This window comes from Antechinus flavipes, chromosome 3 (genome assembly GCF_016432865.1).
Source record: "Antechinus flavipes isolate AdamAnt ecotype Samford, QLD, Australia chromosome 3, AdamAnt_v2, whole genome shotgun sequence".
Lineage (NCBI taxonomy): Eukaryota > Metazoa > Chordata > Mammalia > Dasyuromorphia > Dasyuridae > Antechinus > Antechinus flavipes.
The window spans coordinates 628,450,957-628,523,045 of NC_067400.1; the positions used below are offsets into that span (position 1 = coordinate 628,450,957).

The 72,089-nt window shown below is 36.4% G+C and overlaps 2 protein-coding genes across 2 annotated transcripts; both read right to left on the bottom strand.

Annotated features, from left to right (window-relative positions):
* Window positions 1–23,564: 23,564 nt before the first annotated feature.
* LOC127557647 (vomeronasal type-2 receptor 26-like) lies at window positions 23,565–34,665 on the bottom strand. Its single transcript, XM_051990958.1, has 4 exons — window positions 34,414–34,665; window positions 30,682–30,909; window positions 26,920–27,043; window positions 23,565–24,469 (listed from the first exon to the last, which is right to left on the bottom strand). The coding sequence occupies exons 1-4, from the start codon at window positions 34,663–34,665 to the stop codon at window positions 23,565–23,567; spliced, it is 1,509 nt and encodes a 502-aa protein (XP_051846918.1).
* A 20,355-nt stretch (window positions 34,666–55,020) lies between these two features.
* Window positions 55,021–66,645, bottom strand: LOC127557648 (vomeronasal type-2 receptor 26-like). The gene is made up of 5 exons (XM_051990959.1): window positions 66,629–66,645; window positions 65,843–66,134; window positions 60,748–60,975; window positions 58,448–58,559; window positions 55,021–56,053 (listed from the first exon to the last, which is right to left on the bottom strand). The coding sequence occupies exons 1-5, from the start codon at window positions 66,643–66,645 to the stop codon at window positions 55,077–55,079; spliced, it is 1,626 nt and encodes a 541-aa protein (XP_051846919.1). The 3' UTR covers window positions 55,021–55,076.
* Between the last annotated feature and the right edge of the window lie 5,444 nt (window positions 66,646–72,089).

Sequence of the window (72,089 nt, forward strand, 5' to 3'; positions counted from 1 at the left end):
GAAACAAAAAAGGAAAGAGGGAAGAAAGAAAGAAAGAATGAGGAAAGAAAGAAACAAGGAAGAAGGAAGAAAGAGAGGAAGGAAAGAAGCAGTTTTCCAACATTATTCTAGAAGACAATTTTGAGAAATTAAAACAAATCATGATCAACTTGATTATATTTCTTGAATTTTCCTTTGTAGTGAGCAGAGCACAAATACTTAAATACTTAAAAAGTCATCTAGGCATAGCACCACTATTTACTCAGGCAAAGAAATAATGAGGAAAAGATAAAAAACAGATGGGGAAAGAGAAAGGGAATAAAGGAAGAGAGAGAAATCTGGATGTATGGTTGTTTATAGAAGGAAAATTGTGAATAAAAAAAAACATTAAGATATTTTAGATTATGAAACATCGAAAAAACACAGAATTACAATTTGAAAATTTACATTTAAGAGATGATACTTAAGTGAAAATACAGTCATGATACTTTTTAACATCATAAATTTCTACAGAAGGAGAAAGAGTGTCCATCTGTCTCTCTGCCTGCTTCTCTGTTGATTTTTGCTTGTCTCTTATTCTCTCTGACTCTTTCTCTGTATGTCTTTGGCTTTCTATCTCTGTGCGTGTGTGTGTCTGTGTCTCTGTCACTTTGTTTCTCTCTCTCTCTCCTTTCTGTCTCTCTTTGTTCCTCTGTCTACACACACAGACACACACACACACACACAGACACACACACACACACAATAGAATAAAGAAGAGAGATACAATTATATCATAAGAAATAGTTGAATCATTCATCTGAAAAGTTCTCATTCTTTCTACCCTTTTCATTTGGATTATAATAATGCAAGCAAAGGAATCCTGTCAAAATTTTCCATCCATAATACAAAGAGAAGTTGCTGGTAGAAGATAATCCAGATGAAATAAAATAAAAAAGAAATAGCCTTGATACTGATCAGGGAAGGCCTTATTTGAGAAAACAAACAAACAAAGAACTTATGCAACACCAATGGATTCATAGTGGAGAAAAACCTTATATATAGGTAGAATGTAGAACGTCCTTCCTCTGAATAACGCATCTTCTTGTACATTACAGAGTTTATACTGGAGAGAAACCTCCTCACTTTAGTGAATGTGGAAAGGCTTTCTGCTTGAACATAACTCTTAAACTGTACTTCAAAGAGTTCACATGAGAGAAAAACATTATGAATTAATCAGGGAAATCCTCCATTTGGAGGACCCATCTTAATACAGAGAGTTCACAGTGGAGAGGAGCTTTATTTATAAATGTGAAAAGTCACTTCACAGGAGTCCACAGGTTAACAAACACCAGAAAGTTCACACAATACTATTGTTCTACAAATAATAGGATGGGGAAAGCTTTCCCTTAGGAGTATAGTTTTTATGTTTATACTAAATCTTATTGGAGAGAAATCTTTTGAATGTGTAATGAATGTGGGAATTTGACATCTTCTAATACTAATAAAGTCTTCTGAAGATCATGAATTTCAGGAGGGTTTTAAGCATTGCATATACTTAGCTAAAAATCAGTAAAACTCACAGTAAAATGAAAACTCAGAGGCAAATCCCAAATTTTCCCAATGGTTGCTCTATAGTGGTTTTGTTTACTCAAGTCCTCAAGCACCTCTCTTCCCTACTTTGCATGCTTATTTCAGGTGGCAAGTTATTCTCTTAACAATCTTGACAAATCCCCAAGTGCTTCAAAAATGTTGGTGAATCTCGAAAGTGCTTCCTCAATTTCTCTATAAGTTCAGAATCACCATCTATTCTCTTTCCCCTTTTTATGTTGGAATCCTTACAAACTGCTAACTCATTAGAGTTCTTCTTACAAGAAGATTTTGGCCAGAACCTGAAACAAGGTACTAAGTAAAACTAATTAGTACAATGCTTGTGTTTACACCTTTGTGTTCACACCTCCCTTAAAGCTCTTTGGGCCAGAGAGCACTATGGGAGAAAACCCATAATCCCATTCTCTCAGAAGAGTCAGATTATAAGGCCAGTGATGAGAGATCTATTCCAGAATACATTTTTCCTCTTGGCTGGCTGGTCGCAGAAGAGAGTTCAGCTGGACTCGAGAGGAGCGACTCTGGTGCAGAGAGCACTTTGACGGATTTCAGCGGAATTACGCCAGAAGCCCTCTTTCCGAGGCAAGGCAGAATACATTCCACTTGGCTGGCTGGTGGCAGAAGAAGAGTTTAGAGGAAGAAGCTACGAGTTGAGAGTTCAGTGGACAACCAGATTCATCTTCATCTCACACCACTGTGGTAGGTGGCTGGGCTCCTGCACGCCCCCCACTGAGACCAAGCTGGTCTGAAAGACTCACCAGAAAGCTAGCCGAGCCCCAAGTGAAGGAAACAAGAAATTCATTCCATCTCTGTGCTGGTTGGAGGCAGTTTTGGCCCCACGTTGGGCGCCAAAATGTTGGAGTTCTTGTTCTTCTCAAAACACAGCCAGTTTTAGCTTAGAGCCCTCCGAATGTCTCCAAATCCAAAGGTTCTGTCCTTTAGCCTCTGCCGCTGCTTTCTTCAGCCTCCAACCAGCACAGAGATGGAATGAATCTCTTGTCTCCTTCACTTAGGGCTCGGCTAGCTTTCTGGTGAGTCTTTCAGACCAGCTTGGTCTCAGTGGGGGGCGTGCAGGAGCCCAGCTACCTACCACAGTGGTGTGAGTTCTCCCAAAGTGCTCTGTGTCTGCACCAGAGTGCTCCTCTTAATGCAGCTGAACTCTCTTCTGTGACCAGCCAGCCAAATGGAAAACATATTCTGGAATAGCTCTCTCTTCATTGGCCTTATATGTGAATCTTCTGAGATTATGGGATTATGGGTTTTCTCCCATAGTGCTTTCTGGCCCAAAAAGCTTTAAGGGAGGTGTGAACACAAAGACACACACACACACAATAGAATAAAGAAGAGAGATACAATTATATCATAAGAAATAGTTGAATCATTCATCTGAAAAGTTCTCATTCTTTCTACCCTTTTCATTTAGATTATAATAATGCAAGCAAAGGAATCCTGTCAAAATTTTTCATCCATAATCCAAAGAGAAGTTGCTGATAGAAGATAATCCAGATGAAATAAAATAAAAAAGAAATAGCCTTGATACTGATCAGGGAAGGCCTTATTTGAGAAAACAAACAAACAAAGAACTTATGCAACACCAATGGATTCATAGTGGAGAAAAACCTTATATATAGGTAGAATGTAGAACGTCCTTCCTCTGAATAACGCATCTTCTTGTACATTACAGAGTTTATACTGGAGAGAAACCTCCTCACTTTAGTGAATGTGGAAAGGCTTTCTGCTTGAACATAACTCTTAAACTGTACTTCAAAGAGTTCACATGAGAGAAAAACATTATGAATTAATCAGGGAAATCCTCCATTTGGAGGACCCATCTTAATACAGAGAGTTCACAGTGGAGAGGAGCTTTATTTATAAATGTGAAAAGTCACTTCACAGGAGTCCACAGGTTAACAAACACCAGAAAGTTCACACAATACTATTGTTCTACAAATAATAGGATGGGGAAAGCTTTCCCTTAGGAGTATAGTTTTTATGTTTATACTAAATCTTATTGGAGAGAAATCTTTTGAATGTGTAATGAATGTGGGAATTTGACATCTTCTAATACCAATAAAGTCTTCTGAAGATCATGAATTTCAGGAGGGTTTTAAGCATTGCATACACTTAGCTAAAATCAGTAAAACTCACAGTAAAATGAAAACTCAGAGGCAAATCCCAAATTTTCCCAATGGTTGCTCTATAGTGGTTTTGTTTACTCAAGTCCTCAAGCACCTCTCTTCCCTACTTTGCATGCTTATTTCAGGTGGCAAGTTATTCTCTTAACAATCTTGACAAATCCCCAAGTGCTTCAAAAATGTTGGTGAATCTCGAAAGTGCTTCCTCAATTTCTCTATAAGTTCAGAATCACCATCTATTCTCTTTCCCCTTTTTATGTTGGAATCCTTACAAACTGCTAACTCATTAGAGTTCTTCTTACAAGAAGATTTTGGCCAGAACCTGAAACAAGGTACTAAGTAAAACTAATTAGTACAATGCTTGTGTTTACACCTTTGTGTTCACACCTCCCTTAAAGCTCTTTGGGCCAGAGAGCACTATGGGAGAAAACCCATAATCCCATTCTCTCAGAAGAGTCAGATTATAAGGCCAGTGATGAGAGATCTATTCCAGAATACATTTTTCCTCTTGGCTGGCTGGTCGCAGAAGAGAGTTCAGCTGGACTCGAGAGGAGCGACTCTGGTGCAGAGAGCACTTTGACGGATTTCAGCGGAATTACGCCAGAAGCCCTCTTTCCGAGGCAAGGCAGAATACATTCCACTTGGCTGGCTGGTGCAGAAGAAGAGTTTAGAGGAAGAAGCTACGAGTTGAGAGTTCAGTGGACAACCAGATTCATCTTCATCTCACACCACTGTGGTAGGTGGCTGGGCTCCTGCACGCCCCCCACTGAGACCAAGCTGGTCTGAAAGACTCACCAGAAAGCTAGCCGAGCCCCAAGTGAAGGAAACAAGAAATTCATTCCATCTCTGTGCTGGTTGGAGGCAGTTTTGGCCCCACGTTGGGCGCCAAAATGTTGGAGTTCTTGTTCTTCTCAAAACACAGCCAGTTTTAGCTTAGAGCCCTCCGAATGTCTCCAAATCCAAAGGTTCTGTCCTTTAGCCTCTGCCGCTGCTTTCTTCAGCCTCCAACCAGCACAGAGATGGAATGAATCTCTTGTCTCCTTCACTTAGGGCTCGGCTAGCTTTCTGGTGAGTCTTTCAGACCAGCTTGGTCTCAGTGGGGGGCGTGCAGGAGCCCAGCTACCTACCACAGTGGTGTGAGTTCTCCCAAAGTGCTCTGTGTCTGCACCAGAGTGCTCCTCTTTAATGCAGCTGAACTCTCTTCTGTGACCAGCCAGCCAAATGGAAAACATATTCTGGAATAGCTCTCTCTTCATTGGCCTTATATGTGAATCTTCTGAGATTATGGGATTATGGGTTTTCTCCCATAGTGCTTTCTGGCCCAAAGAGTTTTAAGGGAGGTGTGAACACAAAGTTGTAAACACAAGCATTGTACTTATTAGTTCTACTAGTACCTTGTTTCAGGTTCTGGCCAAAATCTTCTTGTAAGATTAGATCAGCTCTAATGAGTTAGCAATTTGTAAGGATTCCAACATCTTTATCATATAGGAAGATGTTTTAACACTATATCAAGGTAGGAAGGGATCTCAGGAGTCACTATCTTTTTTAAGATTGAGGACATAGATCCAAAAGCTTATGTCTACTATTTTCAAAAACAACAAAAAATCATGGCATTATAGGATGATGGTTGAAATTCTTGTGTGTGTTTGTGTGTGTTGCAAGACAATCAGGGTTACGTGTCTTGCCTATGGTCACACAACTAGGAAGTGACAAGTGTCTGAAGGTGAATTTGAACTCATGTCCTTCTGACTCCATGATTGGTGATCTATCTATTATACCACATAACTGCCCGGATTTTTTTTTTAAAGGCAGTATGGGTGTCATTTATTCAAAAGAACATTTTAAAACCAAATAGTCAAAAGCTTCACAGAGTCTTGGAAGCCATTATCACAACTTTCTAAAAAGTCTCTCGACAAGCAGTGTCATTGTCCCATGACTGAAAGTATCGAAGTAGCCCTGAGCCAGCATCCCAGTGAGCAGACGTGGCTGGTCCCCTTTCCCTCTAGTATGGCAGAAATCAGAGAGTGGAACATGAGGGCAAAGGAGGTCTGAGGCCCATCCCTTGATAGTTATGCCACTTAATGAATATTTTGATGAATCTTTGAGGTATATGGTTTTTACATCGACTTTTCCAAGGTTACACAATAAGTGATGAGTGGAGTTCAACCCCAGGTCCTCTGACAGTCTGACCTTTCCACGGTACAATCCAATCCCTTCTCTGCCTGTGCCTTTATTAAATTTCTCCCTTGTGCTATAGTCCTTATTCTAGCCCTATTCCCTGTCTCATGCATTTTCAGTCTTTCTCCACTGGCTCCTTACCAGCTATGTATAGACATGTTTTTGTCTTGTTATGGGATGTCCTAGCTCTGCCTTCCTTGGCTAACAGTTGATTATTTCTAGCTTTTTGAATGGGAGGAAGCAGTAGAATAGCTGCTTGCTCCCCCATGTATCCTGGCAGTAGAGGAATATTTGGGATGTGTGTGGCAGGAACAACAGAGTTTGACTTCTCTTGTCAGTCTGGAAGATTTATCTGGAATTCCTACTGGCAAGCTGCTGACAGGAGGTAACAGGAGGTGGAGGGGAAGGCATGGGATTGGGTTACACTTTGGGTCTTAGCAGGTGATTAGAAGCATGTGACAGTTTGACTAAAAGCAGGAGATGGGGCTGCTGTAGTTTGCCAGTTGGTCTTCATTTCTTCTCCCTTCTCCAGGAAGCAAGAACCTGATAACTTCCCTTTTTCCTTGTTTACTTGCAAGATCAATGAGCACACCTACGTAGCTACTGCTCCTCTCATCTGAGTTGAGTAGAGATGTTTCTCATTTTCCTTGTTTTCTTTTCCTCTGCTTCACACCTGCCCAGATTCCTCCTCCCTCCTGCTCCCATTATGAATCCTCTGTCACTCCTGGAACCATGATAAATTAAATCAACTCTGCCATTGCTCTGGTATAGAGGTCAGTCTGCTCCATTCTGCCCCTATTTACTCCTCTGTAACCAAAGTGCACCACTGTGGCTCTTCCTCCACTTTGTTTTATTTCAATATTCCCATTGGAATGTAAACCTATTAAGGGAAGGGTTTCTTTTGTTTTCTATATATATATCCCAGTGCTTAGTATAGGGTTTGGCATACATTTGATATTTAATAAATGCTTTTTCATTCATTCATTTCCCTTATTTCCTCGAGGTAAAAATTTCCTCAAGGTCTGACATCTGGCTCTCGATTATTCCATACTTTCTGTTGAGACTTTCCGCCATGAAGGTAACTTTAGATATTAATTGAAAACTTGCACAGGGAGCCAGGATTGAGGAAGAAATCAAGAAAAAGGGCTCGGGCAACAGCTGGATGATGTCTTAGTTGTAACCCGAACCTTTCCAACTTCAGACACGTGCACGTGTGTGCACACATATTATTGACGCCCTTTTTTTGCACTAGATATTTCTCAAAATACTACACAGTGAACCCTCTTAGCAAAAATGCTGTGCTAAAAATGAATACTTCTGACAGTATATTCAACGTCCTTCACCTGCAAGCACTCTCCACCTGTCATCTAAGGGGAAGAAAGTGGATGTGTTTTGTTGTTTTCTCCAAGTTTTGCCATTTTAAAATCTATCAAAAGTAGTTTATCTCAGGAAATACAGATGACATTGTTAGGCTTTGAAGTGAAGCTTCGGATCAGACTCAGTCATTATTTACAGGAAGTGTTCTATCTCCCAGAAGTCCAACTGGCTACAAAAGTAGGGAGCAGTTAGGATGATCTTTGCCTGAACAGGAGAAACTATACACAAGTATAGTGCTAGTGACCAGAAAGTAGAACGGGCAAATCCCAGATTATGCAAACATATGCCAGGGATATTCTAGTGATGAGAAACGGTGGATGCAGGACATCCTGGATCATTGAGCTACATTAGGAAGGAGTGAGGGGGGAGCCACATTTGTGGACACAATGGTAGGGAATACTCTACTGAATACTCTATATTCTAGAGGAAGAAATTTTATGTTTTTCTTATATTGCAAGCTTATTCCTCATTGCTGCTAGATGGAACTAAGTGGACCCTTCATGTACTTATTCATCTACATTATTCCTTAACTTCAAGTATCCATGATAACAGAGGAACAAATCTCAGAGGTTCACCTATCACTTTCCAGCTTTTTACTTTGGAGGTGTTGGAAATTCCTATTGAAACTCTTGCTGATGCATTGGCTGTGCTTCTGTACGATATAATCTTAAAGAATTGTCCGGGATGCTGAATGTATAACTGTCTTGCCCATATTTACCAACCAATATGCAAGAGGCAAGAGTTGAATCCATGTCTTCCAAGGCTAGTTCTCTGTCCCCTGCACCAAAAAGAATATATTTTTGAAAGTTATCAGTTAAAAGTTGAATCCTCATATGTCTTTGGGTTCATTCACAGAGGTTAAAATTGAATCATTGCTGGCAGAATTATAGACTGTCAGTGTTGTGTTGATTTACCCAATAGTAATGCAATAGGATTTTATGGATGAAAAACAATCCATTAAAACTGAATGGTAATGGTCTGAATTCGATTTGAAAAATGAAGCAAATTGTAGAATATGTAAGAAAATTACACTATATTGCCTAAAAGTAACAACTAAAATAGGGATTTATGCATACCCATACTGTTTAAGGGAAATCTATTTTGCCTCAACTGAATTGTAAAGAAGAGGAGTCTCAATCATCATTACTGCTATGACAAAGAATGTTCATGTTCTAGTACATAAAGAATTCAGTAAAAAATGGAAATAAATTCTTAGATCCTTTTTATTTGGACTCACAATTTCCTCAATGCAGAGAATTCCTTAGAGTATCAATTCCCTCCCCTAATGTAGTTAGGCATCTTAGTTGCCTTGAGGCAGCAGATTTTAACATTGGCTCAGAGTCATTCATCTAGTGTGTGTTGGATGTAGGACTTGAATACAAATTAATTTTAAGGTTGTCTCTCTATCCCCATTTGTCTCAGAACATATTAGATCATTACACAATTAAAAATTGTAACTGAGTTAAAGTATGAACAAAAAATGTAGACTTAAACGGAAGCTTAATAAGTAACAAATGGGTGAAAGACCAAACCATAGAACAATTAAAAAATTTCTATGAGAATGATGTGGGTTTGTGGTGAGCACGATATTCTAAGATTATCGCAGGCAGTTTAAGCTAGTTTTTCCTTAGAAGTTATTGGCACTACCTTCAAGGTTTAGTTCTTTCCAGGGACTAAGGCCTTGGCTATTGATGGAACTTAATGGAACCTTTGTGCAAAACCATTCAGGACACAAGGGCTGTCTATCTTCCTGGGATCCTGACTGAATCAGTAGAGGAGATCTGGGCTCAAAATTGTATCCGTGATGCATAATCTTGCCCTGCTTTGAAAGTTCTTCCTTCTTGTGGCTAAGTAAACCTTTTATTAACTGTTAATGACCTTCCAGGGTCTCATGTTGTCCCACTTTTGGACCAGAACCACCACATTGGTCTGTTTTAAATGCTGGCTTATTTCAGATCGCATTCCAAAATTTGTATCATGTGGCTAAAGCTTCCCACCAGTCACATCTAGCGGCTCAATGGTGCCTTTTGTTCCCCCCACCCTGACCACATTGTCAGACTGTTCTACCCAACAACCTCCTGACATCGACTAGAATTTCCCACTATCCTTTAGATTCACTTTCATTTCCACTTAAAGTAGTTCCCTCCCACAATTCTATATAACTACCTCCATAGTAGGGCTCCATTCTTTCACTTTCACCTTTAGAAGGGAGGTCAGTTTGCACTTTATACTTGTATAGAGGCACCTGATGGTACAATAAAGAGAATTCTGAGTGTCAGGATGACCTGGGCTCAAATTAGGCCACACTAGCTGTGTCATCTCTAGCAAGTCACAACTTCTGCCTCAGTTTCCTCAACTGTAAAATGCGAATAATAAAATGGGGGTCCCAATAACACCTACTTTGAAGGGATAGTGGTGAGGACAAAATGAGATATTTGAAAAAAAAGGAGAGGAGCTTAGCACGGTGTCTGGAACATAGGAAGGGCTGTATAAATGCTTATTCCTTCCTTTCCCTTTCTCTGCTTAATGCAACCATACTTTTTCATGGCATTAACAGATAATGGATTCTGAAAGTTACTGCAAAATTTCCTGCCTTCCTCATATGCTTGAAGCAAGGTCATTAGTCTTCATTTTCGTTGATAGTGGTCAGAGCTGCCTGCCTTTTGGAATCCTAAATTTCCTGCAAGTCTCATTTCAATTACATGAGACCTGTTCATTTTATTGTTTTTTTGAATTGATTTTTTTCAATTATCATGTATTTAGGGGGTTTCCTATTCTCTTCCTCACCTTTGTCCGAACTGGGAAAAAAAAGAAAATCCTCGTTACAGATATGCATAGTCTGGCAAATTAGATTCCCACAATGACCAGAAATGTGTGCTTCACAGTGCACATTTATTTCATCACCTTTATTAGGTGGGCAGGTGATTTTCAAGTCCCACAGCTATTATTGCTCTCTCTCCAACCTCTTCCCTCCCACCATTACTTTGAATTTACTTTGTATATCTGGAATCAGAAAAGACCTAAGTTCAAATTCTGGTTCAATTACTAATTATGTGACTATGGACAAGTCACTTAACTTCTATTTGGCTCAGTTTCTCCCTCTGAGCAATAGAAATGCTAATTTATGTAGCACATATCCCCTTCCTCCTTCAGATGTTAGCAGAGACTCATACTGCTCCTGCTGGAGAGGGAGGTAGAGTTCTGTGGGATGTGACTTCCTTTTAACTATTATGGTTTTCAGCCTTTTTCTCTCTGCCCCCCAAGTGCACGTCCATTTCCACCTCTTCAGCTGACATGGATTCCTTGATGGGGATGAGACTATTTATGTGGCCCAGTCAAAAGAGTTGCTGTTTGTCTCTGACCTTGGGGAATGAGTAAGATGCCACTTAGGCCTGCCTCTCTTGCTCCCCCTTTCAATACCATGTATGCTTTGGATCTCCCAGTGGAAAACTCCCTTTGCATAGATCATCAAATTATTCTTCATTCACCCAACAAACATTGAAGACCTACTAGGTTCAAGGCACAGGGGATGCAGCTAAAAAAGGGAACCAGTTCCTGCCCTCAAGAAGCTTTCATTCATTTGGAGGGAGACATTTTATAAACACAAAAATAAAGCCCATATGGAAATTACCATGTCATTCTAAGGAAAGAGCACTAGAAAGGGGAGTCTTGGTAGGTTTAGTTTATTCCCCTTCATGCAATCTCCAGTCCTCCAGATGTCCCTATTTCTATGAAGGGTATCACCATATTTTGTTAAAGACCATATCTAGATGAAGGGCGGGTCAATTCTCTGAGAGCCTCCACAGCTGTGAATCATAACACTTGAAGGAGTTGCAAAGCAGCCTTTACTTATGCAGATGTTCTCTGTGGATTGGGAAGGAAATAAATTGGAGGCAAGAGGGAAGAGGAGGGAGGTTAGAGAACAGTAACTGCCTCTCAGTCTCCTTGTATCATCATCTGTAAAATACGGGCTAGCTCCCTGGAGGGCCTCAGGATCAGCCAGAGTTAGGATAAATCAAAATCCTTGGTCTTTAGGGGGAGAAGTGAAGGAGGCAGGCAAGCTGCCACGTGGCTTGTCAAAGATGTCTCCTGGATTCTGGAGTCTGGAGTCTCCAGCCTCTCTCCTCCCCGTCCCTGACTTCTCTCCCTCAGCCCGCCAATCCTTGCTTATGATTACCTCACCACCAACCATTCAGCAAGCCCCAATCATGAGAAGAGCCATTTATCCAAACATATGCTTATAGAGCCATTTTCTCACATTAAATAGGTAATTAGCCTTCAGTGCTCTCTTGTTTTATTCAAGCATACCTTTTTCAGAGCTTCAGCCCTCTACAATCATCATCCTCTCACGGGAAGAGATCCATTCTACAGGTCTGAGTTAGACCTCCAGCAGCCAGTGCCAGGTAGCTCCCGTATCCCAATTTTTCTAGTCACAACCTTGGAGGCCATCTCTCTCACTTACCATATAGAAGTGATGACTGCTGAAATGATTTACTAATGGGACTCCCTATTTCTAGTCCCTTTCCTTTTTACTCTAACGTATCTGTCAAATAGCTTATCTTCCAAAGGCACAGATCCCTCCTTAAAGGCCTTCAAGTCCATTCTAGATCTACTTCCCAAAGTTCCCCTTCATCTGCATTATGTTCCAGCCATACTGGATAACTTTACTAAATTTGCTGTTCCATATCTTGCCTCATGCATTTGGACAGACCCTTCCTCTTCCACTTCCAATTAGAATGGTTTCACTTCTCACATCAATCTCCCAGAGCTCTTTTCATGTGAGACTCATCTCAGGTTCCATCTCCTCTATAAAATTTCTCTTTCTTCCCTTCTTCCTTTCTTCCTTCCTTTCCTTCTTCCCTTCCATCTAGATTCTCTTTCCTTTTTCCTTTCATTTCCTTAGGCAATTAGGGTAAAGTTATAGGGTATAGCCCAGGGTCATACAGCTAGAAAGTGTTAAGTGTCTGAGACCAGATTTGAACTCAGGTCCTCCTGACTTCAGGGCTGCTGCTCAATCCACTGCACCACCATAGCTGCCCCAACAAGCCTTTCTTATAAAAATAAATACATTTATTTATTAGTCTTAAAAAAAAAAAACTATTAAATTATGGGCAGATAGGTGACACAGTGGATAGAGTACCAGGCTGGAATTAGGAACTTGGACTTGGACACTTACTGTGTGACCTTGGGTAAATCACTAAATCCTATTTGCCTCATTTTTCTCCTCTGTAAAATGAGCTAGAGAAGGGAACAAGAAACCACTCCAGTATTTTTGCCAAGAAAACCCCAAATGGGGTCATGAAGAATCAGACACTACTGAAAAATGACTGGAGGATAACTACCCAGCCGGGCGCTGATCCTTGGGGATTTCTTCTAATGACCTTCTTCCCCAGACTAGTCCTTCACCTGAGTCCCTTAGTCCCACAACCTCCCCTCTCTCTTCTTTCATCTTCTCTCCTCATTTCTTCAACATTTTTTCTTCATTGAAGAAAATGTTTGGAGTATGGTTTTCAATCAGTGTATTTATTTTGAGAAGTAATTGAGGTAAAGTCATACAGCTAGTGTTCAAATGTCTGAAGTCACATTTGAATTCTGTCCTCCTGACTCCAGAACTAGTGTTCAATCCGTTATAGCGCCCTCTAGCTGTTTGCACAACAAGCATTTATAAATGGATTCTGTAGTTATCCCTTCTGCATTTCAGGGTTTAGGGACCCAGCATTCCTGTGATCTGGAAAATCCATGTAGCATTTATTGGCCTTCTCTTTAACAGGAGAAATCTGAATTTTTTTCTTTTTCTTTAAGGGGGCATTTACAGTAGCTTATTATAAAATTTGCGTTAAATTTTTGGTCATAGGCAATATGTAGATCTACGTGATATTTCTAGCCTTTGTGTGCCATCTGCAGTGCCTGCAAAACTCCTCCAAAATTCCCATTTAATTTCTTCTGTTGACCTTCAATGGGTCAAAACCATGATGGGGAAAGTCATGATATGGAAGGAATAACTGAATGCTCCAGGAGCTTGGCTAAGCACTGGAGACACATAAGGCAAAACACAATCTTTCCAAATCTTTCAAGTACTAGACATGAAAAATTGTCAATGTCAGGTGCTATTGTTACTCCTACTTTTATTGTCTACTGTACTGACCTTCTCTGATCTCTTCCATTCTTACAAAAACAAAACAATGGCAAACACTGTTTGTCCTCGCTGCCCCTTCCAACTGTCTTTTCCCTTTCATAGCCGATCTCCTTGAAAAGGGTGACTATATAATGTGTTTAAAATGAATGCACAGGTATAACCAGGAAAAAAAAGAATTTTTTTTAAAAGGAAAGGGTGACTATATATGCCTTTATTCCCTTACCTCTTGTTTCCTCCTCAACCCCTTGCATTCTGGCTTCGTTCTCTGGTACTTGACTAAAACTGCTGTCCCTGAGTTCTTTCTTCACTGCTGAAGGTGGTGATTTTTCTTCAGTTCTCAATTCATTTGACCCCCTCAGCAGCCAGGTTCTTCAAATATATGAAGGGCTGTTATGGAGGAGGTCAGAGGGTAAAAGAGCAAGGTGTGGTAGCTGCCAAAAGCTGCTAAAGGGCCAAATGTAGGCTTGTCCTGAGTGGCAATGGGGGGAAGGGATAAAGATGCAAACTGAAGTTCAGTGGCAGGGGAAAACTTCCTTTCAGTGAGAGAGACAGCATCGAAGTTCAATGGGCTTTCACGGGATGGTGGGCTGCCTCTCACTAGGGATCTTGAAGGGGAAGCTGGGTAATCAAGGAATCAATCAGCAAACATTGATTAAATCCCTATGGTAGCAGGGGAAGGGTGACCAGAGCATTGGACTCATTCAGTCAACTAGCTTTGTGTTTGTATGTGGTTTTGGAGGGTTCTTGACAAAGCCAGACACTTTGAGACTCCTTCTCTGCCTTTGTTCCCTGCTTCAGTTCTCTTGCCAGTTCTATGTGAGGGTGGGGAGGCCATGATGTGTGCCCAAAGAAGTCTGTTTTTTTAAGGAGTTGGTAACAGTTGAGGGCATGGCTGAGAGCCTCACCTGAGAGCAGTGAGGGTGGCTATTCTCCTCTCCAAGCTGCAATATAGGGATGTGATGCTGGAGAACCTCGGTAACCTGGGGAAGAACATCTGGGACTGGGTCTCAGAAGCAAAGCCACCTTTGCTTCCTTCCTCAGGAATACCATGGGCTCCTGAGTGTTTAGAAACCCACCTTTGACTTGAAGAGGAGGAGCCATTCTCTCCTTTTGTGGCCAGGTGACAGGACATTCCTCCCTGTGGTCAGGTGACCCTTTGGATTTGCAAAGTGGACACATGATCGTGTTGTCTCAGTGTTGCCCCCACTCTCTATTCCCTCAGGTCAGAGATCTTTCCTTAATTTCCCACCGGCCTGAAGCTATGGAAAGTGCCCATCTTCTCAAATACACCTGAGGCACATGAACCAATCTAACCCCTTAACTGTTTAAATCCTAGGACTAGAGTTCCAACCGGATCAGGTGATTTAGGGATTGGGGCCTTTCTATGGCAACACACTGACTAGCCCTTTGCCAAGGCTGAATTTCTCCCGTGCCCTTAATTCCATCCCTCCTTTCTCTGGCTCTTGGTCCAACAAAAGTTCCTGAGCAGCTGATTGTACATTGTAGAAGTGATGCCTCTGATTCTTCGATTCTTTCTCTTTGACCGATTTTTCAGGCTAATTGTTTTTCATATTCTTCTGGCTTATTTCAATCTTTAAAATTTTGTTTTAATATTTCTTGCATTTTCATTAACTGTCCCCATCTCTGGAATGTTCTTCCTCCTCATTTTCTCCTCCTGGCTTCCTTCAACTCCCAGATAAAATCCCATCTACTTCAGGAAGTCTTCCCCAACCCCTTTTAATTCTAGTGCCTCTTCTCAAAGTCTTTGAAGCCCGGACTGAGACCCACAGCCTCTGTGGCTCCGATTGTTGGTATGTGTGCTCAGTGGAGAGAGTGCTGACCCTGGAGGCAGAGGGGCCTGAGTTCAAATCTGGCCTCAGACACTTCCCAGCTTGGGCAAGCTGCTTTACCTTGTATGCTTCAGTTCCTCATCTGTAAATGAGCTGGAGGAGGAAATGGCCGACCATTCCGATATATCTGCCAAGAAAGTTCCAAGTCAGGTCATGAGAAGTTGGACATGACTGAACAACAACTATATTTGTAGATCTTCTCTCACCCTGGTCAGGTCTCAATGTCTCAGGTCACCGTGTGGCTGCCCTCACTTGTGCCTTGTATGGAATTCTTATGGTCTCCCAGAGCCTGAACTCCTTCCTTTCAATGGCTTTGTTGTCTGTCTGGGCTTCAGGAAGACCTGAATCCTTTATTTTTTTATGTTAAGACAAATGTGAAAAATAAAGTTTGATCAACAAACATTTATTAAACAGGTACTTTGTAGCGGCACATAGTACACAGAATGGGCAGGAAGACCTCAGTTCAGACCTGGCCTTTACCCTGTCTGCCTCAGTTTCCTCATCTACAAAATAAACTAGAGAAGGAAATAGCAAACCACTCCAGGATCTCTGCAAAGAAGACCCAAATGGGCTCACAGAGAGCTGGACACCGTGCTAAGGTGATAGACACTTGCAAGAAGAAATTCTGAAAAGTGAGCATTAGTACCCTCCAAGGGAGTTGGGTGGGGGGAGCAGAATTTTGCTCATTTCTTTTATTTTTATTTTATAATAACTTTTTATTGACAGAACCCACTTCAGGGTAAATTTTTTACAACATCATCCCTTGCACTCACTTCTGTTCCGATTTTTCCCCTCCCTCCCTCCACCCCCTCACCTAGATGGCAAGCAGTCCTATATATGTTAAATATGTTGCAGTGTATCCTAGATACAATATATGTATGCAGAGCCAAACAGTTCTCTTGTTATACAGGGAGAATTGGATTCAGAAGATGAAAATAACCCGGGAAGAAAAACAAAAATGGAAATAGTTTACATTCATTTCCCAGTGTTTTTTCAGTGTAGCTGCTTCTGTCCATCATTTATCAATTGAAACTGAGTTAGGTCTCTTTTTCAAAGAAATCCACTTCCATCAGAATACACCCTCATAAAATATTGTTGTTGAAGTATATAATGATCTCCTGGTTCTGCTCATTTCACTTAGCATCAGTTCATGTAAGTCTCTCCAAGCCTCTCTGTATTCCTCCTGCTGGTCATTTCTTACAGAACAATAATATTCCATAACATTCATATACCACAATTTACCCGGCCATTTTCCAATTGATGGGCATCCATTCAATTTCCAGTTTCTAGCCACTACAAACAGGGCTGCTACAAACATTTTAGCACATACAGGTCCCTTTCCCTTCTTTAGTCTCTCTTTGGGATATAAGCCCAATAGAAACACTGCTGGATCAAAGAGTATTCACAGTTTGATAAATTTTTGGGCATAATTCCAGATTGTTCTCCAGAATGGTTGGATTCATTCACAACTCCACCAACAATGCATCAGTGTCCCAGTTTTGCTGCATCCCCTCCAACATTTATCATTATTTTTTCCTGTCATCTTAGCCAATCTGACAGGTATGTAGTGGTGTCTCAGAATTGTCTTAATTGGCATTTCTCTGATCAATAGTGATTTGGAACACTTTCATATGAGTAGTAATAGTTTCAATTTCATCATCTGAAAATTGTCTGTTCATATCCTTTGACCATTTATCAATTGGAAAATGACTTGATTTCTTATAAATTTCAGTCAATTCTCTCTATATTTTGGAAATGAGGCCTTTATCAGAACCTTTAACTGTGAAGATGTTTTCCCAGTTTGTTACTTCCCTTCTAATCTTGTTTGCATTAGTTTTGTTTGTACAAAGGATTTTTAATTTTATATAATCAAAATTTTCTGTTTTGTGATCAGTAATGGTCTCTAGTTCATCTTTGGTCACAAATTTCTTTCTCCTCCACAAGTCTGAGAGAGAAACTATCCTATGTTCCTCTAATTTATTTATAATCTCGTTCTTTATGCCTAAGTCATGGACCTATTTGGATTTTATCTTGGTATACAGTGTTAAGTGTCTGTCCATGCCTAATTTCTGCCATACTAATTTCCAGTTATCCCAGCAATTTTTATCAAATAATGAATTCTTATCCCAAAAGTTAGGATCTTTGGGTTTGTCAAACACTAGAATGCTATAGTTGACTATTCTGTCTTGTGATCCTAACCTATTCCACTGATCAAGTAATCTATTTCTTAGCCAATACCAAATGGTTTTTGTGACTGCTGCTTTATAATACAATTTTAGATCATGTACAGCTAGACCACCTTCATTTGATTTTTTTCATTAATTCCCTTGAGATTCTCGACCTTTTGTTCTTCCATATGAATTTTGTTGTTATTTTTTCTAGATCATTAAAATATTTTCTTGGAAGTCTGATTGGTATAGCACTAAATAAATAGATTAGTTTAGGGAGTATTGTCATCTTTATTATATTTGCTCGGCCTATCCAAGAGCACTTAATATTTTTCCAATTATTTAAGTCTGACTTTATTTGTGTGGAAAGTTTTTTGTAATTTTGCTCATATAATTCCTGATTTTCCTTTGGTAGATAGATTCCCAAATATTTTATGCTGTTGACAGTTATTTTGAATGGAATTTCTCTTTGTATCTCTTGCTGTTGGATTTTGTTGGTGATGTATAAAAATGCTGAGGATTTCTGGGGATTTATTTTGTATCTCGCTACTTTGCTAAAGTTATGAATTATTTCTAATAGCTTTTTAGTAGAATCTCTGGGGTTCTCTAGGTATACCATCATATCATCAGCAAAGAGTGATAGTTTGGTTTCCTCATTGCCTACTCTAATTCCTTTAATCTCTTTCTCAACTCTTATTGCAGAGGCTAGTGTTTCTAATACAATATTGAATAATAATGGTGATAGTGGGCAACCTTGCTTCACTCCAGATCTTACTGGGAAAGGTTCCAGTTTTTCCCCATTGCATATGATGCTTACTGACGGTTTTAAATATATGCTCCTGACTATTTTAAGGAAAAGTCCATTTATTCCTATGCTCTCAAGTGTTTTTATTAGGAATGGATGTTGGATTTTATCAAATGCTTTTTCTGCATCTATTGAGATGATCATATGGTTTTTGTTTGATTGGTTATTGATATAGTCAACTATGCTAATAGTTTTCCTAATATTGAACCAGCCCTGCATTCCTGGCATAAATCCTCCTTGGTCATAGTGTATTATCCTGGGAATGATTTTCTGTAATCTTTTTGCTAATATTTTATTTAAGATTTTAGCATCAGTATTCATTAGTGAGATTGGTCTATAATTTTCTTTCTCTGTTTTCAACCTACTTGGTTTAGGTATCAGTACCATGTCTGTGTCATAAAAGGAGTTTGGTAGGACTCCTTCAATCCCTATTTTTTCAAATAGTTTATTTAGCATTGGAGTTAATTGTTCTTTAAATGTTTGGTAGAATTCACATGTAAATTCATCTGGTCCTGGGGATTTTTTCTTAGGGAGTTGTTTAATAGTTTGTTCTATTTCTTTTTCTCAGATGGGACTGTTTAGGATATTTATTTCTTCCTCTGTTAGTTTGGGCAAGCTATGTTTTTTAAGGTATTTTCTATTTCATTTAAGTTGTCGAATTTATTGTTATAAAGTTGGGCAAAGTAACTTCTAATTGTTGCTCTAATTTCCTCTTCATTAGTAGCGAGTTCTCCCTTTTCATTTTTAAGACTAACAATTTGATTTTCCTCTTTCCTTTTTTTAATCAGATTCACTAAAGGTTTCTCTATTTTTTTTTCATAGAACCAACTCTTAGTTTTATTAATTAATTCAATAGTTTTTTTTTTTTTACTTTCAATTTTATTGATCTCTCCTTTTATTTTTAGAATTTCAAGTTTAGTGTTTGACTGGGGATTTTTAATTTGTTCTTTTTCTAGTATTTTTAGTTGCAAGCCCAATTCATTGTTCTTCTCTTTCTCTATTTTATGCAAATAGGCCTCTAGAGATATGAAATTTCCCTTTATTGCCGCTTTGGCTGCATCCCATACATTTTGGTATGATGTCTCATTATTGTCGTTTTCTTGGGAGAAGTTATTAATTATGTCTATGATTTGCTGTTTCACCCAATCACTCTTTAGTATGAGATTATTTAGTTTCCAATTATTTTTTGGTCTACTTTTCCCTGTCTTTTTGTTGAATGTAATTTTCATTGCATCGTGGTCTGAAAAGGATGCATTTACTATTTTTGTCTTACTGCATTTGAGTTTGAGGTTTTTATGTCCTAATATATGGTCAATTTTTGTATAGGTTCCATGAACTGCTGAAAAGAAAGTGTACTCCTTTCTGTCTTCATTTCATTTTCTCCAGAGAGCTATCATATCTAACTTTTCTAGTATTCTATTTACCTCTTTGACTTCTTTCTTATTTGTTTTGCAGTTTGATAGTGCTTTGCACTGTAATTCTGAGAGTGCAAGGCTGAGATCTCCCACTATTATAGTTTTGCTGTCTATTTCTTCTTGCAGCTCTCTTAATTTCTCTTTTAAGAATTTAGATGCTACACCACTTGGTGCATATATGTTTAATATTGATATTGCTTCATTATTTATGCTACCCTTTAGCAAGATATAGTGCCTTTCCTTATCTCTTTTAATTAGATCAATTTTTGCTTTTGCTTGATCTGAGATCAGGATGGCTACCCCTGCTTTTTTGACTTCTGAAACATAGTAGATTTTGCTCCAACTTTTACCTTTACTCTGCATGTATCTCCCTGCTTCAGGTGTGCTTCCTGTAAACAACATATTGTAGGATTCTGCCTTTTAATCCATTCACCTAACCACTTCCTCTTTATGGGGGAGTTTACCCCGTTCACATTTATGGTTAAAATGACCAATTCTGTATTATTTGCCACCTTGTTAACCCCTATTTATGCTTTTCTCCCTTCTTTCCCCCTTACCCCCCTTCCCCGTATTAAACTTGTGAGCACCACTTGTTTTTCACAGCCCTCCCTTTTTAGTATCCCTCCCCACCACCTTAGAGTTCCTCCCCCTATTTTACTCCTTTCCCTCACAGTTTCTGTATTCCCTTCCACTTAGCTTATTCCTTCCCTTTTCACTTTTCCCTTCTCACTTTTCAATGAGGTGGGAGAAGTTTCACCATAAATTGAATATGTCTAAAATTTTTCTATTAAAGCTAATTCTGATGGCAGTAAGATATCCACTATATTCATCCCCCTCCATTCTTTCTCTCAGATATAATAGGTTTTCTTTGACTCTTCATGAGATGTAGTACCCCCACTTTACCCTTTTTCTGGTACAATGTCCTTTCCACATCTAGTTTCTAGAACAAGGTATACATGTATTCTCTATACATCTTTATAGCAGAAATATAGTTCCCAAGATTTCTTTTTACCTTTTTAGGTTTCTCTTGAGTTCTATATTTGTAGATCAAACTTTTTGTTAAGTTCTGTTTTTTTCATCAAAAATAAGTGAAATTCACTTATTTTGTTGAATGTCCATCTTCTTCCCTGGAAAAAGATGCTCGTTCTGGCTGGGTAAGTTATTTTTGGTTGCATACCGAGTTCCTTAGCCTTTCAGAATACCATATTCCAGGCCCTTCGATCTTTTAATGTGGATGCTGCTAGATCCTGGGTAATCCTTATTGTGGCTCCTCTATATTTGAATTGGGTTTTTCTGGCCGCTTGCAGTATTTTTTCCTTCATCTGAGTGTTCTGGTATTTGGCCACTATAATTCTTGGTGTTTTGATTTTAGGATTCCTTTCAGTAGGTAATTGATGAATTCCTTCAATTTCTATTTTACCCCCTGTTTCTATGACTTCTGGGTAGTTCTCTTTGATAATTTCTTGGAAAATAGTGTCCAGGCTCTTTTTTTCCTCATAGTTTTCTGGGAGTCCAATAATTCTCAAATTGCCTCTCCTGGATCTATTTTCCAGGTCTGTTGTTTTCCCAAGAAGGTATTTCACATTTTTTTCCATTGTTTGAATTTTTTGGTTTTGCTTGACTGATTCTTCTTGTCTCATCAAGTCATTCAATTCCATTTGTTTGATTCTGATTTTCACTGAAGTATTTTCTTCATTCACTTTTTTAATATCTTTTTCTAATTGTCCACTTGAGTTGTTTTGTTCCATGGAATTTTTTTCCATTTCACCAATTTTATTTTTTAGAGAGCTATTTTCTGTTTCCAGTTCGCTAATCCTGTTTTTCAAGGATTTGATTTCTTTATCCACTCTGTCTTTAAATGAGTGGGATGACTTTTCCAGACTCTCTTGCCAAGATTCTCTCTCCTTTTCCCATTTTTCTTCTAGCTCTCTTGTGAGAGCTTTTTTAATTTCTTCTATGAGATCCATCTGTGCTGAGGAACAGATGATCTCCTCCTTTGGGATTGACCTGGAGACAGTCTATTTTTAGTCTTCTCAGGGTTTAGAGTCTTCTCTCTATCCGTATAGAAGCTGTCAAGGGTTAAGGTCCTTTTCAATTTTTTTGCTCATTTTGTCAGAGAAGAATCAAAGACAAACTAGCAAAGAAAAAAAGAAAAAAAAATCCAAATGGAACCTGCTTGGGTTGGGGGGAGGGCGGGTGGTGTTACCCAGCTTCCTTCACAGACTGTGGGGGGCAGCAGCGAGGCAATAGCAGGACAGTGATGGCTGTGCTCTGAGACTCTGAGAGTGTGCTGAGACACTGTGGGGGAGGGGTGGCCAGGTCCTGAGAAAGTCCAGCTGTTCTGAGTTGTATTCTTCACCCCTGGTGTTTTTAGCTTCTCTGCTTGTCTGCTGGCTTGTTGTCAGGGCAAAGTATCCAATTCTGTAGCAAAACTCTCTCTGAAGAGACGGCTGAGATCAACCCCACTCCCCTCTGGTCTGCTCGGCTGTGAGCTGCCTGCCAGGCTCTCACTGCTGCTGCCTGCCCTCAGCCTGTGCCAGATCTAAAACCATCCCCACCCTCAAGCAAAAACAGACCTTTCCTGGTGAATTTCAAGGATGTTGTCTCTTGGTAACTATTGATGGGGTTTTTTTCAGTCAAGCATTAATTCAGAGGCTTGTAATGAAATGGATTCTGAGAGAAAACGTGGAGCTTACACAGCTGTGTGCCTCCTCTTCGCCATCTTGGCTGGAAGTCCTGGATATATCAGTTTTGCTACAAAGGACTGCACCCACAGCAGACCTTTATCAAGGAGACAGTGTGATAGAGTGGGTGAACCTCCCAGCACAACCAGAACAAAGCCTTCTTCCTTACCCACTAATTGTGGCTAGAATTTTATTAAAGGCCATCAAGTGAGCAGTACAATTATCTGGGATAAGACCTGACAAGATGTACACATTTTATACTAATGTACAAATTAATGTATGCTGTGAAACCATCCCAGAGTGGCAAATTTTATTAGCCACAACTCCAAATTTTACACACGGGTCTCCATGAAAGATAACCGGACTATTACATAATTGGCAATGGATTCTTGAAAAAAAGGTTTCTAAAGTTCCTCTTAAAGGACCAACTATCTTTACAGATGCATCCAAACATAATATTTGTGCTGTATACTCTTGCGACTTAACTATAGAGTAGTCAGAACTCCTTTTCAGTCCACTCAGCAGAATGAATTATATGCAATCATTCTAGCTCTCACTTATTATCCAGGAGATATCAATATAATATCTGATTCAGCCTATTCAGTAGGTCTGATACAAAGAATTGCCACATGGCCCTGTTTGTGGTAACCAGAAACTGAGTAGATGCCCATCAATTGGAGAATGGCTGAAAAAATTGTGGTATCTGAATGTTATGGAATATTATTGTTCGGTAAGAAATGACCAACAGGATGACTTCAGAAAGACCTGGATAGACTTACATGAACTAGTGCTGAGTGAAATGAGCAGGACCAGGAGATCATTATATACTTCAACAACAATACTATATGATGATCAATTCTGATGGACCTGGCCATCTTCAGCAATTGAGATGAACCAAAACAGTTCCAATGGAGCAATAATGAACTGAACCAGCTACACCCAGCAAAAGAACTCTGGGAGATGACTAAGAACCATTACATTGAATTCCCAATCCCTATATTTTTGCCCACCTGCATTTTTTGATTTCCTTCACAAGCTAATTGTAGAATATTTCAGAGTCCAATTCTTTTTGTATAGCAAAATAACAGTTTGGAACAGTGTGGGACAGCTAAGAAGTTCTTGTTTAGTGAATGTAGCTTTCATATAGGTTTCATTGGGATATTTAGAAGCAAGACTAATTTGTGTTAATTGTTTGCAATCTTCAGGCTATTAGAGAGAGTCATGTAGGACATTTCAGAATGATTATTGATTTAGGAACTGAATTTATTCTTTAAAGTTTTCTTGGTGTTCTTGTGGGGCTGCAGAAGGATCACATAGCATTTGGGGATGAAGATGCAGCCTAGTAATCCAGTACTGGAACTTAAGATGGAAAAGATCTCCGCAGCTGCCATCATCTTCCCCTTGGTGCTCTGGTACGTGGGGAGGAAGGAGACCCAGACACTGCAGAACACCAGCATGCTGAAAGTGATGAACTTAGCTTCGTTGAATGTGTCAGGCAGATTTCTGACAAAAAAGGCCACGACAAAACTTGCCAGGGCCAAGACTCCCATGTAGCTCAGGACAAAATAGAAGGCAATGAGGGAGCCCTCATTGCACCCCAAGATAATGTGCTCACGGTCAGAATGTGTGTCTGCCTCTGGGAATGGGGGAGAGAGCAGCAGCCAGACTCCACAGAGCATGCCTTGTATCAAAGTGCAAAGGAGAATAACAGCAATGGGAGCTCTGCTTCCCATCCATTTTCTGCTCCTCCTTCCTGGTCTTGTGGCTTTGAAGGCCAGAGCCACAATGATCGTTTTGGCCAAAATAGTGGAGACAGCCATTGTGAACATGACTCCAAAGGTTGTTTGTCGGAGAAGGCAATGGGCTGCAGTTGGGCGGCCAATGAAGAGCAAAGAACAGAGGAAGCAGAAGAAAAGGGAGATGAGGAGGATGTAGCTGAGATCTCGGTTATTGGCTCTGACAATGGGGGTATTTTTGTGCCTCACAAAGACCCAGAGAACTTGAGCTGTGAGGAGAGACAAGCAAGCAGCTATAGAAGCCAAAGCCATCCCCAAGGGCTCTTCATATGCCAGGAAGGTTACCACTTTGGGGAGGCACTGATTCCTCCCCTGATTGGGATATTGATCTTCAGGGCATTTTACACATTGATCTGCATCTAAAGAAAACAAACAAGTCTCAATATTTCAGCCTCAGCAAAAGTTCCCTTTCAGTGGGCCAATAATCATTGTAAAAATAATAAATTGCCCCATCTGATTCCATGGGGATCAGAATCTAGTGGTAGTGGATAGAACATTTGGACTTGGAAAACCTGATAGCTTCAGATAGTTCTGTGACTTTGTGATGCTGGCTTAATCAATGACCTTTTTTCTACTTCAATTTCATCATTTGTAAAAAGGGGAAAAGACTTGTGTTTATCTTACAGAGCTGTCATAAGGATCAAATCCTGTAATAAATGGAAAGAATTTTGCATACTTACAGTACTGTATAGATTTTAGTAATTTTGAGTTATGTCTAATTCTTTGTGACTCTGAGATTTTCTTGGCAAGGATATTGGTATTTGGTATTTTCTCCTCCAGTCCATTTTTTTTCCAATGAGAAAGTTGAGGTAAATGGGTTGTCACTTGCTCAGAATCCTACAACATATAAATTTTTGGCGACTAATTGAACTCAGGAAGATGAGGCTTCCTGAATGCAGGACCCATACAGATCCCTGCTCCATCTACCAAATAGCTGCTACATGAATGCTAATTCTTATATGAATAATATTGAAAGAGTACTTGTTTAATTTTGAAGTGTTATTCTTAGCAATAAGTATTCTTAGTAATAAAAATAAATGTGACAGCTGTATGTCACAGCATAATGAAATCAATTTATTGCTCTGTCCATTTTCTGGACTTGGACTATAACCTTTTTAAGGCTCTCTGTTCTTTGTAGTTTCTTTTCAGAGGAAAATGATTCCATTTTTCTGGATATATTGATTTTTCTAGACCTCTTGGAATGTGAGTAGAGATGCCTCTCCTACAATTTTGAAGATCTTGGTGTATTTTTTTTTCTTTCCTATTGATGGTCAGCTTCTCCATGATCTGTCTACATGCAAGTATTTGCTGAGATAATGCTTTGTGAGCTTTACCAATATGATTCTTAAGTTTCTTTGCTGAAAATGCTCTAGGAATACGAATCAAATGATCTGGGCATAGTTTGTCTGGAGAAGAAAAGCTTCTGAAGCTATGATGAAGCACTTATAGATGGAGGAGGGACTAGATTTTCTCTGGTTCTAGAGGATAAAGCCCAAAGCAGCCTGGGAATTAAAATGAGACAATTGAGGTTCCACATAAGGGAGGATTCTTAAATAATGAGAGTGGTCTAGAAATGCCTTGGCTCAGTTAAGAAGAATGGGATCTCCTTCCTGGGCATCTTTGTGTCCAATTTTAGGATGTGCTCCACAGTAGACCTTTTGGCTATTAAGGGCCTTCTAATTGTCAAATGTAAAGATTCTCAAGGCCCTTTAACTCATAAACATGCAACCATAATTCCCTTCAAGGAGAGGCCACATTCTAATGAGATCTTTTTACTAAAACAATAATGAAGAGGCCCAGGAGTGTGTTTTAGTTCTAAGATATAAACTTTCTTCCTGATGTGTAATAGGCGGGTCCCTGCTCTATTCCTTTTGTATCTGGCAAAGAGAAAAATGTCCTGCAATCCCTTTGAGAAAAGTGGAATAGATACCCTTCCTACCAATTTCACTGACCTCTTGCTGAGGAGACAACATCCTTCCAAACACTTTGCTTTCCTGATCAAAGACTATTGTAAGAATTTCCTTCACAGAGATCTTGTTCCAATAGGTATTACTCTAGGTAGACTATTTCATCGTTATATATTATTTTCCCTGCCAAATTTCTTCCTATTTATACAAATTTGCCAGTTTAAACCATCTGCAAAATACATTTTCATTTCCCCCTGAATCATAATTTTGTGTTGAGTGAGACAGGGCTTAAAACAGGTCACTGTCAAGCAGAATCCAAGGGATTTTCTGAGTTAAAGAAAAAAGTGGTCAGTTTGGATAAAGTGGTGCTTTCTTGGCACCCATTGTGCAACATATAGGTACACATCAGTAGAGACAGGAGATGAATTGCAAAAATACAATGGATTGTATTCTAGTATCTTGGCTGGAGTCTTAGTTGTCTTGAATAGTTGTGTTACCATAAATAGTCAGTTTCTGGCTAAAACTTGCTAAAACTAGTACAAAATACTTGCATTTAGTCGTTGCTGTCTTGATGAGAAAGATTTAATTAAAACTCTAAAGCCCTAAGTCAATGGAAGAGCCATAGAGAATGAGCAATTGAGCCATAGAGAAACTGATAAAAAACCTCCCAGTTTTGTACACCTCAAACCCACAAACTCTCCCTGATATTGCTCACCCTGGGCCTTCAGTCTATTTGACCTTTCTTCTAGTTTTTTCTTAGTCTCTCGATGCCATGTTCCATTAGTAACATGTTTTCATTGTCTGATTGCCATCTGGGAAACTCATTCAGCTTTTTTTTTTTTTTTTGGTTATCCTGGGTCTGTGTTTCTTGAGGGAAATCAAAAACATTCTCACAGACTTACCTGTCTGGTTGGAAATGTGCCCCTCTGGGCAGGGGACACAATCAAAACAGCATCCAGGCTTTCCCTCCTGGGCTTTCATTTGTAATCCAGGACCACAAATTATGCTGCATCTGGACTGAGGAGGCTACACAGGGAAGTAATCAAAGACTTTTGAGACATCATCATTTAAGAATTAGTAGTTTGTTAGCCCATGCCTGGTTTTTTTGTAGCAATATATACACAATCTGATTAATCTGCAAAGCCTATCAATGCTATTTTCACATGAGTACACCAGAAATTCCTTCAAAGCTTAGATTAGTTTCCTTATAAAAGGGTAAGGAATTTCATTTCTTCCCAGTTGGAGAAGTGAAGATGCTATTAGGTAGCGGTGGTTTTCTTAAATAAGCAATGCAAAGAAATAGAAGAAAACAATAGAACAGAATAAAATTTCTCTTCCTTAAAATTAGGAACATCAAGGGAATGTTTTGTCAAAAAATGGGCATGATAAAAGACAAAATGTTAATGATTTAATAGAAACAAAACATGATCTGAAGAGTTGGGAAGATGACCAAAGGAGCTATTCAAGAAAACTCTTTAGCATTACCAATAACTACAGCGTTATGGTTATTTTCAAAATGGTGGCTATGCTGGAGAATGAAATGAAGTATGCTTTAGAAAGCATTGCTAATGAGAAAGCTAGTGGAAGTAATGGAATTCCAGTTGAATTTATTAAAAATCTAGAAGATGGTGCTATTAAAATGCTGCCCTCAGTATGCCAGCTAATTTGGAAAGCCAACAGTGGCCATTGGATTAGAAAGATCAGTTTACATGCCCATTTTAAAGAAGGACAATCCCAGGGAATGTTTAAATCACTGAGAAACTGCACTCGTTTTACATGCCAATAAGATTATATTTACAATTTTTAAGCTATGCTTCAATAATAAGTGTACCCAGAATTACAAGAAAAGCATGCCATGTTGTTTTGTTTTTAAAGAGGTAGAGATATTAAAGAGCAAATTGCCCACGTTCACTTGATTGTGGAGAATGAAAGGAAGTTCTAGGAAAGAAAAAACTCAGCTTTATTGAAAACATATTGGCCCTGTAACTCACAACAAATCTTGCAAATACTTAAAAAAGATGGGAATACCAGATCATCTTATTTGCTTCTTGAGAAACATGTGGACCAGGAAATTACAGAACTGAACATGTAACTGAACTAATTGGTTTCATATCTGAAAAGGAGTTTGACAGGGCTGTATATTATCTCCTTATCTATTTGAAAAGGAATATTACAAGGCTGTATATTATCTCTTTATCTAAGTTAAATGCAGAGTGTATCATGAGAAATTCCAGGCTGGATGAAATAAAAGCTGGACTTAAGTTTTCCAGAAAAATATCAACATATCATCAACAGTCTCAGATATGGAGATAATACTTTTCTGATGGTAGAAAGAGAAGAAAAACTAAAGCTTCTTGATTAAATTGAAAAACTTGCCTTGAAGCTTAACAGCAACAATGACGACAACAACAAAGCTAAAATCTTGACCACTGGTCTCATTAATTCCTTGCAAATAGGGAGAGAAAAAATGAAAGCAATGTGATATTTTATATTTTTTGGCTCAAAGATTACTGCAGATGGTGACCACAACCATGAAATTAAAAGCTGCTTGCTTCTTGGAAAGGAATCTAAGGAAAATCTAGACAAGGCACTAAAAAACAGACATTAATTTGTCAGCAAAAGAATGTATAGGTAAAGATGTAATTTATCCAGTACCAACATATGGTTGTAAGAATTGGACTATAAAGAAAGCTGAATATTGCAGAATTTACATTTTTGAATTGTGGTGCTAGAATAGATTTCTGAGAGTCACTGGGACAGCAAAAAGATCAAATTGGCCAATACTTAAAAATTAATTAAGACTATTCATTTGGAAGGTCAAATAATGAAGCTGAAGCACAAATACTTTGGCCACATAGTGAAAAGATTGTACTCCTTGGAAAAGACTTGCAAAAGATTAAAGAAAAAAGGAAAAGAAGATTGCAAAAGCTGAGATGTATAGGTAATAACATGAAAAATGATCATAGAATTAGTCTAACTTCAAATGATAGGGGAGGATTGAAGGGTCTGATGTGCTATATTCCATGAGGTCACAAACAATTGGATAAGAATGAATGACTGAACAACAATAACAACAATGGCACTTGGAGCTTTTTTTTCCACAGCAGGAGAATTTTAAAATCTTCTGGGGGAAGGAAAATTTAATAATTAGAATTTATTACCAACAGAAATTTTTTTCTAAGATTCTTTAGTACAATGCATTAGAAAACAACTCAAAAAACTATTTGAGTTTTGAGACTATATACTATATCTATAAACTAGTATAAATAGTACATATCTTTTTTCTACAATTATTGAAAGCCGTCATTTGAGAGACTTGGTAATAACCAAAGAAATTTATATAAAAGGCAACAACTTTTTTCAGAAATAATGATTCAGAGGGTCTGAAAGTAGAGAAACTTGAGAAACAGAGCAAGCTTGACATTCGAGCATCCTTCTTAGGAACACAGTCAAGACTAAGTTGTGCCAGAGAAAGGAAAAGTTAAGAGGATCATCAGCTCTTCACTTTTTAGAATCGAAGCCCTAGACTCAGGGAAATTTGAGAAAACATAAACTGTTCCTCCAAATTCCCGCAGTCCCTGTGTATTAAAAGAGAGTATAAATACATAGGCTGTTTGATTATCCAAATGTTTCTGGAATCTGAATTTTGCCTCAACCATGAAAAGGCCAATGGGGCAAAATAAAGTTAAGCAGAGAACCAAAATGAAGCATGAATTTTTCAATTTTCCTAACCTTGAGTTCAGAGCAGTTATATTCTGAACTCATGACTTTATGTCTAAAGCGAAGGAAAAGGAACCATATGTGAAGAATGTTGATGTTTATTCTTGTATCTCCCCAAACATCCAACCCAGTACTTAACAAATTCTATTTTAATAAATACAATAATAAATGAATAAGAGAAAAAGGAATTGTGCCTTATAACAAAAAAGATCAGCATCTCCCAATCCCTGTAGGTAATCTGATTTTCAGCTAAATTACATTTTCTGAATTGTATACATTCAACATAAACTGTGTATTTGATTAAGCTGTTTATGCTGACTTGATTAAGTATTTTGGTCTATTCCATGTTATTATAGATTGGTTAAATTTCCTTTGTTTATTGTGTCTTTTGTATTTTAATTGAGTTATTGCTTGTAGAAGGCAAGGGATCCATATACCAGATAAAGTTGATATATTTATAATTGTGTGACATGGCATGGCGTTAATATGGGAAAACATTATTTCTGTGAATGGGGTTTAAAGCTAGATATTAGATAATCCAGGATTTTGTTTCAGTGTTCAAAGTATTGAGAACCCAGATGTCAATCAGGCCATTGTAACAGCAGAGCAATTTTACTGGGTTTAGCAACAAATGACCACGAATCATTAGATCTAACAGCCAGTTCCTTCTCCTTTGGATGTCATGGATCAGAGATTCTCCCGCTTCTCTCAGCTATAAATCTCACTGTTTCTTTGGCTTTTCACCCAAATTTGCATATGTTCTGGGCTTTTTGTCTTTACCTTTGCTCAACTGAATTGAACATAAAAATTTAATTTGCATGTTGTTTCCTCCAAGTAGTTTTTATTGCATTTACCCCAAGTTTGAAAATGCTGGTGACTATTTTGATGGCCTATATTCTTATGTTTATATTTTTCATAAAAACAACATTTTGATCATAGGTCACCTTTCTCTGCTCTGCGGACCACACTACTGCCTTCTCTTGGATGATGAAATCTTGGCCAAGTGGAGCCTGAGGAATAAACTCTCCCACTTTCACAAGGACTTCGGTATCATTACCAAAGGTCACATAGTTGAGAATATCATAATTTGCCACAGAGTTCCTCTTTTTATCCAAGGCCACCAGATTCCCAGTACTATCATTAAACTGAAGGTTCTTCAGAAAGGGATGGAGCTGAAAGTGAAGAAAATTAGTTGGAAGTTCACCACTAGATTCTCTCAGGGATGTTTTCTAGTTCCTTTGCTGTTTACATTTTCTTCAAGGTCTTGGAATGAGGATAGATTGTACATTCCTAAGATTTTTCAATTGTCACAGAATTGGCATGGATTGCTAATAAACTGGATTTTAATTCAAGTTCTCAAGACTCCACATCTATTTTGCAATTTAGCATACAATGCACTGTGCTAAATACTTTCTAAAAACCAATATTATTTCATTTGATAAGAGAAATCAGGAAGTAGTTTTAAAGTGGCAGCAAAGAACTTCAGACTCTAAAGAAGCTAGAAATTCTAGGAACCAGATGTGAGGTAGCAATATGTCTTAATCTTAAGTGCCTGTGCACTTGGGTGTATAGTTGGGTGATATAAATCCTAAATCCAGTAGGATAGTTTTGCTGAAACATAAATTATGTTAAAAGATATAGTACGAAATTAGCTTGGAAGGCAGGAATCAGAGAGTGCAGGAATTTTAATTTCTGAGGACTTTTAATTTTCTTTTAGACTTTTAGGGTGCCATTTATGGCTCCTGACAAAGAGTATATCATCATATTGGGTCTGGAGAGTGACATGTTCAGATGTTCTAAGGGAAGATTATCTTGTTGATCTTAATCTTCTTTGACTCATGGATGTTGGATTTTTTGGTATTTTTAGTCTTGCATTATATATTTCATACTTATTTTGTATATGTACATAAATATGATGAAACTATATAATTTATAAAATATATATTAAATATAATGTATATACATAATATGTAATGTTAACATGTAAACATTTTATATTCACTTTGTGTCTATGTTCACAATAAGTATAAATTTATATCACTATATCTATATCAAATATGCATATATTTATGTTGCCTCTCTCATTTTTAAGGTTTTTTTTTTTTTTTTTTTTTTTTTTTTTTTTTTTTTTAGCTAAGGCAATTGGGGTTGAGTGACTTGCCCTGGGTCATACATCTAGGAAATATTAAGTGTCTGAGTCCAGATTTGAACTTAGGCTGTCCTGACTTCAGGACTGGTGCTCTATCTACTGCACCACCTAGCTGCTCCATTTTTAAGTTCTTGAGAGAGATTTTTATTTTATCTATATTTTCATATTTCCATTGTATATTATTTTACTTTTATCTTATCGGAACTTTTATACATGTCTATTAATTGAATGGTTGCTCTGGAAATGGTGAATTGGACATAGAAGAAATGAGAATCTAAAAGAATAGTTAAGATACTTTTTTATTCAACATGTGCTTATTAAGTGCTCCCCAAATAGTTTAGGCATCATGCTACAGCTGGAGACTAAATACAAACTAAGAGCAATCCTTGTTCTGAAAGAGCTTATATTTTAGAAAAGCCAATATATAGATTCTTCTTTTGAGATTTAACATCCCATGTTAAGATTGACATTGAAAGGAACAGCCAGGTAGCAAAGTAGATAGAGTATTGCCCCTAGAGTCTTGAAGACTTAAATTAAATCTGGCCTCACAAAACTTGATACTTACTGATGTAAGTATCTAAACCTAGAAAAGTCACTTAATTTGGATTGTCTTGCAAAAAAAAAGAATAAAAGTTAGATCTAGAGCTAGAAGGGACCTCAGAGGCTGTTTCATTCAACTTTATTAACAGATGAAGCCCAGGAAAATTAGGTAACTTGTTCAATAGCAGTGAGGGGATAAGTTTCAGAGGAATGATTTGATCCCGATTTCTATGACATCAGAACAAATACCATCTGCATTGTGCTATGCTGTGGGAGAGTAACTGAGCTGCCAGGATAAGAAGAGATGGCTGATGCTGATTTCTTTAGCTTCTAGTGGGGTATAGTATCCATGCTCCTACCCTTCCCTAATATCCTCATCAAAGACCCTCAGGAACAAGTTCATCTGAATTCTCACTCCTACACCCAATATATCACAGGGGTCTGAAATGAACATAACTCTGAAATAATGAGAAATGAAGTCTAATGCCATCAATCTGCTTGTACAGGGTTTATTCATTGCAAAAAGAGGTGAGCTGAGGTACTAACCCCTTATTTCTTTTCTGAATAAGGCAGTTCCCACAATCAAAAATTTGGACATAAGTACTTAGGGGGAAGGTGATCTTACCTTCCAGGGGTGAACAACTCTTTTATCTCCATCTATATTGGATTCCATTTCTGATTTCACAAAGAGCATTTCATGAAGGGCCCAGGCCACAGCATACATAGCTTTGTAGACAGTATAACTTTGATCAGACATTGTGATGTCTAAATAGCTCAAACTCAGTGTGTCTAAAGAAGCATTTGGTGAACAGATCCCTTCACCTGCCTCTCCATGTTTATATGTACACCCAAAAGCCGAGTTCCAGAAGTTTTTAAGGAAGAGATCCTCTGGATATTTGGCAGGGTGAATGGTTTTCAAAAAATGTTTGAATCCAGGAATCTTACTTGTCTGGTCTGAAAATATCAGAGCCCCATGGAAATTATCAAAATAGATATAACCAGGTTTTTTGGCAATATCCCAGTGACTGGTAGTGATCCACACTCTTCTTATAAGGACATAAGGATTTTTGGTAAACATCAGGCTCAGAAGTGAATTTGTATCTCCAGAAATGGCAATCACTTTGGTAGTAGAATATAATATTCTTCTGACAAAACTTTGATATATGTCAATATCCAGTGATTGACTAGTGATGATTTTTTCTATAAAGGCCACACAGACATCATTTCTGACCATTTCTTCTTGAAGGTTCCTGAGGAATTTCTCACCTCTTGAATCATCTGAGGCAACAAGACCCACCCAGGTCCATTTGAAATGCAGCATTAATCGGACCATACCACGTACAAGAGAGGTGTCTGCGGGGGCCATCTGATAAACAGAAGGAAACTGAACTGAGTCACTTAAGAGTGGATCAAAGAGACCATAGCTGATCTGAATAAAAAGCAAATATGAGCCTTTTTTAGTATAATGAGTTTATTATAGTAACCCACTCCACCATTTTAAATCTGAAATTATTCTCCATCCCACTCTACTTAGAATGCATGCATTTTTATCTCTGACTGATAAAGCCTTTCCGATCATTGAGACCTCCACCCAGAGGGCATCTCATCTCCTTCATATACCTACATTAGCTGAAACACATGTTAGTGTTAGTGAAACACAGAGGTTTGTAAACAGATGTTTAACAAATATCTGCAAGAGTCAATTGTATAATTTCAAAAACTCTGTAGGTCAAAATATGCTGCTTACTACAAGACAAGATGAAAGGATTTACTCTGATATCAGATCTCTGTGTTTCCTTTTTCTTCTGTGAGGATCATTTGAAAGATAAATCAAGCATTACAATTCTCCCCAAACTTTTTGAAATTTATGTTTCTAGTTGCAGACCCTTAAAGACCCTATTCTGCCCTCCAATTAGTTTTTTTTTAATTTAATTTTATTTAATAACCTCCAATTAGTATAGGCTAAATTGAGCCTATGCTTTCCTACCTGTGGGAACTTATAGAGCTCCAGTAGGCTTCCCATGGAGACAGTTAAATGAGAAGTGGCTCCTCCAATGACCACCACCGACTTCGCCTTCTCACAGCTATAATTTGGAATGGTCTGTCCCTGGCCTGATAGCCACATGAGGGAACTCTCCAAGGTCCTCTCATCACTGTGATAGGCATTGTAGATGTGGAATCCCAGAGTAATGTTGGGTAATAGACTAGGGTTCCTATTGATCTCTTTTACAGCAAACATGAAGGCTAGAACCTGATAATAGTTTTTGGGCAGCCATCTGTAGTAGGAGAGAGATTGTCAGGGATAAGGAATATTTCTGGTTCTACCTAATCCTGAAATGAAACTAAAACTTTCATTAGAAGAATTTCCTTAGCCATTTGAAGGTACAATTGGAAGTCCACAATGTCTGGCCACAGCTACTTTTAAAATTCTATTTTATAATGACACTTATACTCTGAATATTTTATGCTATTATTAGTAATATACCAGACACAAGGGATTTTGTCATCTTACCAGTATCTGGCCTGAGGGCATTAGGGGCCATACCAGAGACTCAAAAAGTGGAGCAAAGTAGTTCATTTATAAAAAAATAAAAAAATAAAATAAATATTGTTGAGAAAATAGGACATCAGTTTATAGTTTCCTCTCCTGAAAACATATCTCAATATAATCCTCAGATACATACATAACTTAGGTACAAAAATAACATGATTAAAAATTAGATGCATATGGGAGAAATTACTATTAAAGATTGTGATCAGGGGACGAATTTATGACCAATGAAGGGATATAGTAAAAAGATTAGTTAGAAATTTTTTATTACTTAAAAAAACACTTTTATGCCCCTGCAAAAGCCCAATGCAACAATATTAGAAAGGAAACAGTTAAATCGAAAAACATTTTTATTACTCTTATCTTTTCACAGATATTATTTGTAAGATATATAAGGAATTGATTCATAGTTGTAAAAACATGTGCCATTTTCTAATTGATGAATTATCAAAATATTTAAAAAATACTTATTTATCAAAGTAAGAATTCCAAGCTACCTTTAGACCTATAAAAAGATGCTCCAAATGACAAATAATCATAACAATGAAAAAAAAGCCAATTCTGAATCTTGACCCCATATCCCTCAGATTGACAAAATTAATCAGAAAAAGAGAAATGCGTAAAGAGGAAGTAAGATAACACTAACATTATTGCACTATCAATGGAGTTATTAATTGATTTAGATATCTTGAAAAGCAACTTTTATCTATGGCCAAGAAGTGACTGAATGTTAGATATCTAGGAAATACTTGAAAGAGTCAAAAAAAAAAGGAAATGGATCTATATGTAGTGTGATACATATAGCATATCTTTTTGTAGTGATAAAGATTTGGACAGGAAGGAGTTGGCCATTGATTAAGGAAAGACTGAAAAAATTATCTCATACCAGTGTAATTGAATGCTATTATGTTGTTGAAAATGAATCATTATGATTTCATAAAATCATTAGACTTGTAAGAACTGAAGTAGTATGAAGATAGAATAATAAGGAAAACAATTTATAGTTTAACAGCAATATTATAAAAACAAATAACTCCAAAAGATGTCAGAAACCTGAGGTATACAATGATCTACAATGATTGCAAATGTTTGATTCTGAAATATATATTCACATCATCATAGAAAGTGATGGACTGATGTGTAAGAGAAGACTCATTTTGTTTTATTTGTCCATAATAAGAATCTTTTTTGCTTAATTGTTACAAAGAGTTTTCTTTTCTTTCTTTTCAGTGAGAGATGGGGCATGACAAAAAATTTTGATAATTGAGAAAAGTCTACCTGAAAGTCATGATCAAAAAAAAAAAAAAAAAGAACGTGGACATAATTTTTCAAGAAATTATCAAGGAAAACTGTCTTGATATTATAGAACCAAATAAGTATAAAATGAAGAAAATTATTTGAGGGTAAATCTACCAAAGACTGAACAGATTCAATTATGATATACTCTTCATAGGACATAACAAACTTAAATAGTTAGCAGAATATTTAATGCAGCATTTCAATATTGAGAAAAAAAAAAGTTTTGCAAATGAAAATCCCTGAGAGGCAGTATCTAGACAATTCATTGATTGTCTACCTGCTAATAAAAAAATTAAAGTGATATAACCACAGACACAAAAGGAGACTCTGAATAAAAATAGAAATTGAAAGAATCCATTGATCACCTCCTGAAAGAGATTCCAAAATAAAAACTCCCAGGAATATTACAGCCAAATTCTGGAATGCTTAGCACAAGGAGAAAATATTGCGAGCACCCAGAAAGAAACAATTCAAGTACAGTAGAGCAAGAGTCAGTATAACACAAAATTTAGTAGCTTTACTTTAAAGGACCAGAGGACTTGGGATATAATATTCTGGAGAGCAATAGAGGTAGGATTACAACCAAGAATCATCTACCCAACAAAACTAATATAACCCTTCAGGGGAAAGGTCGAAATTCAAAAAAATAGAGGATTTTCAGGCATTTATGGTGAAAAAAACAAAACAAAACAAAACAAAACCCTGGAACTGAATATAAAGTTTGATTTTCAAATACGGGACTCAGGAGAAGTGATATATGATTATTATATACATAGAGTGCACAGGTGTGAGTTGAATATAAAGTGATAATATCTAAAAAAAAAGAAATTAAGGGGTGAGAAGAATGCACTAGGAGAAAGGGAAAGAGAGAAGTGAAATGTTGTTAATTATCTGCCATAAAAAAGCAAGATAAAGCTTTTTATAGGGAAAGAGGGGAAGGAAAGGGTGAGTGAGTAAACCTTATTCTTATCAAAATTGTCTCAAAGACGGAATAATATATTATCTTACCTGTGGCAAAGTAGGAGGGGAGTGTGATACAGGAAGTGGGGAGGTGATGAAAGAGAGGGCATATTGAAGGAGGGAGTGGTCACTAGCAAAACACTTTGTAGGATGGACAGGGTGAAAAGAGAGAGAATAGAATAAGGGGGGGAAATACAGTTAGCAACAACTATTGTAAAAAGAATTTTAAAAGCAAGTTTCTCTGATAAGATCTCATTTCTCAAACAGAAGCAATTGAGTCAAATTTACAAAATATTAGAGCCATTCCCAATTGATAAATGATCAAAAGATATGATTTGTGCTGAAAGGGCTTTAAATTCATGCATTGCATAACCTAACAATACCACTACTAGCCATGTACCCAAAAAAGATTTGTAAAAAGAAAAGGGACTTATATGTATAAAAATAAGTATAGCAGTTCTGTTCTTAGGGCAAAAACATATGTGGAATTTGAGGGGATGCTCACTAATTGGAAAATGGTAGAATAAATTGTGGCAAGTAATTATGATAGAATATTGTTATTCTATGGAAAATGATGAGCAGGATGCTCTCAAAAAAGCTGGAAAGTCTTTCATGAACTCAAGCAAAGTGAAATGTACTTTACATAAAGTAATAGCAGTGTTCTAGGATGATGAGTTGTAAATGTTTTTTGCTATTCTCAGCAGTACAGTGATCCATAACTACTCTGAAGGATTTAGGATAAAAAATCTTGTCCACACCCAGAGAAGGAACTGATTATGTGTGAATACAGATTAAAGCATTTTAAAACTCTAAACAAAAAAAGACATTAATTTTATTTAGCCAGTATGAGAATATGTTTTGCTTGATTATTCTTAATTATTACAAGTTTTTTTTTTCTTTTTTTTAATGGGAGTTTGGAAGTGATAAAGAGAAAAAAAAAACTTTGATAAAAAAATAAAACAGAAAAAGTACTTACTGATAGTCTTTAATATTGTATTGAGAGTGAAACCAAAACATTTTCCAATATTTAAATGTGTTTACTTTGTGAATAAGTAAAGGAAAAAATCCTCCTATAACAAGATCTCCATCTCTGTAGTATGTTGGGCTGAAAGTCCTTTTTAGGCAGCATGGAGTCCCTTGCTCCCTGCCCACAGAGAATAGCAGCTGCAAAAGCAGGAAGAAGAAAAGCAGGGAGAACATTTAAGGAGACTGCTCTCCACCTCCACCAAGGTCCATCAGTCTTTTAGCCAAGTTTGTGATGTGCTGTGGAAGAAGCAGGACAACAACCACTGTAGTAGCTTTAGGTTTCTTGGAAAGAGAAAACTCTTCTGCAAGTTAATGGTTTCTTTCTTGAACATCTGCTCAAGTTTTGCTCTGATTCTCATATTTGTGGATACAGACCATAATATGAACTGTGGCCCATAACTAAGGCAGAGTTCTTACTGGATACTCCAGGATGAATGTATAAGAATTTGCTCTGCCTAAAAGATCATGAAGAATCCATGTTATTATATGTAGATAGTATTCTGTGTTTTTATTTTCCCCCCACTTCTGAGAGATGGAGCTTAGTCCATGAGGGACTCTTGCTGCTTGCAGCTCTCCACCTGTGTTCCTGTATCTGAATGAAAAAAACAAAAAAACTTGTTTTTCTCATTAAGTGAGTTGAGCCCCAATGACCTTTCCATAGACAAGGGAATTTCATACCATATGAGATTCTGTGTAGGAAATTGCATAATTCTGCATCAGAGTAGAGTCTATGAGAAGTGACAAGACTGGATGACCAGGATTAAGATAATCTCAGTCTCCTGTCCCCCATACACACAATTCAGGAAGCCTTGTAGACTGTGGGGTTATTCTCTAAATAACATTCTTGGACATGAGTCTTATTCCAAGTATCATTTTACAAATTTTTCCATAAGCACATAGAAATTTTTCCTGCACTTATTGCCTGACAAAGACTCCTAAGTGGTGATGTGAGCATGGTTTCTAACAAATTCTATTACAGAAGAACCCATTTTCCATCTTTGTTTTCCACACTCAATACTTAACCTCTCAGTTCTTGTGAAAGAGTTAAATTGAAAATTCATTAACAATTTACTATTACAAAGGCAGACAGAGTCTTGTCATGGGGAGGACTTTATACCAAGGAAATTCTAAGTCTAGTCTCTAATCCTAAATTGTATATGCAGGGTTCTGGGGATCTAAAAACTAAAATCCAAATAGTCCCTCCACAAGTAGTTTTCGTTCTTGTGTGAACAAAGTTTTAATAAGAAATACTTTTCTTTTTAATCAGTGAGGATGCTTTGAACTTGTTTCACGCTGAGTTGTTTCATGTCTTTACCCGCCATATTGAGTTAGGCATTCTCTTCTACTAAAGTCTATTAACATACAGACTCTGGAGTCATGTCTTAGTATAGTTTCAAAGAGGAATTGTGTACTTCTTGTAGCCAGAAATAACTGTGATTTTGATGAGAACTTTCTGAAGAAAATTTTTGAGGAAAATAGAGTTTAACTCCCGCCTTGAGAGAACTAAATTGTTGTTCCATTGTTTTGGATAGATTGACAATGAGAGTTATTGGTGGAAAATTCTAGTTGGCAACATTTTCATTTTCCTGCTTTTGAAGAGTATAGAGACAACCTTTTCTTATAGCTAATGTCTTGTTGATGTATTTGCATCATTATTTGGCCCAGATTCAGGAAGCTTCAGTATTCTATATAGCCTTTTACTCTAACATATTTTTGTCCAATCTCAACTGTGGTATTAAAAATAAACGCAATTTTTTTTTCTTACTGGGGCTATGTCACCATGGGTTTATCATCAAATTCCTCAATTATATCTTAAAAAAAAAAAAAAAAAACTATGGCCCAGAATAACATGAACCTTTTCCTGCCATATCTCCCTGATGACCCATTTTCAACCATAGCCTATTGGAATACCTAAATCTTTCATTCAGAAGTCTGAAGGCTGTTACTATTCAATTAAAAAGAGAGAAAAACAAAACCTTTGTAACAAGTTTGTATATTAAAGAAAAACAGATCATTCAATTTTCAAATATAATATGTTTCACTTTTACTACTTTGTTCATTATCATCTCTTTGTCAGGAATGTGTGTGATATGCTCCATCACAAGTTGTTTAAAGTAATCTCTTGCTTTTCTAGATGTCCAGAACTAATTCTTTTATTATTAATTGCAGAATTTCTGCCAAAGATTTGAACAAATTTCACTTTACTATATCCTGCTCCAATGTAACATTTGTGAAATTACAGTTTTGAACTTGCATATGAGCTTACAAGTATCTTTTTGGATTCTTTTTAGATTGTCATGAATATTTTCATCTTTCAAGATGTTATTTGCTCAAGTGCCTCTACAAATTTGGCAAGGATGTCCACTATATCTTCTTCCCCTTTATTCACAATATATAAAACTTATCTAGGGTAACAAGGGCAAAACAAATCCATTGGAAATCTTTTCTCATGTTAATTTAAATTATTAATGATTTCTTTTTTTGAGCCTAGTCACTCAACCAATTTCAATTTCATCTCCTTACAGCTTTTTCTTGCATACACATCAATACCTTTTATACAATAATAGTATTTTATCATTTTCCTAATACTTTGTTATTCTTTTTTTTTAATAGCTTTTTATTTAGAAATTATATGCACTGGTAATTTACTTTGTTATTCTTTATTGTTTATTGCCAACTTAAAAATTTAGTTCCAAATTCTGTCCCTTTTTCTAGTGACTTATTTAGAAGACAATTAATTCAATACTTGTTATATGTGAGCAATAATGCAAAACATCTTTTCATGCTTGTCAGATTAAAAAAAGAAGAAAAGAGAAAACACATTTTAAAAATATCTGTGACTTAGAAGTGAGAACCCTTCAACTTGCTTCTCTCTCTGGAAGTGAATAGTGTTTTTCATCTTGAATTCTTTGGAACTATATAATGTTGTGTGAATCAGAGTAAGTTTTCATAATTGATTAAGACCATATTTATGCTACTATGAATGACTTCCTGGTTCTTTTATTAAAATTTTTAAAATGTGCAACATTCAGCATAATTATAGTATCTGATTATAGGATGATATCCTTAAAGATAGTGACTTTTTTCCACTATATTTTGGTATTTCCAGTGCTTATTATAATGCCTGACCCATAGTAACCATTTAGCACTTGATTGATTATTCAATACATACTTATTTTGTAATCTTTTCAAGAAAGGAAGTAAGTTCAGCTTTGTAGGAACTCTTCTGGATATGGTTGTTCTGGCTCTGAGTAATTTGTACTTCCTTTTTAATTTAAATTTCATTTTTCAAATCAACTGAAACAGAAAAATAAATTCTTAGAATAAATATGTGTAGTGAAGGATAAACAATTCTTCCAGTGATTACTTCTAAACAAAATATGTCTGAATTTAAACTCTTTGAACATAAGCACTCTGTTAGGAGAGGGGCTACATATTTCATTATGAGTCCTCTGGAATCATCTCTTTCTTTTTAGTTGTCCAAAACTAACTCTGTAATAATTTATTTCTGATTTCTTTTCCAGAAATAATTGTTAATTTCATTGACTCTTATATTATGCTCTAATCTGGAATCTGTGAAGTTGTAATTTTGAACACATATGCATTTATTTATTTATTTTTAAATTCTATTAAAGTTTTTCATTTACAAGACATATGCATGGGTAATTTCTCAACATTGACCCTTGCAAAACCTTCTTTCCAAATTATCCCCTCCTCGCCCACTCCCTTCCCTAGATGGCAGGTAGTTCAATACATGTTTAAAATGCTGAAATACATGTTAAATCCAATGTATGTATGCATATTTCTACAGTTATCTTGCTGCACAAGAAACATTGGATCTAGAAAGGAAAAAAAAAAACCTGAGAAGAAAAACAAAATGCAAGCAAATAACAATAGAGAGAGTGAGAATGCTATGTTCTGGTTTGTACTCAGTTCCCACAGTTCTCTCTTTAGGTGTAGATGACTCTCTTCTTCACTGAACAATTGGAACTGGTTTGAATCATCTCATTGTAGAAGAGAGCCATGTCTATCAGAATTGATTGTTGTATAGTCTTGTTGTTGAAGTGTATAATGATCTCCTGGTTCTGCTCATTTTACTCAGCATCAGTTCATGTAAGTCTCTCCAGACCTCTCTAAAATCATCCTGCTGATAGTTTCCTATAGAACAATAATATTCCATAACATTCATATACCATAACTTATTCAGCCATTCTCCAACTGATGGGCACCCACTTAGTTTCCAGTTTCTTGCCACTACAAAAATGGCTGCCACAAACACTTTTGCATATGTCCATCCCATTCCTTCCTTTAAGAACTCTTTGTTAGACAAGCCCAGTAGAAATACTGCTGGGTCAAAGGGCATGTAGTTTGATAACTTTTTGAGCCTAGTTCCAAATTGCTCTCCAGAATGGTTGGATCCAGTCACAGTTCTACCAACAATGTATCAGAGTCCCAGTTTTCCCACGTCCCCTCCAACATTAGTCATTTTCTTTTCCTGTCATTTTAGCCAATCTGAGAGGCATGTAGTAGTACCTGAGTTGTCTTAATTTGCATTTCTCTGATCAATAGTGATTTAGAGCACCTTTCCTAAACTCTTTTTTCTAGGTACTTCATGTTGTCCCACAAACACAGACATGTTCCCCACCAGAATGACTTCTGGTATAGGTTTACCCCATATTATAACTCTTACCCATTCTGGATGAATGCCTACTGTATTGCCTTTGTGAAGTCCTTTAATAATTCACAGGCTGTTGCCCTTGCTCCTGTTGTTAATTGTAAAGCTGCCAAACATGTGAGGAACTTTTTGATGTCTCCACTGCCTCTTTTCTTTTTACCTCCTTTGTCTATTAACAAAGTCTTATGTTTTAAGGTTTTTAACTTTTTGACACAGATTTGATATTTCTCTCCAGGAGCCACAATGTCTTTTTTCTATTTTCTTTGGAGACACTATCATACCCTCTGCCCCATATTAATAATTCTACCAGTTCCTGTCAAACACCTGTTTTTGGATCTTTCCATGTAAATTTCATTATACCCACATATTTATTAGTCATTTGTGATTTTTGTATTGCTTCAAAGCGGGACTATCCACATCTTTTTGTGCCACCAAAAAATTCAAGGTGTATAAGGCCAAACTGAGTCTGCATCTTACTCCCTTTGGTTTGTTTTTGAAGAACAGTTTTTATATCCCAATTTTTGCTTTCTAGAATTGCTTGTTCAGTGGGATTGTAAGGTTTTTGTTTTATGTTTATGTTTTTCTGTATGTGAATATTATATTGAGCACAAAAAGCTGCAAATTGATTACTTGCATAAGGAGGTCCATTATCAGTTTTCAAACCTTGAGGTACTCCCATAACAACAAAACATCCCAGTAAATGATTAATATCATGATCAGTAGCTTTCCCTGTCATTGCAGTAGTGATAGTGCAGTCTGAAAATGTATTTACTGAAACATGAATAAACTTAAGCTTTCCATATTCAGGAAAATGAGTGACATCTATTTGTGGTTTTTCTAAAGGAATAAACCCTCTTGGATTAATGAAGGAATTCTGAGGTCCCGGATGAAAAAGTATACACTTTTGACAAAATTTTGACAATATGTCTAGCTTGTTTTCTACTAATATCAAATTGCTTTTTAAACATTTGAGCAGATTGATGAAATTCCTTATGTGATCTTTGTGTAGATAGAAATGGAAATGTAAGCAATGAATCTGCATTTCCTTCTGATATAGGCCCTGGAAGGGAAATGTGAGACAGAACATGCATAATTGAAAATGTATCCATTCCTTTCCCTTATTATTTTCTGTAAAGCATAAAATAACTGTCCTTATTTTTTTTGCATTAAAAATGCCTTTCCTATTATAAAATGCACATTCTTCTTTTTTGGAGCTGGACAGGTCTGAGAATAAGAAGGGCATCTACTTAAAGAGCTGGATATTCTCAATTTTTCCAGGAGAGTGGAGGAGGACACTGGCTCAATCTTTAGAGGAGGCAATCTCCTCTTATCTCTTCTTCCTCTTCAGTTTCCCCCCAGATTGACTTGAGTGCACCGATTGAACGCATGCATTTGGCCATAGTTGGTAGGGTCCATTAAACACAATTTTGTCATATTAAACAATGGAAAAACAGCAATGGGAAATTGTTCTGGTCCTACTTCCTGATAATAAGAATTCATTTTCTCTCCAACTATTTTCCACTTTATTATGTCTCTGAGAACCAAGGGAAACATATATGAACAATCTTTAAACATTCAGTAATTTGTTTAGAACAACATATCTCCCTTTCTCTCATTAATTTCTTTAGCACCTTTGCATAGGACTCCCTGTCTCTCATTTTGAATTGTGTTTGTCCCATTCTGACAGTGTTTGCAAAACTGATACAGAATTTTAATTTTTTCTGTACCATGAATGGCGTAAGATAGGAGAAGGTTCAGAAGAGCCACTTTGACAGCATTTCACTTTAGTCACTAAAGTCTGAGCTTCATTCAGGCACAAGGCTTTCACAGTCTCAGGCTTATATGGGGAAAATTATTCCATTCATGGTGCAGAGCTCCTTAATACAGGTATGTGCTCACCAAAGGAGCCTCTTCTACAGGTCCCTGTTTGGTCACCACTTGCTGGTCCATCCACAGACCCAACCTGGGTTCGGTGTCACATTGCTAAGAGAGACACAGGCAGGAATCATCCCTTTATTTGTTGGAGGGACCTGATTTTTGTAGAGCAAAATCACAATAAGTATAAAGAACTGTGGAAGTTATGTTCCTTAATTCCTTTTGGCTGAATACAGACTTTTAGCCAATTTCTTGTTTTTCTTAGTCATAAGATCTGCACATAACATTAAATTCTTAGGGTCATAGAGAGCTGTGTTTAGGTGATAAATGAGCATGTTCTCCTCGTTGCAGGCTTTCCTGAAATTCTGGCCTGGACTAGAAGTTCATACTCCATTTCTGCACTTTACACTCAATATGTTCTGAATGCTGAGAACATATTTAGATAACTGAGAGAGAAGTCCATGAATGAACCACATGCTTAGGATAACTCACAATTCTGAAATTGTCAAGGTAAAGTTCATTAGTCTCTTTTGGTTTCAGGAACTATCCATAGAAGTTTTTTAATTGTTACTTGAAAGACAACTCCAGATCACAAATAATATTAAGAATGTAAATTATAACGAACTTTAGATTTTTACATAAATTAGTAACAATGAGAAGTGGTAGGCAGAGACTGCCAAAATTGGAGGATAGAAAAGACAGACAAAATGAATTATTGAGATCTATATCATTTCTATGCTCATTCTAGAACCATGAATTCATGCAATTAAAGTGACTGATTTTTTATTTTTTTATTTTTTAATAGCTTTTTATTTACAGGTTATATGGATGGGTAATTTTACAGCATTGACAATTGCCAAACCTTTTGTTCCAATTTTTCCCCTCCTTCTCCCCACTCCCTCCCCTAGATGGCAGGATGACCAGTAGATGTTAAACATATTAAAGTATAAATTAGATACACAATAAGTATACATGACCAAACCGTTATTTTGCTGTACAAAAAGAATCAGACTCTGAAATATTGTACAATTAATCTGTGAAGGAAATCCAAAATGCAGGTAGGCAAAAATATAGGGATTGGGAATTCAATGTAATGGTTCTTAGTCATCTCCCAGAGTTCTTTCACTGGGTGTAGCTGGTTGAGTTCATTACTGCTCCATTGGAACTGATTTGGTTCATCTCATTGCTGAAGATGGCCACATCCATCAGAATTGATCATCATATAATATTGTTGTTGAAGTATAGAATGATCTCCTGGCCCTGCTCGTTTCACTCAGCATTGGTTCGTGTAAGTCTCTCCAGGCTAAAGTGACTAATATTTTCTGCCTTTTGATTTAAATATTCCAAAGCTAAGAATATATTTCAACAAAGTCATCAACAACAACAAAAAAGTTCTCTACATACAAAAATATTCATGCCAGCAGTTTTTGCCATTGAACACACAGTAGAAATTCATTGATTTGGGAATGGCAAAACAAATCAAGATATGCAAATGAAATGGAATATAATAGTGCTATAAGAAATGGTGCATCTGATGAATACAAAAAAGCATAGAAAATTTTTGCCTTAATTAACAGAAAAGAGATCTAAAAAGTCAATAAACACAATGACTGAAACAATCTAAGTGGGAAGAACCACAACTACAAAGTAATAAAAACTGCATTTCATGAAAGATAAAGACTAAAAGTTTCCCCTAGATTAGCTAAGAGACTCTTTCTCCACACTATTTTGAAAAGATCAGGGTCTATAGGGATTGCACCAAATCTTTATGTTGCTGAAAATTTCTTCCTTCCTTCCTTCCTTCCTTTCTTTCTTTCTTCCTTCCTTTCTTCCTTCCTCTCTCTCTCTCTCTCTCTCTCTCTCTCTTTCTCTCTCTCTCTCTTTTTCTCTCTCCTCTCTCTCTCTGTCTCTCTGTCTCTTCCTTCCTTCCTTCCTTCCTTCCTTCCTTCCTCCTTCCTTCCTTCCTTTCTTTCTTTCTTTCTTTCTTTCTTTTTTTCTTTCTTTCTTTCTTTCTTTTTTTCTTTCTTTCTTTCTTTCTTTCTTTCTTTCTTTCTTTTTTTCTTTCTTTCTTTCTTTCTTTCATTTCTTCTCTTCCCTTTTTCCTTCTCTCTATCTTCTTTCTTTTTATGATAGGTAGCATTTCTATACTAACTTAAAGTTTCTAAAGGGTTTTACAAAAATTATCCTTTTTGATATTTATAGCACCCCTAAGAGATGGGTGCTGTTATTATCTCTATTTTTAGATCAAGAAACTGAGGTTTTTTGACTTGTATATGGTCACATAGATTGTGTTTGAGGTAGAATTTGAATTCAGATCCTCTCAATTCCCATATTTATTTTTGTTACTAACATTAAGGACAGTGTCTGGCATTCAGGAGGCACTTAATAAATGCCCAGTTAGGTGATCTAATATGAAAATCTGTGACATATGGCAAAAGAGAGAAGGTACAAACCTTTGATGAATTCCAAATCGTTACTAATATTGTCATACTAAAGACTAGTGAACAAAAATGTAGTTTAGAAAATTGCCTGGAGGGATGGTTGCTACTCCCAAATATTGAAATGATGGTCACAAAGAAGACAGAACAAGTTTTTCCATTTTAAAAATGATATAAAATATAAATTTAATTGTTATTCTTGTTTAGAAAGCCAAATGTAAGGATCTATCAATGAAAACTAAAAAATGATGCACTTTCAATATATCCTTTGTAGCTATTAGAGTTACCAGCAAATGAAAAAGTTTTGAGTGAACTTTACACATGTAGAGAGGTTCTTTGATGAAAGTAGCTTCTTTCTTGAGCAAATGCTTCCCACACAAAGTAGATTTGATTTTGACTGTTCTTGACCAACTCCTCAATGTTCCTGAGATCTGCTAATTGATCTGCTAAGAATCAATTCTCTGATTCTTGGCTTCCAAGCAGTTTCTCTGCTCAATTGGACTTGTTCACAAACCACAGCTATGGGATCTATTTCTTCTAGCTTCAGGCTCAGCAGTGCCTTCAGAAGACAAAGCATGAAACTTCTTGTTCTCATTCTTGTATTTCTTGTTTTTTTTCTAGAAAAGGCCATGACTTTTATCTTAAAGCTGACTAAATCTCTTGAATTCTGCATCCTTACAGGATTTTCCTTTGTCTCTGCAACAATATGTGATGCTACACAGAATAATATTTTGGCTTCTCTTTTTAGTGGGAAACCATAACAGAAAATAAATTCTACTCCATCTGGTTTTTCTCAAAGTTCCAATGAGAAAACAAAAGTAATCTCCCTATTTCTTCTTTTTAGTAGTATAGAAAGATTTCCTGTCTTTCACTGACCAATCACTGGCTACCAACAACTGACAGTACATAGAAAGTCATTGTAGGCAGCTAGAACTCTGGAGAAGTATATTTGAAACAAGGTGTTAACTCAGTGGAACTGATGAGATGATGGTTCTCTAGTTCACATGTATACTTAGTACTTAGTATGGTGACGTAATGAGAATTCTCTAAGTTCACACATAATCAATGTGCTATAATGATGTAATTACAATAAGGTATATAAGGGCTAAGAAGGACTGGAAGAGAGACATTCTATCTTTGACCATCCTTGAGGTGGCCCTCCTGCCTCTTGCATTAAGATCAAGACTAGGCCAGAATAAAGAATCTAGACTCTATTCCTGTCCATCCTCATAGTGTCTATCCTGCTGAGCCCAAGGCCTGTTGAAAGGACCTCCAGAAAGCTAATCCAAACATTACAAGGCACAGTTCAGAAATCTGGGTTAAAACCTTTATTGTCTTTCTAGAATCATGAGAGTCCTTTCTGTGAACAGTTCTATTTTCCCTTATAGGTAGCAGACAAACTTATAATAAAAAGTGCTAGCAATTAAATAGCCCTCTTAGGGTTGCAAAGGCATTTATAAATTTCACCCTATTTTATCTTGACAACAGTTTTTAAGGGTGAGTGCAATTATCTCCATGTTTTTTAACAGTCAAGGAGACTGAGGTAGACAGAAATAAAGTGACTTACTCAGAGTCATCTACCTAGGAAGTGTCTGAGTACGGATTTGAATTCAGCTCTTCTTCATTACATAGCCAGAACTCAAACCACTGTATTATCTAGTTATTCAAATTATACTTATTGAACAATTATATGAAAATTCTGGAGTTTATTTGTATTTTTCCAATTTTTTTAATCTAGAATTTCTCTAATTCTACTTTCTCCATTCACTTAGCATCTTGTCACATTTAAAAGAACAACTGCTCTGAGTCAGACTTCACTTGAGTAATGTCATTTTATCACTCCAGATAGATTGCCAGGCAACTCAACTATCAAGGCTGACTCAATACAAAAGCATATTTATACACCAAGCAAGTGAACTATCCATGGGCACTAAGGATTTTAGTGATTATACTACATTCAGTGCTTTCTTTCCTTCTCATTCAAAAAAGTCCAACTCTTTGCAGTCTGGCTTTTAACCTCATCATTCAAATGAAACTACTTTTTTGTCTTTAGAAGTTACCCATGATTATCTGATGGCTGAATCTAAAGGCCTTTTCTCAATCCTTATTCTTGTTCTCTTTGCAGTTTTTGAAACTCAATTTTGACAGTCAATTAATCAACAGTTTAAGTGTCTACATTGTGATATCACCATGCATCATCCCTTTCTCCTGGATATTCTCTTCTCTCTAGATTGCCGTGAAACAGATTCCTCCTACCTGCTTGATGATTTTCATTGTCCATTGCTGGTTCTTCATCTGGGCCAATCCCACAAGCCATGAATATTTACCAATTTTCTGATTTAAGTCTTCTTCTCTTCTGCCTTTATACTGTGTACTTAGTGATCTCATCTGGTCTCATGGATATAATAATTATATCTGTGCATATGATTTTTCAGATCTCTTTGTTCAGGCCTAAACACTCTGTAGTTTTTTAGTCTCATATCTACAACTATCTCCCGGACATCTCAAATTTGATGTATCTTAGATATCTTAAAATCAGCCCATCCCAAACTGAACTCAGTATCTTCTCCTCAAATGTCTTCTCTCTGAAGTTATGAACTGTTTGGGGGGTGTACAGTATTGTTATTGTTCTCACAAGTGATGTCACACCCTTCTTCCCGGTCAGTTGTCAGAAATTTAAAAAAGTAGAATCAAATGAACTGAATATATTTGTATGAAATCACTCTCCCAACTGAATAAGTAGGTCAGTAACTTTAGATTACATTTATGAAAGAATAGCTTAATTTAGAAGAATATTCAGATAAACAAGTTACTTCCTTAAGCACGCAGAAAATCTTTCTATCTTTTTTTTTTATCAAATTTAATACATAACTTTATTCTGGAATGATCTTCTTTAAGATACCAATGGTTCATGCATTAATGACTTTTAACATTTTTATCTTTAATCTATAGCACAAATGAAGCATTTTCATAACAGTAGAGTAAAACAGATGCTAGCATATAGAATAGCAATTTGACTTAACTTGCTATTCTTTTCAAATATGTAATAAAATAATCAGGTAAAGTTTTTTTTTTCTTTTTTTCTTCTTCCCCAGACTTCAATCTAGAAATGTCCACTATTTAATAAAAATGTTACATCTATTTAAATTATTCTGTACTTACTGTTATGTATCAGTTCATTCTCTGGATACAAGTAACATCTTTCTTTATATGTCCTTTATGTTAAAATTGGTATTTATAATAGACAAAGTAACTTATTCAAAGTTATTCTTATAACTATATTGATGTGATTGTATACTATGTTTTCTAGGTTCTGCTCATTTCATTCTTTATTATTATTCGTGCAAATTTTCCACATTTTTTCCTAAAATCATGTGACTCCAATTGTACGATAGTACTCTAATTGATGGACGTCACTGCAATTTACCATCTTTGTAAATATAAAGAACTGCTACAAACAATTAGAACATAGAGATCCTTTTCCTTTTCCCCTCATCCCCTTTGGAAACAGAGCAAATACTGGTATTCAGTTTCTCTACTTTTATCATACTTCCATTTATCTTCACCTGCAATTCATTTAACATTTCTTTTAAAATTTTAAGCACAAGTATTATTTGGTGAATAGAAGTTCAGTACTGATATTGTTTTATTGTGTGTGGTGCCTTTTATCAAAATGTAATCATTTTGTTCATCTCTTTTAATTATATCTATTTTATCCATAATTTTCCTTGGGCTCGTAATTGTTACTCTGGTCTCTTTTTTCCATCTGTTAACTCATAACGAATTTTACTCCAACTTTCCATTTACCTCTCATTTTAAAATGTGTTTCTCATAAACAACATATTGTTGAATCCATCCTGCTATCCATTTCTGTCTTAGGAATGAGTTCAATAAATTCACATTCAGTTATAAAAAGAATGTGCATTTCCTTTATTTTACTTTTCCTCACTATTCTTCTCACCATTTCATTTCATTCTCTTCCTATTATTTTATCTTCTCCCCTTCTCTCTTATTCTTTATTTTACCCTCTTGTTTAAAATACCTCCCTTATCTATTTACATCACATTACTAATTTCAATCAAAACCCCCTTCTAAAAGTCCTACCAACCTCTTATCTGCCAGTTTTCTTCCCTCCCTAATTGTTGAGAAGACTTCTAAACATCTTCAGATTTATACATCATTTCATCTTCAACCTAGATGGCAATAAGCTTCCTATATCTCTTCATGCCAATTTGCCTTTTCTGTACTAGTTTTTCCATTTATCTCCATTTTTATGAGATAATTACTCCTTTTATTTTCCCTTTTTAAAATTTTTGCTGAGACAATTGGGGTTAAATGACTTGCCCAAGGTTACACAGCTAGGAGGTGTTAAGTGTCTGAAGTCAGATTTGAACTCAGGTCCTGCTGACTTCATGGCTGGTACTCTATCCACTGAACCACCTAGCCACCCTGATGATTATTCCTTTTAACTTTATCCTACAAATTTATTTTTAGAATAATCATATCATACACAACTAAGCCCTTTCAAACTACCTTAGTAATGATACTAACTTTAAGAATATTGTTATTGGCAGTAGTAACTAATAATTACTAATATGAAAAATTTTCATATATCAGAATAAATATTTGAATTTAATCAGTGTCTTCTAATTAGTTTTAATGTTTTCCTAATATTTCTCCTGGATTTCTTATATCAATATTTTCCTCAAAATCATCCATTTTATCAAATATCCCTCTTTTTTTTCAATCAACATTATACTCCATTTTGCTGGATAAATAATTTTTGGATATAACCCGAGGTTTTTGTCCTTAGAAATAAAATATTCCAAGACCCCTGGACTTTAAGGGTAGAAGCTACTAGGTCTTGGGAAATCCTGATTGTTTTCCCACAGTATTTAAATTGTTTTTGTAATTTTTGCTATTTTGAAAGTTGGTTTTGACATTGCTGTAGTGTTTCTTCCTAGGATGTCTTTTACATGGTGATGGCTTGATTCTTCTTTTGCTACTTTTCCTTCTTAGAAATTCAAGAAAGTTTTTCTTAATAACTTTTTGTAACCTGGGGCCCAGATTTTTTTTTTTTGATAATAACGTTCATGTAGTCTGAGGCTTCTTATATTGTCACTCTTTGACTGTTTTTTTAGATCAATTATTTTCCTAATGAGGTATTTCAAATTCTCTTAATTTTTAAAGATATTATATTATAGAACTGTCATTTGGTTCCACTTGCCAGTTCTAATTTTTAAGAAGTTATTATTTTCCTTAAGATTTTGTTTTTCTATTTCTTATTGAATAACTTTCCTCTCACAATTTTCTTAGATAGCTTTTCTTTTCTAAGTTTCCCCTCCTCTTTTGATTTTTAAATTCCTTTTAAAATTCTCCTGAGATTGTTTTTGGAACTGTGACCACTTCCCATACTCTTTAGGGGTAGATGTGGCTTTTTTCATCTGACAATCATCCTCTGAATATGAGTCCATATCTTCTTTCACACCCAAATGGCTAATAAAATCCGTTTCTTTTTTTCGCTGCTTATTCATTTTTATTTTTATTTACCTTATTTTATTTTATTAGGTTAACATCACTATCATTTTAATCCCTTTTCGTGGGTAATGATTCCCTAGTCCTTAGTTTTTTTCAGAATTCTTTCTGGAGACTAAACCTCAAGGAAAACTCCTTACCTGTCCCAAAGCACAGCTACTCTCTCCCCAACATGCTCTTGTTCCTTGTGGTCCTGCAATCACTGTTCCCATACTCACTCCCTCCTTGCCCACAGCTATAGAGTGGGATTTATTCTAGTTAGCACCATCAGGTGTAACTTGCACAAATAATAAGGGGTCCTTCAATCTTTCCTCTCCATTTCCTTGCCATCTTTATAAAGATAAAATCTGATGAAGTGAATGTTACTGACCTGAAATTTTGGGAGGCCATAAATGATATGAAAATTGAGGTGAAATTTCTCAAGGCCTAGTTGGCTTCCATCAGGGGCTACAGTTTGTTGATTGAGTGATTTGGCCAGGAGGTGTCTCCACTGTACTGAAACAAAATCTAAACGCCAAGAGTTTCCTCTGAGGTTTTCTCAAGCAGTCTGATGACCATTGCTTAAAGCCTTTATTTTTGCTGCAATGAAGTCATTTCATGGCTATTTTCTTTTTTTGGTGCAGGAAATCTTAGAGCTAGAAATTTCTGATTAACTCTGGAATCTTCCCAATATGGCTCCCCTATTAAAATGAAAATAGTAAAAATAATTGTAGCTAATATAAATACATTGCTTCCATGTTTGGAAGGAGTTTATCATCTCTCTCTCTCTCTCTCTCTCTCTCTCTCTCTGTCTCTCTCTCTCTCTCTCTCTCTCTCTCTCTCTCTTTTAAAATAACTTTTTATTGACAGAACCCATGCCAGGGTAATTTTTTACAACATTATCCCTTGCACTCACTTCTGTTCCGATTTTTCCCCTCCCTCCCTCCACCCCTCTCCCAATATGGCAAACAGTCCTATATATGTTAAATAGGTTACAGTATATCCTAGATACAATCTATGTGTGCAGAACCGAATAGTTCTCTTATTGCACAGGAGCTTTTCATATCTCATTTGAGCTTCACAACAATTTGGATGTAAATATCAATTTCTACAGATTTGTCAAAGAGAGTGCTATGGAAGTGTGTCTGACAGGAAATCCCACTATAGCCTGAACTAGATTGAAATATAATTGGGAAATAAATTATAATTAAACAGTATTATAATCATATATAATTAAAATAATAAAAATCTTAATAAAATAAATGATAATAAATTAATAATCATAATAAATAATAATAAAATAAAGAGAATGTTATTTTTTTTTCTTTTTTTCTTCCTTTCTTTTTGTGAAGCAATCAGGATTTAGCTTCTTTCCCAAGATCAGCCAGCTAGTAAGTATCAAGAATCTGACTATCATTTCAGTCTTACCTCATTCATTGTGAACTCCTTTTGAGTTTTCTTGGCAAAGTTATTGGAGTAGTTTGTCATTTGCTTCTCTGGCTTATTTTACAGGTAAGGAAACTGAGGCAAACAATGTTAAGTAACAGGTCAAGGGTCATACAACAGTGAATGTCTGAAAATAAATTTGAATTCATACCTTACTTACTTCAGACCTAGTGCTCTATCCATTGTACCAGCTAGCTAGGCACGCTTACTGTTTACTTATGCTTGCCTTCCATTTTGGTAATAAAAATAAATGTCTAGATCATATGAAAATCTTTTGAATAATTAACTCTTGCATACAAACACTTATAATATAAATATATATTCAAATATATTTATCATTTGTATCTCTATGTCTGACTATTTCTTTGAACTGTGGCTACCACTGAGTACAAAAAATATACATCAATTATTGGTATGAGACAAATAAATTATGTGATACAAAGTATATTAAAAAGAATTCTTTAACCTTCCTTTCACATAGGTTAGAGATTGTGGGGAAAATAGAAGGAAAAACAAAAAGTGGCATTTCTCAGGAACTAAGATTGGAAATTTACTTGCTATGTTTGAAGAAATGGAAAGGAAGCTGCTGTTAATGCTGATATCATGGAAGAATTTGTTAACTCAAAAATGGATTGAATAGGGAAAAATGAGAGATTAGTATGAAAGAGAGCAGTATAGGACCCATGAAGTTGCTTGAAAGTGTTGCCCCACCTGGTCTTGGAATAGGCAAGACACATTTATATATGATATGTAGATATCATAAGAATTGCATTGGGAATTTTGGAGCAAAATTAATTTGTGTTAATTGTTTTCAATATCATCCTATCAGTGAAAGACACACAGAACATTTCAGGATGATCCTTGACTCAGGAACCAGAATTATCTTTTAAACTTTTCTTGGTGTTCCTATGGGGCTGCAGAAGGATCACATAGCATTTGGGGATGAAGATACAGCCTAGTAATCCAGTGCTGGAGCTTAAGATGCAGAAGATCTCCACGGCTGCCATCATCTTCCCCTTGGTACTCTGGTATGTGGGGAGAAAGGAGACCCAGACACTGCAGAACACCAGCATGCTGAAAGTGATAAACTTGGCTTCATTGAAAGTGTCAGGGAGATTTCTGGCTAGAAAAGCCACTGTGAAGCTCCCTAGGGCCAAGACTCCCATGTAGCTCAGGACAAAGTAGAAGGCAATGAGAGAGCCCTCATTGCACCCCAGGATGATGTGCTCACGGTCAGAGTGTGCATCTGCCTCTGGGAATGGGGGAGAGAGAAGCAGCCAGATTGCACAGAGCAGAACCTGAAATAAGGTGGAAAAGAGGACAACAGAAATGGGTGCTCGGGATCCCATCCATTTCCTGGTTCTGCTGCCTGGTCTGGTGGCTCTGAAGGCCAGAACCATAGTGATCGTTTTGGCCAAAATCGAGGAGACGGCCACCGTGAACATGATTGCAAATGTTGCTTGTCGAAGGAGGCAATTCATTGCAGTTGGGCGGCCAATGAAGAGCAGAGAGCAGAGGAAGCAGAAGAAAAGGGAGATGAGAAGGATGTAGCTGAGATCCCGGTTATTGGCTCTGACTATGGGGGTGTTTTTGTGGCTCACGAAGATCCAGAGAACCAGAGCTGTGAGGAAAGACAAGCAAGCAGCTATAGAAGCTAAAGCCTTTCCAATGGGATCTTCAAAGGCCAGAAAGGTCATCACTTTGGGAAGGCACTGATTCCTCTCCTGATTGGGATATTGATCTTCAGGGCATTTCACACATTGATCTGTGTCTGAAGAGAAAAAAACAAAAAACACAAAAAACAAAAAACAAAGTCTTAATATTTTAGCCTCAGACAAACTTTCTTATTAGAGGACCAGAAATAGTTTTAAAAATAATTCAAATTGTTCAATTTGGTTCCAGAATCTGGTTGTTATGGACAGAGGACTTGGAAGATCTATATTTGATTTCTGCTTCAGATAGTTCTGTGACTTTATGTTGCTGGCTTAGTCAATTTTCTACTTTCTACTTAAATTTCACTACCTGGAAAATGGGGTAATAATTGTGCCAATCTCACAGAGTGTTATGAAGATCACATAATTTAATATATGGAAAGATCTTGGCAAATATTAAGTACCATATCAATTTCAGAAATTTTGATTTGTCTGACTCTTCATAACCTCATTTGAAGTTTTCTTGGCAAAGAAATTGCTATTGGTTCTTTTCTCCTCTAGTCCATTTTTCTGATGAGGAAGCTGAGGTGAACAGGGTTAAGTGTGTTTCCCAGAATAATCTGGGTAGTAAATTTCTGAGGCTAGATTAGAATCTTCCTGACTCCATCCCCTGTACAGGTCTTCTGTACCATTTAACAAATAGCCACTATATAAATTATAGCTCTTATATGAATAATATGCCAGAGTTCTTGTGAAATGACACATTATTCTTAGTAATAACAACAATAACAATAAATTTGACAGCTATTTGTCAAAAAGCAAAGAAACCAAATTATTGCTGAGTTCATTTCCTGGAATTGGACCATAATCTTTTTCATGGTTCTTCTCTTCAGCTTAGAGCTCTCTGTTCTTTATAGTTTTTTTTTTTTTTCTCAGAGGAAAATGACTACATTGTACTGAAAACATTATTCTTTCTGGAATGTGTGTGAAGATAACTTCCATACAATTTTTTAAGATCTTGATGTGTTTCTCTTTCCTGTTGATCCTTTGGATATCAATAACATGCCTGTATATAGTTATTTTCTTCTAGACTTTACCCACATGATCCTCAAGTTGTTTTGATGGACATCAACTCTGATTGCTCTAAGAATATGAATGGAAGGTGCTGAGGATGATTTGCCTGGAGAAGAGAAGCTTCTGAATGAAGCTGACAGCTGATGGGATGTCTTTATTCAAAGAAAGTACTTATAGCTAGAGGAGGGAATGGACTTGCTTTGTTTGATGCTAGAGAACAAACTCTAAAGCACTCTGGGATTGGAGAAGAGGCAAATTAGGTTCCATAACAGGGTAAATTTTTGTAATGGGAGTGATGTAGAAATGCTCTGGGATCCCCTCCTTGGGCATTTTCCTGAAGATGGTGGATATTTCTTTTTAACTATCTGACATGGTGGACTTTATGACTGCTGAGGGCCTTCCAGTTCTGTAATATAATGATTGTCAGAGCCCATGAACTTATAAATATGCAGCTATACTTCCCTTCACAAAGAAGACAGTTTCTAACGAGATGTTTTTATGAAAAGAACAATGGAAGAGAGAGAGGTATATTTCAGTTCTAGGATGAAAAATTTCTTCCTCCTATTTCTTAGGCATTTCCCTGCTCTACTCCTTCTATATCAGGAAAGAAGGAAAATGTCTGATATCTATTGGAGAGAGGTAGAATAAGTCCACATAAGCTATCACTTTCACTGACCTGCTGAGGAAAGACCATGTTCCCACTTTTTCTTAATGATCAATATTGACTGAAAAAAACTTTCTTCCTAGAGGTCTTATGTTTGTAGGTATTCTTTGGATTAAATCATTTGCACACCATACATTATTTTCCTTGTTTTCATTTTGGCTAAATGGCAATGTTTTTTCAGCTTAAACTATCTTCAAAATATATTTGCATTTCCCCCAAAATCATAGGTTTGTATTGAATAAATGAAAATTAGGGCTTAAAGAGGTTATTTTCAGAATCCAAGAAATTTTCTGAGTAACAGTTGATTTGGGGTTAGGTAAATTGGAGCCCTCTGGGCAGCCATTGCACATCAAATGAGTAAAAGTCAGGCAAGACAGCTGAGGTGAATTGCAAATTGCAATGGATTGCATTTCAATACCCTGGCTGTTGTTCTACATCTCTTCATTAGCTGTGCTGCCTTGAGTGGTCATTTTAGCTTTCTTTACAGCTAGTAAATCAGTATTTGCATTTTGCAATTGCTGTCCTGATGAAAACTCAAATGTCTTACATAAATGGAAAAATCTTTGTAAATATGTATTTCTATCAATCTAACCCTGAACAATTGAATTACAGAGATCCTAGGCAAGAAATTCCTGCTTTTGCTCACTTCAAACCCACAAACCCTTCTGGTGTCCATCATTTTGGTGTTTCAGTCTCTTTGATTTTTCTATCTTTTATCTAGCCTTTTCTTGGTCTCTGGACTACAAGTTTCCATTACCTGGTTGTCACCTGGAAGACTCATTCAGCTTTGTTTGGTCATCCTTCATCTGTGTTTAGTGAAGGAGGGCAAGTATTTTCCCAAACTCACCTGTCTGGTCGGAAATGTGCCTGTCTGGGCAGGGGACACAGTCATAACAGCAGACAGCCTTTCCCTCTTTGTATTTCCTCTGGAATCCAGGACCACAACTACTGCATCTCGACTGAGGAGGTTACACAGAGAAATATCCTAAAGCTTTTTGAAGCAGTATTGTTCATTATTTAGCACTTAGCACAATTTGTTACCTAAGCTTAGTTTGCTTATAGCAATATATACACTATTTGACTGTTTGAAAAGTCTACCAAAGCTATTTTATATCAGTAAAATAGTCACTTTGCCAAAGATTGAATTAGTTTCCTTGCAAAAGGAATCCAGATTACTAAACATCCAAGAAGTTCTATTTCTTCTCACTTGCAGCAGAGAGGATGTTATTAGGATGAGAACAAATAACTGACATTTTTCTTAAGCAATACAAAGAAATAAAGCAGCAGAATATGAAAATAAGAGATTTCTTTCAGAAAATTAGGGATATCAGCAAAAATTTCATGCAAATATAATAAAGACGATAAAAGACAAAATATTAGTCATTTATTAGAAGCATGACATAATCTGAAGAGTTAGGAAGAATACAAAATGTAACTATCCAAGGAAGGCCTTCACATCACCAATAATCAGAGCAATGTGGTTAGTATCAAGAGGGAGATATCCTAGAGAATGAAATGAAGTGTTCCGTAGGAAGCATTGCCATTGAGAAGATTGGTAGAAGAAATGGAATTCCACTGAGCTATTTAAAAATCTTTAAAAATGGCACTGTTTTGAAATGCTGCATTCTAATGCCAGCCAGTCTGGGAAACCTGACAGTGGTGAGGTTGGATTGGAAACTCAGTTTACATGTTTATTGTAAAGATTACAATACCAAGGAATGTTCAGATTACCATTGTTTGAGAGACCTGCTAATGAACAAAATAATTTATATAAAAATCAGTTATTTTTTTTTTCTGAAGTAAAGATTCTGAGGGTCTGGAAGTGGAGAGATTGGAATAATCTTAGTATTTCAATAACTTTCAGGAACAAAAGAAAGACTGAGCTTTTGCAGAGAAGGAAGAAGCCAGGAGAATCAACAACTCTACACACATTTTGGAGCAGAAGTCCTATGTTGAAGGAAGCCCTGAGAAAAAGTCAGCTATTTCTTCAACGTTCCATACTGTCCTATATATTAACAAACAATATAAATACACATTCTATTTGATTACCTACATCTCTCTAAAAACTAAAATTTACTTCTTTGAATAAAGAAGCCTGCAAGGGAAAGTAAAGTTGGACAGGGCCCCTAACTACAGATTGAAGTAATCATGAGTTCAGCACAATTATATTTGAACTCCTAAGTTTTAGTCAAATGCCAACCAGAAGGAGCCATTTGTGAAAGATATTGATGTTATCTTTGTATCTCCCCAAATATTTACCAAGTCCTTATGTTCTTTTGAATGAGTCCAAGATTATTGTTTATTACATGTATTATTTGTATGAGAGAGAAAGAGATTGTTGTACAACAAACAAGATCAATCTCTTCTTCAGGAATCCTACTGACTATTCAATTTTGAGCACAATTTAGATTCCTTGAATAGTATACCTTCATCTTTATAAAGCCTATAAATGACTAATATGTTTATGATGACCAGATCAGGTATTGTGGTTTGTTTCACATTTAGTTAAAATTTAGATTTGTCAAATTTCTGTTGCTGACTGTATATTTTGAGCTTTAATTATGTCATTGTCCAGATAAGGTAAGGGATCCCCCACAGAGAAATTCATTTATAAATGTTTGACAAGTGTATGTCTGTATGATATCATGTATAAAATGTATGACAAAAATTGGAAAACATTTCTCCAATCATTGATTCTTGAGCTAGACATGAGAAAATCTAGGATATTATACTAGAGTTCCAGTGTACTTAGAGCCCAGAAGTCAATCAGGCCACTGTATCTTTCATAGCAACTTTATTGGGTTTAGCAGCAAATGATCAAAAATCATGAGATCTTGTAGGAAGGTTTTGAATGTTCCCACTTTTTCTCCTTTGGAATCTATGGACCAGATGCTTCTCCTGCTGTCTCACCTATGCGGTTGGGAAATCTCTCTATTTCTTGGGCTTTTCATCCAAAGAAACCCATGTTCTGAATTTTTTCTTTGCCCTTTTTGGACTGCATTGTGTATGAAAACTTAATTTGTAAGCTGTTTCTTCCAAATCATTTTTGTAGCATTTGCCTCTTTTGAAAAGGCTAGTGAATATTTTGATGGTCTATGTTTTTATATTTATGTCTTTCACAAAGCTAATATTTTAATTATTCTTTACCGTTGTCTGCCCTGTGGCCCATACTACTGCCTTCTCTTGGATGGTGAATTCTTTACCATCTGTAGCCTGAGGAATAAACTCTCCCACTTTCACCAGGACTTCGGTATCATTGCTAAAGGTCACATAGTTGAGAATATCATAGTTTGCCATAGACTTCCTCTTTTCATCCAAGACCACCTGCTTTCCAGCACTATTGTTGAAGTGGATGTTCTTCAGAAAGGAATGGAGCTGAAAATGAAGAAAAGTAGTTGGAAATTCACTAATAAAAGTCACTCAGGGATATTTGATAGAATCTGCACTTTCTAATGTTTCCCTCAATATTTCCTAATAAGCAAGGGTCATTGAATCCTGAGATTTTTCAAGTGTCATGGAATTGGGATGGATTGCTAATAAACTGGATAACAGAACCAGGATCCAAAAAGTTCTCACCTGGTTAGAGCTTAATCCAAATCTCAAGATTGAAGTAAAAGTTTTTAACTCAGTGGAAAAGTCCAGAAATGTCTTTTCTCTGTTCAATGAGGGTGAAGTTGGAAAGAAGAAAGAAAAAGAAAGCTTGCAATAGTGTTTTATTGTAGGTGGGATGCAACAGAGCTTACCAGTATAGTTAATGAGAATGCTTCTAAAACAATCTATCAGGGCTTTGTAACCATTTATTAAGTGCCCACTATTTTCAAGTCCCCATACTGGGTCCTTAAGGTATAATATGAAAATAATAAGCACGTGCTTTCAAGGAAACTGCATTCCTTTGGATGATGTTTCATTGAACTTGAAGAATAACTACTGTGTGATTCAAAGAAAAGGAAATATCAAATTGGAAGGGAAAGCATATATATTTATATATCATCTATTATATGCAATACACTTTGCTGAGTATTGTTTTTAACTAATATTATCTTATTGAGGAGGGAATTTAAACAGAATACTTAAGTGGCAGCAAGAATTTGAGCCCTTAAGGAAGATAGAGTCAGAGTGAGGTTGCAGTATGTCTTAGATTTAAGTGACTGGGCAAAAGATTCTAACTCATAGTGCATAGTGCATAGGTTTTTTGCTGAAACATAATATGTTGAGTCAAAGAGTGAAATGAGTTTGTATAATGGAATCAGACAATGCAGGATTTTTAATTCCAAGCTGAGCATTTTTTTTTTCATTTTCTCTTAGAGGTTATAGTGAACTGATTATAATTTCTGACCAAGAGTGTGTCATCATATTAGACTAAGAGAGGGACATATTTAGATATTTTTTGTTATAATGTTGTTGGTCTTCCTTTCCCCAAAACCTTGTACTTATTGGGATTTATATTATTGTGTTATATATTTAAATTCATTTTATATACCTATAGAAGCGCTATGTTCTTATGATATCTCTCTATATTTTATCTTTATTATTTACATATTCTTAATAAATATACGTACATATACATATAATTTTATACAACTATATATAAGATGTATTTATACACATATATTTATGTTGCCTTGTTCCCTTGTCAGATCTTTTAGAGAAATTTTTAAAAAATCCTTGAGTTTATATCCTATTGTGTGTCATTTTTTCATTTGGAACCATTTTTAATTCATATTTCTTGATTAATTGGCAGCTCTGTAAATGATGAGTTGGAGAAACAAGAATCTAATAGTTAAAATGCTTTTTTATTCAATAAGTGCCTATCAAGTGCCTCCCAAATCGTGTAAGTATCCTGCTTGTATTGGAGACTGAAGACAAAGATAAGAGAAATTCCTATTTTTAAGAAGCTAATCTTAGAGGAATGATGATTTATAAATTCTTATATTGAGATTCAAAATCCCATGTTAAGATTTACATAAAAAGAATTAACCAGATAGCAAAGTAGTTAGAGCACTCCCTTGGAGTCTGGAGGACTTGGATTTAAATCTGGCTTCTGTGGGACTGTGGGACCCTGGGTAAGTCACTTTAACTCTCATTGTCTTGCAAAAAAGGAAAGAAATTAGATCTAAAGTTGGAAGGACCTCTGTGGCTATTTAAATCATTTTTTTTAATTTACAGATTAAACTTAGGAAAATCATAAAATATGTTCTAGAGTCAGGATTTGAATCCAGGTTCTCTGGCTTTAGAACAAAAGCTCTGTCCATTGTACTCTGTTGTATTGGAGTGCACTAAAACTGCCAGGGTAAGGAGAGATGCCTGGTTCTCACTTAGCCCATGGTGGAGGCAAGACTTTGTAGTGTTGATGCTCCTGCTCTTCTCTGACACCCTCCTCATCAAGGACCCTCAAGTACCATTTAATCTAGATTCTCACTCTTGCATTCTGCCACAGGATCTGAAATGACTAGAAATGAGGTGACATTCTCAGTTTGTTGTGCAGAGGACACTCACTGAAAAAGTGGGAAGCTGATTTCCTAATCCCTTATATCTTTTCTGTATATGACATTCCCACAATAAGAGATTTAAGCATTAGTGCTTAGATGGGGGGGCAACTTTACCTTCCATGGATGAAGACCACCCTTGTCTCCAAATATATTTGATTCCTTTTCTGCTCTCACCAAGAACATTTTATAAAGGGCCCAGGCCACAGCATACACAGCAGTGTAGACAGTATAACTCTGCTCAGACATACTGATGTCTAAATAGCTCAAACTTAGTGTGTCCAAAGAAGCATTTGGTGAACAGGCTCCTCCCTCTCCCTCTCCCTCTTCATATGTACACCCAAATGCTGTTTCCCAGAATTTTTTAAGAAAGATATCCTCTGGATATTTGCTTGGGTGAATGGTTTTCAGAAAATATTTGAACCCAGGAATCTTACTTGTCTGATCTGAAAATACCAGAGCTCCATGGAAATTATTGAAATAGATGTAACCGGGTTTTTTGGCAATATCCCACTGACTGCTGGTGATCCATATTCTTGTTACAAAGACAGGAGGAATCTTGGTAAACCTCCAGCTCAAGAGTGAATTTGTATTTCCATAAATTACAATCACCTTGGCGGTTGACTTTAATATGTTTATTATAAAATAGTCATAAAAACCAATATCCAATGACAGACCAGTGATGATCTTTTCTATAAAGGCCACACAGACATTATTTCTGGCCATTTCTTCTTGAAGATCTCCCAAGAATTTTTCGCTTCTTGAATCATCCGAGGCAACAAGACCCACCCAGTTCCATTTGAAATGCAACATCAGTCTTATCATGCCATGTACAAGAGAGGTGTCACTATGGGCCATCTGATAAACAGAAGGAAACTGAAGTGGGTCACTTAGGAGTGGATCAAAGAGACCATAGCTGATCTAAATAGGAACCAAACAGGAGCCTTTTTCAATTTAACGAGTTCATGTAAGAAAATATTTTACTGCTCCACCATTCCACCTCGGAAACTATTCTCTTCATCCTCCCTCTATGTAGAATTAACTGCTTTCTTTATTTATGGTACAATACTTCTTATCCTTTAGGCCTTCACCCAGGGGTCATCTCCTTCATAATAACTGTACTGGGTCCAATAGATATGTGGTTTTTGTCTTTTTACTTCTTTTCCTAGCATTGAATCCAGGGACTTGGAAATATTGTATATCTAATAAATATTAACAGCATTCAATTGCCTAATTTCAACTTTTTGATAGGGGAAAATATGCTGCTTGCTATAAGACATGATTAAGGGAACAAGTCTGATTTCCTTAAACTCTTTGTTTTCTATTTCTTCATTGAGAGTCACTTGAAAGATAAATTTGCCACTAGAATTCTTCAAATCTCTTTGGGAGCTGAATATATAGTGGTCAACCCTCAAAAACTTGCCTCTGTCCTCCAATCAGGATAGGCTAAATTGAACTTTGTTATGGGCCAGAACTTGAAATGAGGTACTAAGTGGAATTGAGGAGACAAAAGCTAAATATAGTTTAGCATTGATTTAACCCCACAACAAATAATGGTTTCCTAGTGATAGCATGATTGGCTTATATTCATTGTGGAGCATATAAGCTAGAAGCTCTCAGGGCCAAAAGAGACAAGTGCATTAGAAGTTCTCTGAGACTAAGACAGATTCATTCCATCGTCCACCTTTGTGGTAGCTGGAGGCTGAAGCACAAACCTTTGGATTCTGAGAGATTCAGAAGGCAGAGAAGACAGGTGGGAGCTCAAACTCTTGGAACCAAGGAGAGAGGTAGACCTCCAGAAAACTAGCCGAGCCCCAAGTGAAGGAGATTGGACTTTGAAAGAGACAATAAAGGATTTGGACTTTAATACCTGGCTGCACTTGTGGTGATTACTGAACTGATACAAAGGCTGCTCCCAGAGACCTTCAGGAAACCAAAACAAAGACAGGTGCACTAGAACCTCTCAAAGGCTGAGACAGATGCATTCCATCATCCACCTTTGTGGTAGCTGGATGCTGAAGCACAAACCTTTGGATTTGAAGAGATTCAGAGGGCAGAGAAGACAGGCAGGAGTTAAGCTCTTGGAACCAAGGACAGACATTCATTTGATCTTCAATCTTTCTGGTGGCTGGCCTGGCCTCCTGCACTTCCTCCACTAAGACTAAGGCCAGACTGAAAGGCTCTCCAGAAAGCTGCCCAGCCCCAGGAAGGAGATAATAAAGGATGTGGACTTTAACCCCTGGTGACTCTTGTGGTGAACTGAAACAAAATCTTCTTCCCCCTCATAGGAACACAACTAGAGAACATTACAGAACTTAATTATAAGAAATTATTCTCCCTTTTCAACAATGAGATGAACCAAATCAGTTCCAATAGAGCAGTAATGAATTGAACCAGCTACACCCAGGGAAAGAACTCTGGGAGATGACTATGAATCGCTACATAGATTTCTCTATTTTTGTCCATCTGCATTTTTGATTTCCTTCACAGGCTAATTGTACACTATTTCAAAGTCCGACTCTTTTTATACATCAAATTAACTGTTTGGACATGTATACATATATTGTATTTAACTTATACTTTAACATATTCAACATGCATTGGTCAGCCTGCCATCTGGAGGAAGGGGAGGGGGGGGAAAGAGGGGAAAAATTGGAACAAAAGATTTGGCAATTGTCAATGCTGAAAAATTACCTATGCACATATCTTGTAAATAAAAAAGCTATAATAATAATAAAAAAAGAAATTATTCTTACCTGTAGGAACTTATAAAGCTCTAGTAGGCTTCCCATGGAAACAGTTAAATCAGAAGTGGCTCCTCCAATGACCAGTACCGACTTTCTCTGCCTCTCACAGCTGTAATTTGGAATGGTCTGTCCCTGGCCTGAGAGCCACATGAGGGAACTCTCCAAGATCCTCTCATCACTGTGATAAGCATTGTAGATGTGGAATCCCAGAGTAATGTTGGGTAACAGATTGGGGTTCCTGTTGATCTCTTCTACAGCAAACATTAATGCCAGGACTTGATAATAGTGTTTGAGCAGCCACCTGCATTGGGAAGAAGATTGTCAGGGGAAAGGAATATTTCTGTCTCTACTCTCCTCTGAATTAGAACTGAAAAATTTAGAGAATTTCTTCAGATACATGAAGGTACAATTTTAGGTCCACAACGTGTGGTCTCCGTTAGCTTTTTATTCTCTCATGTAATGACATTATTATATTCTGGACATTTTACTAGCAATAACCCAGGTATAAGGGTTTTTTTTTTCCATCTTACCTGTATGTGGCTTGAAGACATTAGCGACTATACTAGAGATTCTCTCCAACTCTCATTCAAATTTACTATCACATTTAGAACATAGAATAACTCTTTACCAGTTGCCAGCTTACTTCCAAAAATGACCAATTTGTTTGGATTACCAAACATTTTAGAAAATCGATTCTTACATTTAAAAAAAATGGAGTAAATTAAGTCAAATATAAAGATAATAAAAATTGTGGAGGACAATGGTCATCACTTTGGTAGAAATGAAGTCCCTCACCTGAAAACACATCTCATGATAATCTTCAAATCTTATATAACTTAAAAACAAAAACAAATAACATCTTAAAGAAAGAGAGGCACAAGGAAACCTTTTTTCCCCAGTGTTATGAATTGGAGAAGAATTCATGACTAAAATAATGTTATAGATAAAGTAGGTAACAGAAATTTTTGATTAATACTTTTTAAAAAAGATTTTTTAAGAGCTTCATTTTTTGTTTGTAGCAGCCCTGTTTGTAATGGCTAGAAACTGGAAAATGAATGGATGCCCATCAATTGGAGAATGGCTGGGTAAATTGTGGTATATGAATGTTATGGAATATTATTGTTCTGTAAGAAATGACCAGCAGGATGAATACAGAGAGGACTGGCGAGACTTACATGAACTGATGCTAAGTGAAATGAGCAGAACCAGGAGATCATTATACACTTCGACAACGATGTTGTATGAGGACATATTTTGATGGAAATGGATTTCTTTGACAAAGAGACCTGAGTTTCAATTGATAAATGACGGACAAAAGCAGCTACACCCAAAGAAAGAACACTGGGAAACGAATGTAAACTATCTGCATTTTTGTTTTTCTTCCCGGGTTATTTATACCTTCTGAATCCAATTCTCCCTAAGCAACAAGAGAACCGTTCGGTTCTGCAAACATATATTGTATCTAGGATATACTGCAACATATCCAACATATAAAGGACTGCTTGCCATCTAGGGGAGGGGGTGGAGGGAGGGAGGGGAAAAAAAATCGGAACAGAAACGAGTGTCAATATAAAGTAATTATTAAATAAAAAATTAAAAAAAAAAGAAAAAAAAAAGAGCTTCATTTTTTTTTAAAATCCAATGCAGGTAAGTTTAGAAGGGAAACAGTTAAATGGAAAAAAAAAAACTCAAGATTAATTACACTTCTAATATAAACGTTTTTATTTCTAAGATGTATAAGGAATTGCTTCATGTTGGCAAAAGGCAGTGCCATTTTTCATTTGATGAATTGTTAATTTAAATACATTTATCAATATTATGAATACAGATTATCTCTAGACATATTTTAAAATGTTCCAAATGGTTAATAATTAGAGTAATGGAAGAAAAATCACTAGAATTTTGACCTCACATCCATCATATTGATAAGATCAAGTATTATATAGAGAGAAATGTGTAAAAGGATGTCAGGTAATATTATGGGCCAGATTCTTACAAGGTACTAAGTAGACCATGATTGTCTAGTTTGGCATGGTGATTTATAGTACTCTAAGTTCAACATGATTGATTTAATCTTACAACAAATAATGGTTTCCTAGAAATATAATGATTGGTTTATACTCAGTGTGGCGCATATAAGAAGGGACTGAGAGCCACAGAAGCTAAGTGCATTAGAAGCTCTCGGAGCCAAAGAAACAAAAATTCATTTCACCTTCGGTTAGGCTCCTGGTGGCAGGCTCTCTTCCTTCATTTTCTCCACTGAAACCAAGACTCCAGAAGGCCTCTAAGTAAGCTGCTCAATTCCCAGGCAATGAGACAATAAAGGATTTGAACTTTAACACCTGGCTACACTTGTGGTGATTACTGAATTGAAAAGAAGGCTGCTTCCAAAGCCTCCAGAGACTTCCAAGAAAATGGATCCAAAGAACACTACAGGGTAACAGTCACACTAATGTTCTGTTGATGGAGTTGTTAATTAACTTTGACATTCTGGAAAGTAATTTGTATCTATCGCCAAAGACTGTCTGAATTGTATATATCTGTTGATAAGCAATCTTTCCAAGTGTTAAATATAGAGGGAAAAGGATCTTTATGAAATGAAATCCATGTAGCATTTCTTTTTTGTAGTGACAAATATCTGGACATGAAATTGTTGACCACTGATTAGGAAATAGCTTAACAATTATATATGATGTATTGAACACTATTATGCTGTTGAGCATGAAGCAATATGATTTCATACAACAACTAAAAATTTGTAGGAGCTAATATAAAATGAAGATTGACTAACAATTAAACTATATATATGTATATAAATATGCTCTAATATATACCTCAACAGCAATATTGTTAAAATACATGTCCAAAGAACTTCAAAATTCTGAGAAATATAATGATCCATAAGTAATTATAAAGCACTGATTGTGATAATATATGTCCATTATTATCGAAAGCTGCTGGACTGATGTGCGAAATAAGACACTCCTTTTTAATTGTCCACTATGGGAATTTTCTTATTTGATTATGTCTAATTATTACATGACTTTTTTCTAATAGGAAATTGTAGGTGATATAGAAAAAAATGAATCACTGATAATTGAAAATATTAATTAAAAGTATAATGGAATAAGTACTTACTGAGAGTCTTTAATGTTGTGTTGAGGATGAATGAAAAACATTTTCCAAAATGGAAATTTGTTCAATTTATGGAGAACTAAAGGAAAAAATCCTCCAACTATAAGATCCCCATCTCTGTAGTATGTGGGGCTGAAAGTCCTTTCTAAGCAGCAGAGGGTCCCTTTCTCCCTACCCATCGATAAGAGCAGTTGTGAGATCATGAAGAAGAATAGCAGGAAAAACATCAGGGAGACAACTCTCCAATCCCCAGCCAAGGCCAAGCTGTCTTCTAGTTATGTTTGTGATGTGCAGTGGAAGAAGTAGGGCAAAAGCAGATATATCAACTTCTGTTTGGGAAGGAAAAACCCTCCTGCAGGTGAACTGTCTCTCAAAGAACTCAAACTTTAAGTAAGATAGAATGTAATATGACTTTGGCACATGTCAGGAACAGAGGTATTGTTACTTAGGCCAGAATGTATTTATGAGTATTTTCCCTGGGGGAAAAAATCATTGAAATGTCTTTGTTATTTTATGTGGATAGGATCCTGTGTTTGTGTTCTCCCAGTAGACAGAGGGAACTTAGTCTATCAGGGACTCTTGGGGACTTTGTTGCTTGGGGCTCTGCACCTGTGTCCCTGTGTCAGAGGGAAGAACTTGTTTTTCTCAGTCCTCCTTCTCAGCTCCTCTGTTCTCCTCTCTGCTAAGTGGTGTCAGGTGGGTTGGAGCCCCACTGATCTCTCCAGAGACAGGGAAATATCACACCATGTGAGAATGTATGTAGTTACCTGGATAACTTTGATCTGGTGCATCAGGCTAGAGTGTATGAGAGGTAACAAGGTCAGCATATGGTAGTGACTGTCAAGATCTAGACAATGTTAAACTCCTGTTTCCACCTCCTCAAATCAGGAAGCCCTGCAGTCAGGGGTTATTTTCTAATAATGTCTTTGACATAGGTCTTTTCCCAAGTATCTTTTCTCTCATTCTTCCATCAGCACATAGAAATGTTTCCTGCCATTACTGCTTGACAAAGATCTCACAAAAAGATTGCAGGGTGATTTCTAACAACTTTTGCTTCAGAAGAATCTTGCTTTTATTCATGTAGTCAGTCAATACTCAGCTCCTCAACTTAATGTATGTCTAATTTTCAACCAGGTATGTCATATCTTCATTCTGTCCCTAAAACAGGATAGCATAATATTGCTTCATTTTCTTAAATGCTATAAGTCTTTATACTTGAAGTACAGTTACATAATTAAAATGAGTCATTTAAACATATGACAGCATTCAATAAGGTAAAAATAATTAACTTACTACTGCAATGGCAGATGATTTTCCTTAATGGACAAGACTTTATTCTAATGAATTCATGCATCTATTCTCTAATCCAAACCTGTATATTCAGTGATCTAGGCATCCAAAGCCAAAAATCTGAATTGTTAGTCCCTTCTGTTAAGAAATTTTCAGTCTATTGAGAAAAAATGATGTAAGATAAAACAGATGCTTATTTTCTTGGAATTATGATAATTATTTCAGCCTGATGCTATTGTGGTAACAAGGCCACAAGGAGATATTTCATGCTTTTCCCCATCACACTAAATTGGACATTCTCTTCTACTAAACTTTTAGCTGTGCTCATAATATTCAGACGAAGGAATAATGTTGCATCCTAGTTGCAGTGAGGAATATTCTGCTCCTTGTTGTCAGAAATATCTTTTACAATTCCAGATGGGATAACTAGTATGATGAGAAAAAATGATGGATAAGAGAGTACATTGTGCAAAGTAAAGAAAAATGTATAGAAGGATGAGGGAAAAAAGAAATTTAAAGAATTAGAGAGAAAAAGAAAAGCAATAAAAGAAGAAGAATAGAGGAAAAGAATAAAATAATGATGATGGTGATGTGATTGGTAGTGTAGAGGAGAATAAAAATTTAGAAAGAAAGAGAGAAAGATGATACTAAAATAGAAGAAAGGGAAGAAAACATGATAAGATGAAATGAAATGCTGTGTTTATATTGTATTTCTTTTATATATTGATATTGTTCTAAACAATTTTGTAATCTAACTTGTTTAACATTACTCTTATTTTAAAAGCAGCGACTAAGGCAACATGGAAGAATGAACTTGCTCGTGATCTCATAGTAATTATTTCAGAACAGAATTCAAATCTGTGTCTTGATTACAAGTTCAGAACTTCCTCCAGCATTCCACATTGCCTATTAAAGTCATTCAGTTGATCAATTGAAAGACATTAAATCGTGGTTGACCTTAGTTGTAACTCCCATTTTTGACACATTTTGAAGATATAATCTGAGACAACTCACTTTAGCTACATTTCTGTGGGAACTGTATTTTGTTCTTGAAATATCATTGAATTTCTTTTCATTCCCAAAGAGAGGTGAACTTTCTTATCTGTAATCTAGTTGAGAACCTTCTGAGGAGAATGGAAATTTTAACTTCCATCTTGAGAAAACTTCATATGTTTTTCTGTTGTTCTGGAAATTCCAACAGTGGAAGTACTTGATGAGAGAATTCTAGTTGAAAATGTCTTCATTTTCAAGAGCAGAGCATCAATCCATTCTTATAACCAATGTCTTGTTGAAATATTTATCTACATCTTCGAATCATTCTTTAGCCTGGACTCAGGGTGCTTCAGTATTCTACATGGTCTCTTATCCAAACTCGCCCCACTTATTAATATTTAATCTGAATTGTTGAACTAAGAATGGACACAGTACAACATAGTTAGTCATATAAGGGTGGTGTAGAATGGGAGAATCCTTATTACTCAATTATGCCTCTCTTATTATGGCTGAGAATCACAAGAGCTTTTTGTCTGCCATGTCATCTTTTTTGAATGGCAGCATATTGTAATACCTAAGACTTTCATTCACATTGCTGGTATGTTTCTTACTAGTGAAGAAGAGAGAAAGACAAAACTGTTTCAACAAGTCTGATTACTCAAGCAAAACAAATCCCTCCATTTGCCATTTTTTATTGCATCGTGGTCTGAAAAGGAAGCATTTACTATTTTTGCCTTTCTGCATTTGATTATGAGGTTATTATGCTCTACTACATGGCCTATTTTTGTAGGTGCCATGTGGTATTGAGAAAATGGTGTATTCCTTTCTATCCCTATTC

What these genes read in the sequence shown, in the direction of transcription:
- LOC127557648 (XM_051990959.1), bottom strand. An exon ending in GGGCCACAGGGCAGACAACG is followed by an intron (nt 58,560 to 60,747) that starts GTAAAGAATAAT and finishes TAACCTCCTCAG; the next exon opens with TCGAGATGCAGTAGTTGTGG. An exon ending in GCACATTTCCGACCAGACAG is followed by an intron (nt 56,054 to 58,447) that starts GTGAGTTTGGGA and finishes TCCTCTAATAAG; the next exon opens with AAAGTTTGTCTGAGGCTAAA.
- LOC127557647 (XM_051990958.1), bottom strand. Translation starts at nt 34,665, where the DNA reads ATGTTTGCTGTAAAAGAGATCAATAGGAACCCTAGTCTATTACCCAAC. An exon ending in AGCTCTATAAGTTCCCACAG is followed by an intron (nt 30,910 to 34,413) that starts GTAGGAAAGCAT and finishes CTTCACTTTCAG; the next exon opens with CTCCATCCCTTTCTGAAGAA. An exon ending in GGTCCGCAGAGCAGAGAAAG is followed by an intron (nt 27,044 to 30,681) that starts GTGACCTATGAT and finishes TTCCCTGTGTAG; the next exon opens with CCTCCTCAGTCCAGATGCAG.